Below are 72089 nucleotides of genomic sequence, written 5' to 3'. Positions count from 1 at the left end.
ACCTGGCAGTGTGGTTGGCTTGCTGGCACCCTGTTTTGGGGTGGCTGGCTGCTGTCACACTGTTGTGGGTCGGTGGCTGATGCCTGGCAGTGTGGGTGACTTGCTGGCACCCTGTTGTGGCTGGCTGGCTTGCTGGAACACTTTGGTGGGTGGCTTGCCTGGTGTCACCCTGTTGTGGGTGGCTGGCTGCTGTCACACTGTTGTGGGTCGGTGGCTGATGCCTGGCAGTGTGGGTGACTTGCTGGCACCCTGTTGTGGCTGCCTGGCTTGCTGGAACACTTTGGTGGGTGGCTTGCCTGGTGTCACCCTGTTGTGGGTGGCTGGCTTGCTGGATTACTGTCGTGGGTGGCTGGCTTGCTGCAACACTGTGGTGGGTGGCTAGCTGGCTTGCTGGAACAATGTGGTGGGTGACTGGCTTGGTGTCACCCTTTTGTGGGTTTCTGGCTTGCTGGAACACTGTGGTGGGTGGCTGACTTGGTGTCACCCTGTTGTGGGTGGCTTGCTTGCTGGAGCACTGTGGTGGGTGGCTGGCTTGGGGTCACCCTGTTGTGGGTGGCTTGCTTATTGGAACACTGTGGTGGTTGGCTGGCTTGGTGTCACCCTGTTGTGGGTGGCTTGCTTGCTGGAACACTGTGGTGGTTGGCTGCCTTGGGGTCACCCTGTTGTGGGTGGCTTGCTTGCTGGAACACTGTGGTGGGTGGCTGGCTTGGTGTCACCCTGTTGTGGGTGGCTTGCTTGCTGGAACACTTGGCTGGCTTAGAGTCACCCTGTTGCGGGTGGCTGGCTTGCTGGAACACTGGGGTGGGTGGCTGGCTGGCTGGCTTGCTGGAACACTGTGGTGGTTGGCTGGTTTGGTGTCACCCTGTTATGGGTGGCTGGCTTGCTGGAACACTGTGGTGGGTGGCTGGCTGGTTTGCTGGAACACTGTGGTGGGTGGCTGGCTTGCTGGAACACTGTGGTGGGTGGCTTGCTTGCTGGAACATTGTGGTGGGTGGCTGGCTTGGTGTCACCCTGTTGTGGGTGGCTTGCTTGTTGGAACATTGTGGTGGGTGGCTGGCCTGGTGTCACCCTGTTGTGGGTGGCTTGCTTGCTGGAACACTGTGGTAGGTGGCTGGCTTGCTGGAACACTGTGGTGGGTGGCTGGCTTGGTGTCACCCTGTTGTGGATGGCTGGTTTGCTGGAACACTGTGGTGGGTGGCTGGCTTGTTGTCACCCTGTTGTGGGTGGCTTGCTTGCTGGAACACTGTGGTGGGTGGCTGGCTTGGTGTCACCCTGTTGTGGGTGGCTGGCTTGCTGGAACACTGTGGTAGGTGGCTGGCTTGGTGTCACCCTGTTGTGGGTGGCTGGCTTGATGGAACACTGTGGTGGGTGGCTGGCTTGTTGTCACCCTGTTGTCGGTGGCTTGCTTGCTGGAATACTGTGGTAGGTGGCTGGCTTGGTGTCACCCTGTTGTGGGTGGCTGCCTGGATTGCTTGCTGGAACGCTGTGGTGGGTGGGTGGCTTGGTGTCACCCTGTTGTGGGTGGCTTGCTTGCTGGAATGCTGTGGTTGGTGGCTGGCTTGTTGTCACCCTGTTGTGGGTGGCTTGCTTGCTGGAAAACTGTGGTAGGTGGCTGGCTTGGTGTCACCCTGTTGGGGGTGGCTGACTTGCTTGCTGGAACACTGTGGTGGGTGACTGGCTTGGTGTCACCCTGTTGTGGGTGGGTGGCTTGCTTGCTGGAACACTGTGGTGGGTGGCTGACTTGTTGTCACCCTGTTGTGGGTGGCTTGCTTGCTGGGACACTGTGGTGGGTGGCTGGCTTGTTGTCACCCTGTTGTGGGTGGCTTGCTTGCTGGAACACTGTGGTAGGTGGCTGGCTTGGTGTCACCCTGTTGGGGGTGGCTGGCTTGCTTGCTGGAACACTGTGGTGGGTGACTGGCTTGGTATCACCCTGTTGTGGGTGGGTGGCTTGCTTGCTGGAACACTGTGGTGGGTGGCTGATTTGTTGTCACCCTGTTGTGGGTGGCTTGCTTGCTGGGACACTGTGGTGGGTGGGTGGCTGGCTTGGTGTCACCCTGTTGTGGGTGGCTTGCTCGAACACTGTTGTGGGTGGCTGGCTTGGTGTCGCCCTGTTGTGGGTGGCTGGCTTGCTGGAGCACTGTGGTGGGAGTAGAGAAATGCCGGTTTTCGGTAATGCGATATATCGCGGTATTGCATACACACGGTATTGTTATTGTGGTTATTTTTAAATTACCGTGTTTTTCTGCTCTGCAAGTCTGCTTTTAGAATTGATTATTTTCAGTGAACTGGATGACTCGTTCACTCATTCAATAGAGACAGGTCTGGTAATATGATCCTAGAGTGAGAGAGCTTAGCTCCTCGCTGTAACCAATCAGATGGCTCCCAGCACACTGACATGCTGGAAACAACCTATCACAGTTACTTTGCTCTATACTGCAGCCGCATGCTTTCTCCTGGGCTCAGGCAGACAGACACAGAGCCACTAGCCTACTACAAGCAAATCTCTGCAAGTATCTACCTATTACCATATACTGTCACTGTGTAGATAGATAGAGATATAGATATGGAATAGATAGAGATATAGATAGATAGATATTCCGATATATCGGGGAAAGTACATATCGACCCCCCATTATCAGTGTTGCCGATAATCGGTCGATCCCTACACACCACACACACATTTGCTATAGTGGTCTACATGTTTTGAGTCGGATTATTCGGTCACAATCACGGGTCAGGCTCTGAGACCAGTTGCTATAGCAGTAGTTGGTCTCACACCCACCAGCAGGATAGGTATAGAAGCAGGTCACCCTGGCGGATGACATGGGTTCACCTGAGGTGCGGAGTTTAAGTACTAACTGGTGTTCACCAGAGCTCCTGATGGCGGAGATGGGTTTTGCTGCGTGTTAGTACCAGGTCGCTGTCCTCAGGATTGCCCCCCCCCCCCCCACACTAGGAGGTAAGCAAGCCAGGGTCCAGTAGCATATATAGAAGATGTAAACAGAGCTGTAGTTGGTAAACAAGCTCAGTGAGAATAGTCTTTGATAGACACAGCAAAGGTCCCAGGTTCAAGTTCAAGCCCTGATACCTAGTTTAAAATTTCTTCCAACATTTTGGCCATCTTCACTCCCAAAAAAGCTGCACCTGTCCCATTTAAGTGCATTCCATCGATGCCATAGTGATGGTAGTTGACTGAAAAGTCAGCCCAGTTCTCCATGAAGCCAAACCCCTCCTCCCTGCACCAGTTTCTAAGCCACTTATTAAGCTCCTTAAGCTCCTGTTGCCTCTCTGGTGTGGCTCGAGGTACAGGCAGTATTTCTGAAAATACTGCCTTGGAGATCCTTTTCTTCAATATAGCTCCTAAGTCCTTGAAATCACTTTTTACGGCGTTCCACCTTCCTCTAACTTTGTCGTTAGTACCAATATGTACCATGACAGCTGGGTCCTCCCCAGCGCCATCCAACAATCTGTCCATGCAGTCTACAATGTCCCGAACTCGAGAGCCCGGTAAACAACATACTGTTCGGCGAGAACGATCTTTGTGACAGATTGCCCTCTCTGTTCCTCTAATAATAGAATCCCCTACCACAAGTATCTGCCTATTCTTTCCTGTATCCTTGCCCCCATCTTCACTGGAGGAGTTGTTCCCAAGGTTCCTCTGGTATTTTGGTGGAGCCTCAACTTGAATTTCTTCCAGCTTTTTGGTCATCTTCTCTCCCAATAGAGCAGCACCCTGCTCATTTAAGTGCAGCCCATCTCTGGTATAGAGCCAGTAACGGTATGAAAAGTCAGCCCAGTTTTCCAGAAACCCAAATCCTTCCTCCCTGCACCAGTTCCTCAGCCACTTGTTAAGTGCACCAAGCTCTTGCTGCCTCTCTGGTGTGGCTCCAGGTATGGGCAGAATTTCTGAAAATACGGCCTTGGAGGTCCTTTTCTTCAGTATAGTCCCTAAGTCTTTGAAATCATTTTGTAGGGCGTTCCATCTTCCTCTAACTTTGTCGTTAGTACCAATATGTACCATGACAGCTGGGTCCTCCCCAGCTCCATCCAACAATCTGTCCATGCAATCCACAATGTCCTGAACATGAGCGCCTGTTAAACAACATACTGTTCGGCGATAACGATCTTTGTGACAGATTGCCCTCTCTATCCTTCTAATGATTTCGTCCCCTACCACAAGTATCTGCCGATCCTTTCTTGTAACCGTGGCTCCGACTTCACTGAAGAAGATGTTCCCCTGGCATTTTGGCGGAGTCTCAACATGAACATCACATTCTGGTGGAGTCGCAATGTGAATGTCGCATGCAGGTGAAGTCGCAATGTGAACATCACATTGTGGTAGAGTTTCGATGGGAATGTCACATTCTGCCGGAGTCTCATTGGGAATGTCACATTCTGCCGGAGTCTCATTGGGAATGTCGCATTTTGCTGGAGTCTCATTGGGAATGTCGCATTCAGCTGGAGTCTCATTGGGAATGTCGCATTTTGCTGGAGTCTCATTGGGAATGTCGCATTTTGCTGGAGTCTCATTGGGAATGTCGCATTCAGCTGGAGTCTCATTGGGAATGTCGCATTCAGCTGGAGTCTCATTGGGAATGTCGCATTCAGCTGGAGTCTCATTGGGAATGTCGCATTCTGCTGGGGTCTCATTGGGAATGTCGCATTCTGCTGGGGTCTCAACGAGATCCTCACATACTGCCGAAGACCTAGTGGGAACGTCACAATCTGCTGGAGTGTCAGCGGAAACGTCACAATCTGCTGTAGTCTTAGCCGGGACGTCACATTCTGCCAGTGTCTCGGCGGGAATGTTACATTGTGGAGAATTCTCAACGTGAACAACACATTTTGGTGAATTCAAAATTTTTTCCAACTTTTTGGCCATTTTCTTTCCTAACAGAGTTGCACCCTGCTCATTTAAGTGAAATCCGTCCCTGCTGTAGAGCAGGTAATTAATTGAAAAGTCAGTCCAGTTCTCCATGAAGCCAAAACCCTCCTTCTTGCACCAGTTCTTCAGCCACCTGTTAAGCCCCATAAGCTCCTGCTGTCTCCTTGTTGTGGCTCGAGGTACAGGCAGTATTTCTGAAAATACTACCTTGGAGGTCCTTTTCTTCAATATAGCCCCTAAGGCCCTGAAATCATTTTGTAGAATGCTCCATCTTCTTCTGATGTTGTCGTTGGTGCCAATATGTACCATGACAGCTGGGTCCTCCCCAGCCTCATCCAACAATTTGTCCATCTGTTCTGCAATGTCCCGAACCCGTGCATTCGGGAAAAAACATACTTTTCGTTGATCACAGTCTTTCTGACAGATTGCTCTCTCTGTCCCTTTAATAACTGAATCCCCTACCACCAGTATCTGCCTCTCTATTTTTGTAAGCTTGCTCCCATCTTCACTGGAGGAGGTGATCCCATGGCTCCCCTGGTATTTTGGTGCATTCTCAACATGAACGTCACATTGTGCTGTAGTCTCAACATGAACATCACATTGTGCTACAGTCTTAACGTGAACATCACATTCTGGTGGTGTTTCAAAGGGAATGTCACATTCTGGTAAAATCTCAATGTGAATGTGACATTCTGGTGGATTCTTTTCGTGAACCTCATATTCAGGAGAAGTCTCAGTGTGAACCTCACATTCTGGAGGTGTCTCAGTGTAAATGTCACATTGTTTTGGAGTTTCAATGTGAACATCACATTCTTCCGGAGTGTCAGCGAGAACATCACATTCTTCCGAAGTATATGAGGGAACATCACATTCTGTTGGAGTCTCAGCGGGAGCATCACATTCTGGAGGAGACTCATTGTGATGATGAAATTCGGGAGACGTCTCATTGTGAACATCACATTCTGGAGGAGTACCATTGTGAACTTCACATTCTGGAGCACTCTCAATGTCAACGTCATATTGTGATGAAGTTTCAACATAAACGTCTCTTTCTACTGTAGTCTCAACGTGAACGTAACATTCTGGTGATGTCACAACAGGAATGTCACATTCAGCCTGAGTCTCAGTAGGACTATCACATTCTTCCTGAGTCTCAGCAGGAACATCACATTCTGGAGGAGACTCATTGTGATGATGAATTTCTGGAGAGGTCTTAATGTGAAAGTCACATTCTTGATTAGTCTCATTGTGAACATCACATTCTGGAGGAGTACCATTGTGAATGTCACATTCTGGAGCAGTCTCAATGTGAACTTCATATTGTGATGAAGTTTCAACATGAACGTCTCTTTCTTCTGCAGTCTCATGGAGAACGTCACATTCTGGTGATGTCACAACAGGAATGTCACATTCTGCCTGAGTCTCAGTGGGAATGCCACATTCTGCTGAAGCCTCAACAGGAACGTCACATTCTTCTGGAGTCTTAATGTGTACATTACATTTTGGTTGGCCCTCAATGTGGATGTCACGTTGTTGCTCACTGGGGAAGGCCTGCTGCGTGGGATCCGTCTGAAATAAAATTCTGCCTTCATCTGCAATAGAAAAGAAGAATTAGATTTAGCACATTCATCTACATTTCATATATATTTTCTTCATAAAACATCAAATTATATAGAGAAAAATTCAGTGAAAGGAACAATAAATAAACACAACATGACAGGGACACAGGGATCACTACTGTTGGCCTTCGTATAAAAATTCTGGTTGCCTGGCAGCTATGCCAATCCACTAAATTTCAATGCCTCAGGAAGCTGGTAACAAGTATTTTTAGTGGTGTGATGATGCGCTTTCATGTTTAAATGAGTGGGTGCGTCACAAAAGAAGTTGCAACAGGAGGTATTGGTGTCACTTGCTTGGCTTTGCATTGTGGTAGGGGCTTGTGAATCATCAGACCAGCTAATCAGATGCTTTAACTGTCAGTTTTGCCCAGAAAGCTTGTCATTTCTCAGCCCTGAGATCAGACAGGAGAGGGGTCACTCGCTATGGGGGTCATACACCAGCCTGGCACCAGCTGATAGGTTTGCATTGGCCGGGAGAGAAAAAAAAGTGACTAATGTAGTAGGAATAGTAATGTATGGTTTCCTATATTCTTATCATTGTTTTATAGATATTCATGCTGTTCCTTCAATTGCTATATATTAGTTATGCTTAACCCCCCTTTGACAGAATCTTTACCCCAGTAGGGGGAGGGCAGGAAGGACCAGCCAATCACAGGACTGATTCTGTCATATGAGGGGTGTTTTATGAAATCGGTGGGCCTGTGTGCAAAATCATAAGTTGGGCTTGGCTGCTTAATTAAAAAATTAAAAAAGTGGTGTACTTAGTGTGGCACAGTGAAGAGTAAGCATGGCGTTCATTGTGCCAGGGGTGGTGCTAGGATTTTAAGAGACCTGAGGTACCTTTGGGCACACCAAGTAGAAGAATAATGCGGTTCACGTAGCATGCCGTGGTGAACAGTGGGTGTGGCCAAACTATGTTAACCACTTTACCACCGGAGGATTTTGCTGTCTTACGTCTGGGCCACTTTTTGCGATTCGGCGCTGTGCGACTTTAACTGACAATTGCGCGGTCGTGCGACATCATACCCAAATGAAATTTATGTCCTTTTTTTCCCACAAACAGAGCTTTCTTTTGGTGGTATTTGATCACCTGTGCAATTTTTACTTTTTGCGCTATAAACAAAAAAAGAGCATAAATTTTGAAAAAATAACAATATTTTTCACATTTTTTTATATGAAATTCCCCCCCAAAAAAATGTAAAAATCAAATTTTTTTACATTTTTGGCCAATTTGTTTTCTGCTACCTATGTTTGGTAAAAAAAAAAAATCACAATAAGCGTATTTTGATTGGTTTGCGCAAAAGTTATTGCGTTTACTAAGGGAAAGGTTTCTGTCATTTTTGGTGTTTTTTTTTTAACGAGTAATGGCGGCGATCTGCGATTTTTTTTTGCGAGACTGCGACATTGCGGCGGACAGATCGGACCCTTGACTGACATTTTTGGCACTTTTGGGGGTATCAGTGACATTACTGCAGTAATCAGTGCTATATATATGCACTGTTACTATAAAAATGACACTGTCAGGGAAGGGGTTAATTTTATTGGAGAGGGAGGGGTTAATGTATGCCTGGTGCTTACTAACGTGTGTTGGGGGAGGTGACTGAGTGACACAAGGACAGATCCAGGGTTCAGCTATGCTGAACCCTGCAATCTGTCCCTGCCTGTCACTTAGGAGATCCGCCCGCTTGTGTTTACACAAGCGGGCGGATCTCCAGACTCAATTCTCCGACGATCGGGGAAGAGCAGCGGCGATCGCCGCTGCTCCTCCCCTGGCCCGACTCCCGCTGTGACTGAATACAGCGGGAGCGAGCGTAGGTGAGGTGGAGTGTCTGCCGACATAGTACTACGTCGTCAGACGTTATCGAGCCACACTGCCGCAGTAGTGTCCATGTAAGCAGATGTAAAGTGGTTAATGGTAGGAGGGGTTTGAAGGGGTGGTTACATAAAACAGAACATGCAAGAGTCCCACAGACATATATAAACCTCAGCACAATTATTTAAAAATAAAACTCTTCCATTGTGTCTGATTTTGTGTACATTGAAAATAAATGGAGAGCTAACACTTCATCTGAGCCGACCATAAAGGATTATTTCACCTTTTAGCTAAGAATAATAAATGGCAATTTTTTAGCAGGTAAGAAATCGTACATTTACTTTTTTTTTTGTTTTAGGATCCTGTAAAGCATTGCACTGAGATTAGCAGATCCCGGGTACCATGCCGCTCTCCTTCACACTGGCAGTTTAAAAAAAAAAAATCGGTTGGCAGCTAACAGGTGAGAAGAGAGAGTTGGGGGGAGGGGAGACTTAGCCCCCTGTATACAGCTCCAAGATTTACAGTTTGTTTCTCTTGATTTAAAAATCTGCAGATTTCTGTTTACAAGACAAAAGCCAGCAATGTCCATGGCTACCCCTATACATGTGTACATATGGGGGGGGGGGGGGTGACCTGTCATCAATGGAAATCCCTATACATGTGTACATATGGGGGAGGGGGTGACCTGTCATCAATGGCAATCCCTATACATGTGTACATGTGGGGGAGGGGTGACCTGTCATCAATGGGGTGGAAAGATCCAATGAATGGGTGTCGGTTATTTTGTATCTATTAATATCCACAACACTTACCAATCCCGGTGTCTGTATTTCGGGGCGGTCCATTGGCTTTACGGCCGGAACCAATACATCTGAGAACGGCTCTGGCGCAGCCGCGCACAAAAGCCCGAGCCCTCTTCATTTTGGGGGGCTTCTTGGTTGGGGTATCTGCAGGATGGTCACTGATACCTCCTTCCATAGCTGCTCTTCCTATGGGGGGTTTCTCTTTGGTGTTTTTCAGAGAAAAAAGCTGTTTACATTTAAATTGGTTCATTATTAAGAATAATGAAACACGCTTTAAACGTACAACAATGAAATCGCAATGAAATTGAATTCAAATGAAATCAAATCCAATGAAATCGCAAGAAATATCTCAGCAGAGATAGAGACAGGTCTTCACTGGTCAGCGTCAACACTTGTCTCAGTGATTTCCCGCTCCTGCGGCTCCTTATATAGGCTATGGCTCCTCCCACTGGTCATGTGACTTTGTTTTTTAAATCTCACGATGACTCAGCAAAAAAAAATAACTGACTATTTTTCTTAAAGGAGCCTCGTCCTTGTTTGTGAGCTGTGTGAATTCAGCCTGTAGGCTCAGTATACGGATCTAATAGGGATACGGCTCCTGTAATAACAGGTTTTTCTGGAAGTGACAGTTATTTTCACTGACATTTAACCCTTACAGTTTCAGCTTTTAACCCTTTCACTACCAAATTATATATTTCATTGTTTTTAACAATTTAACATTAAAACCAATGTCCCCCCCCCTTTCATGTATTAACCCTTTCACTGCCAAACCAAATAACCCCCTCCACACACACTTTAACCCTTTCACTGCCAAATCTTTTTTTTTTTCATTTCTTGCCCATATGTTGAAATATAAATAAAGGAAAACATTTTTATTTTTAGTTTTGGATGGAGTGGAGAGGGATTAGAACACCTGTTCGGTTTTTATCGCTGTGTGCGCCCCCTTTTGGGATATCCACTCTCTTTGTGTTTCATGTTTACCATTACCACCAAAAGTGAAAGAAAATTCCAATATTTGGGTTGTCACCAGAAGCAGAATTAGAGGGGATATCTTCCAATGGGGACACTATTTCTGGTGACACCCTGGGATTATGTCACTTTGGGGGATTTTTCTAACTTTTGTTTTTGGCTTTGGGACAGGAAGTGAAGGGAAATCTCCCCAATGGGGACACAGATGGCAAAGAAATCCTGACAGAGGTTCTATACCTCCCTTACTCTATTCTAAATGGGGGTAAAAAATGTCTTTAGTTCTATTTTAACATTTAAGTTGTATGTGGGGGGGGAGGGGGTGATGGGGAGTCTGAAAGAGGGTGCAGCATATTACACATGGGGCTCAGCGGGAGTGGAGTGTCTGCAGACACGAGCAACTGCTACTTTCAGAGAGGGGGAGGGGAGAGAGCTCAAATAGTTATTTTGAGGGTCATTTTAACCCTTTCACTGCTGGACATTTTTATGTACATTTTTCTATTTTCCATGTTTTTTTTTTTCCAATGTGCTAATTGCTCATTTCTGCCCTCAAAGCATTCCATAGTTTGTGAAGTGATGAAGGCCCCGCCCATTCACACCTCTGACATACATCTGGATGGGAAACGCCCATTTTTTCAAGCGTTTTCTTTTTTTTACCCAACAAGCATAGAGCAGTCTATTCGTTTCATTGGGCCGCCCTATGTGCGACAAACATGGCAATGTAGCGCATGGTGTGTTGCGGGTCACGATTTTTTATTGTTCGCAGCGATTCCTCACATGTGGGGTTCGAATACCGTTTACATATATGTGCGCGACTTGAATATGCGTTCTCTTCTGCATGCGAGCACTGAGGGATCGGGGCATTAAACGTTTTTTTTTTTCCTATTTATTTTATTCTTTATTTTACACGGTCCCTTTCAATTCTGTCACTTTTATTCCTATTACAAGGAATGTAGACGTCCCTTGTAATAGAATATAAGGATAAGGATGACCGGTCCTCTTTTTGGAGGGATGTAGGGTCAAAAAGACCCCAAATCTCTTCTTTACCTTTAACCACTTCCCCCAAATGTACGCCCCGTACGTCCTTGGGTGTCAGTGGTAATACCGGGATGGTGGGGGCACCTACATGCATCATCTCCGTATCATTGTTTGCAGCCAGCGAATTCTGTACAAAGCAGAAGTCATCTGAGGGGCCAATTAGCCACTGGATCACTTCTGCGAGTTCCGGAAGGCGGTCCCTCCCCCACCCCCGCCCCCACCACTCCAGTCCCATCATGGAGGCCGGGAGCGGTGCGGCCGGAGGCGATGGTTGCCCTGTACAGAGAGAGAGGAACTGCCATCGTTCTCCTCTCTCTTTAACTCTGCAAACCGGGAGCGACGAGTATTCATCATTTCCCGGCTTCGACCCCTTTGTTCACCTGTCCATCAGTGACCAGAAAAGCAGCCGATCGGACCGATCTCAGTCTGATCTGCTGCATGGGGGACCAGAGGAGAGATTTGGGGTCTAATAGACCCCAAATCTCTCCATAAAGAGGACTTGTCACGGCCCATGCTGTCACAAGAGATGCTGTTCATCCCTTGGGATACAATAAAGTTATTACCAAAATATAAAATAAAGAAAAGGGTAAAAAATTGTTTTTTTTTGTAAAATAAATAATAAAAAAATAAATAAAGCGCCCCGTCCCACTGTGCTTACGTGCAAATGGAAATGGATACGTTACTCCCGCACACATATGTAAACGTTGATCGCACCGCACATGTGGAGTATTGCTGAACGTCAAAGCGATGTGATAATTCTATCACCAGACCTCCTGTGCAACTCTAAACTGGTAACCAGTAAAGGCATTTAAAGCGTCGCCTATGGAGAGTTTAAAGCAATGTAGTTTGCTGCCATTCCACGGGCAGACGCAATTTTAAAGCCTGACATGTTAGGTATCTTTTTACTCTGCATAACATTATCTTTCACAGTATACAAAAAGATTGGGCTAAGTTTACTGGTTTATTGTTTTTTTATACTTGAAAGTGTTTTTTTCCTAAAAAAAATTGTGTTTAAAAAAAACGCTGAGCAAGTACTGTGTGACATAAAAAAATCGCAACACACACCATTTTATTCTATAGGGTCTCTGCTAAAAAAAATATATATAATTTTTTGGGATTCTAAGGAATTTTCTAGCAAAAAAAAATAAATAGATTTTTACATGTAGGAGAGAAGTGTCAGAATAGGTTTGGGAAGGAGGGGGTTAAAAGCAAATGCTTTCAAAAAAATAATAATTTTTACTTCCAGCCTGGACTGGAAGTCACGTCATGACGTCGCTCTGGTCCTCCAAGGTCATAGAGTGGATGAAAGAGTACTAACTCTTTGATGGGTTATGGGAGCAGCTGGCCGCACCGTCAGATCCTTTCTCAGGTGAACTGGCGGAAACGGTAAGACCGGGAAACACCGGCGAGTGTTTCATGAGCCGCTTGGAGCGGTTTCATGAGAAAGCTGGGTACTGGGGTTATGGGGGATATTTTCAGCTATAATCCAGGGAAACCACTTGCAGATTCCAACGGATATATATGTATTGCGGGTGGCAAGTGGTTAAAGTAGATCTCATATAAGCTTTCATGTTATGCAGCTTTCATTAACCCCTTACTTACTGGGCACCTAAACCCCCTTCCTGCCCAGGCCAATTTTCAGCTTTCAACTCTGTCACTTTTTGAATGACAATTGCGCGGTCATGCTACACTGTACCCATATGATATTTTTATCATTTCTTTTCATAAAAATAGAGCTTTCTTTTGGGGGTATTTAATCCCTACTGGGGTTTTATTTTTTTGCTAAACAAACAAAAAAATGTTATGTTAAGGGTCATGCTGATGGGCACAATTTATGCTAAAGGGCACTCGAATGGGCATATTTTATGTTAAGAGCATTGCTGATGGACACATTATGTTTTGCCCATCATCAGAGTGCCCCCTAACATAAAATGTGCAAATCAGCATGCCCCTTATTTTATGTTAAGAGCAACACTGATGGACACGTTTTGTTTTCCCCATCTTTCTGAGTCCTAGCACAGACTTGAGATTCTGACCTTGGCCCAAAGGAAATTTTAGAGGCCGGACCTCCTTGAATTTTAATTCATTACCCCTGGCCTAGGCCATCTTTATGTAGAGCAACAATTCTTTTTTTTCAGATCCTCAGAGAGTTCTTTGCCATGAGGTGCCATGTTGAACTTCCAGTGAACAGTATGAGTGAGTGAGAGCGATAACACCAAATTTAACACACCTGCTCCCCATTCACACCTGAGTATCACTAACGAGTCACATGGCACCGGGGAGGGAAAATGGCTAATTGGGCCCAATTTGGACATTTTCACTTAGGGGTGTACTCACTTTTGTTGCCAGCGGTTTAGACATTAATGTGTGTTGAGTTATTTTGAGGGGACAGCAAATTTACACTGTTATACAAGCTGTACACTCACTACTTTACATTGTAGCAAAGTGTCATTTCTTCAGTGTTGTCACATGAAAGATAGAATAAAATATTTACAAAAATGTGAGGGGTGTACTTACTTTTATGAGATACTGTATAAACCTCAGCACAATTATTTAAAAAAAAAAAAATAAAAGTCTTCCATTGTGTCTTATTTTGTGTACATTGAAAATAAATGGAGAGCTAACACTTCATCTGAGCCGACCATAAAGGATTATTTCACCTTTTAGCTAGGAATAATAAATGGCAATTTTTTAGCAGGTAAGAAATCGTACATTTACTTTTTTTTTGTTTTAAGATCCTTTAAAGCATTGCACTGAGATTAGCAGATCCCGGGTACCATGCCGCTCTCCTTCACACTGGCAGTTTAAAAAAAAACGGTTGGCAGCGAACAGGTGAGAAGAGAGAGTTGGGGGAGGGGAGACTTAGCCCCCTGTATACAGCTTCAAGATTTACAGTTTGTTTCTCTTGATCCCTATAATCCTATCTATCGATCCCTATATCTCTCACAATCCCTATACATGTGTACATATGGGGGGAGGGGTGAACTGTCATCAATGGCAATCCCTATACATGTGTACATATGGGGGGGGGGTGACCTGTCATCAATGGGGTGGAAGGATCCAATGAAAGGGTGTCGGTTATTTTGTATCTATTAATATCCACAACACTTACCAATCCCGGTGTCGGTATTTCGGGGCGGTCCATTGGCTTTACGGCCGGAACCAATACATCTGAGAACGGCTCTGGCGCAGCCGCGCACAAAAGCCCGAGCCCTCTTCATTTTGGGGGGCTTCTTGGTTGGGGTATCTGCAGGATGGTCACTGATACCTCCTTCCATAGCTGCTCTTCCTATGGGGGGTTTCTCTTTGGTGTTTTTCAGAGAAAAAAGCTGTTTACATTTAAATTGGTTCATTATTAAGAATAATGAAACACGCTTTAAACGTACAACAATGAAATCGCAATGAAATTGAATTCAAATGAAATCAAATCCAATGAAATCGCAAGAAATATCTCAGCAGAGATAAAGACAGGTCTTCACTGGTCAGCGTCAACACTTGTCTCAGTGATTTCCCGCTCCTGCAGCTCCTTATATAGGCTATGGCTCCTCCCACTGGTCATGTCACTTTTTTTAAAAATCTCACGATGACTCAGCAAAAAAAAATAACTGACGATTTTTCTTAAAGGAGCCTCGTCCTTGTTTGTGAGCTGTGTGAATTCAGGCTGTAGGCTCAGTATACGGATCTAATAAGGATACGGCTCCTGTAATAACAGGTTTTTCTGGAAGTGACAGTTATTTTCACTGACATTTAACCCTTACAGTCCCATGGCTGAAATAAAGATCTGTATTCCTATGATAAGACGGTGAATGGAGTCTTATAAATCCTCCCAGAGATCAAATCTTCCCATTTATTTCATTATTCTTACAAAACAATTATTTTTCCACTTTTTAACCCTTTAACTGCCAAACTATCCCCCCTTTCAGGTTTTAACCCTTTCACTACTAACTATATATTTAATTTTTTTTAAAAACTTTAACTGTAAATCCAATGTTCCCCCCTTTCATTTATTAACCATTTCACTGCCAAATCTTTTTTTTTTTTTTTTCCATTTCTTGCCCATATGTTAAAATATAAATAAAGGAAAATGTTTTTAGTTTTGGATGGAGTGGAGAGGGATTAGAACACCTGTTAGGTTTTTATCGCTGTGTGCACCCACTTTAGGGATATTCACCCTCTTTGTGTTTCATGTTTACCATTATCACCAAAAGTGAAAGAAAATTCCAATATTTGGGTTGTCACCAGAAGCAGAATTAGAGGGAAATCTTCCAATGGGGACACTAGTTCTGGTGACACCCTGGGATTATGTCACTTGGGGGATTTCTTTAACTTTTGTTTTTGTCTATGGGACAGGAAGTGAAGGGAAATCTCCCCAATGGGGACACAGATGGCAAAGAAAACCTGACAAAGGTTCTATCCCTCCCTTACTCTATTCTAAATGGGGAAAAACAACATTGTCTTTAGTTCAATTTTAACTTTTAACTTGTATGTGGGGGGTGATGGGGAGTCTGAAAGAGGGTGGAGCATATTACACATGGGGCTCAGCGGGGGTGGAGTTTGCCCAACAGAGTGCCCCCTAACATAAAATGTGCCCATCAGCGGGCCCCTATTTTATGTTAAGGGTCACGCTGATGGGCAAATTTAATGCTAAGGGTTACACTGATGGGCATAATTAATGCTAAGGGTCATGGTGATGGACACGTTTTGTTTTCCCCATCTTTCTGAGTCCTAGCACAGACTTGAGATTCTGACCTCGGCCCAAAGAAAATTTTAGAGGCCGGACCTCCTTGAATGTTAATTCATTACCCCTGGCCTAGGCCATCTTTATGTAGAGCAACAATTCTTTTTTCAGATCCTCAGAGAGTTCTTTGCCATGAGGTGCCATGTTGAACTTCCAGTGACCAGTATGAGTGAGTGAGAGCGATAACACCAAATTTAACACACCTGCTCCCCATTCACACCTGAGTATCACTAACGAGTCACATGATACCGGGGGAGGGAAAATGGCTAATTGGGTCCAATTTGGACATTTTCACTTAGGGGTGTACTCACTTTTATTGCCAGTGGTTTAGACATTAATGTGTGTTGAGTTATTTTGAGGGGACAGCAAATTTACACTGTTATACAAGCTGTACACTCACTACTTTACATCGTAGCAAAGTGTCATTTCTTCAGTGTTGTCACATGAAAAGATAGAATAAAATATTTACAAAAATGTGAGGGATGTACTTACTGTTGTGAGATACTGTATAAACCTCAGCACAATTATTTAAAAAATAAAATAAAACTCTTCCATTGTGTCTGATTTTGTGTACATTGAAAATAAATGGAGAGCTAACACTTCATCTGAGCCGACCATAAAGGATTATTTCACCTTTTAGCTAAGAATAATAAATGGCAATTTTTTAGCAGGTAAGAAATCGTACATTTACTTTTTTTTTGTTTTAGGATCCTTTAAAGCATTGCACTGAGATTAGCAGATCCCGGGTACCATGCCGCTCTCCTTCACACTGGCAGTTTAAAAAAAAAAAAATCGGTTGGCAGCGAACAGGTGAGAAGAGAGAGTTGGGGGAGGGGAGACTTAGCCCCCTGTATACAGCTTCAAGATTTACAGTTTGTTTCTCTTGATCCCTATAATCCTATCTATCGATCCCTATATCCCTCACAATCCCTATACCAGTGGTGTATTTAGATTTTGTGCTGCCCTAGGCCTGACTAAACTTGTGCACCCCCGAAATTAAATATGGCCCACCCCATCCTGTAAAGGCCGCACCCCTTCCTATTTATGATCCGCCCTGTCATCTGTAAACCACAGACCACAACCACAGTCTATCAGTGCCCATCAGCATAGCCTCATCAGTTCCCATAAATTCAGCCTCATCAATGCAGCCTTATCAGTGCCACCTCATTACTGCCCATCAGTGCAGCATCTCAGTGTGGCCTCATCAGTGGCCATCAGTACAGCCCCATCAGTGGCCACCAGTGCAGCCTATCAGTGCCCATTAGTGCAGCCTGTGCATCATATCAGTGCCCATCAGTGCTGTCTTATCAGTGCAGCTTATCAGTGCTGCATCATCAGTGGACATCAGTACAGCCCCATCAGTGGCAACCAGTGCAGCCTATCAGTGCCCATTAGTGCAACTTATCAGTGCAGTGCAGCCACATCAGTGCAGCTTATCAGTGCCGCCTCATCATTGGCCATCAGCGCAGCCTCATCAGCGACCATCAGTGCAACCTATTAGTGCCCATCAGTTCAACATATCAGTGCCAATCAGGGCAGCATATCAGTGCAGCCCCATCCGTGAAAATGATCAGTGCCGCCTCATGCCCATCAGTGCAGCCTCATCAGTGCCCATCAATGCAGCATATCAGTGCTGCCTTATCAGTGCATCCTTATTAGTGCCCATCACTGCAGTTTATCAGTACCCACCATTGCAAGGATGTTTAAAGAAATTAAATGATATTATTGACATAATGCCTGCCATACCTGGGGGCGGAGGAGGGTAGGCAGAGTATTAGGCTGCAGTGCCACACTTATTAGCATTGGCGGCCATCTGGCCAGTTGTATTAAGTGTGGTCGGCAGCCTGCTTTCTGTCAAATGTCTACCGGCAGGTAGCAGTGTGACTGCATTATGGGGGTGCCAGACTGATTTGCCTCCTGGACCCTGCCCTCTGGCCCCCCAATTCGCCCCAAAAATCTGGCACTATACTAAAAGTGTAGCGCAAGCCGGCAGGGACCCTTTTCATGCGGGAGCCGGAAGGGGCTGTTTTTTTCTCATAAGGGGAACAGCTTTATTGCTGCCCCCCTGCAAAGTGCCGCCCTAGGCCTGGGCCTTGTTGGCCTAGGCCAGGATACAGCACTGCCCTATACATGTGTACATATGGGGGGAGGGGTGACCTGTCATCAATGGAAATCCCTATACATGTGTACATATGGGGGAGGGGTGACCTGTCATCAATGGGGTGGAAGGATCCAATGAAAGGGTGTCGGTTATTTTGTATCTATTAATATCCACAACACTTACCAATCCCAGTGTCGGTATTTCGGGGCGGTCCATTGGCTTTATGGCCGGAACCAATACATCTAAGAACGGCTCTGGCGCAGCCGCGCACAAAAGCCCGAGCCCTCTTCATTTTGGGGGGCTTCTTGGTTGGGGTATCTGCAGGATGGTCACTGATACCTTCTTCCATAGCTGCTCTTCCTATGGGGGGTTTCTCTTTGGTGTTTTTCAGAGAAAAAAGCTGTTTACATTTAAATTGGTTCATTATTAAGAATAATGAAACACGCTTTAAACGTACAACAATGAAATCGCAATGAAATTGAATTCAAATGAAATCAAATCCAATGAAATCGCAAGAAATATCTCAGCAGAGATAAAGACAGGTCTTCACTGGTCAGCGTCAACACTTGTCTCACTGATCAGCCGCTGCTGCGGCTCCTTATATAGGCTCTAGCTCCTCCCACTGGTCATGTGATTTTTTTAAATCTCATGATGACTCAGCAAAAAAAATAACTGACGATTTTTCTTAAAGACGCCTCGTCCTTGTTTGTGAGCTGTGTGAATTCAGGCTGTAGGCTCAGTATACGGATCTAATAGGGATACGGCTCCTGTAATAACAGGTTTTTCTGGAAGTGACAGTTATTTTCACTGACATTTAACCCTTACAGTCCCATGGCTGAAATAAAGATCTGTATTCCTATGATAAGACGGTGAATGGAGCCTTATAAATCCTCCCAGAGATCAAATCTTCCCATTTATTTCATCATTCTTACAAAACAATTATTTTTCCATTTTTAACCCTTTACCTGCCAAACCAATTTTTTTCCTTTCAGCTTTTAACCCTTTCACTACCAAACTATATATTTCATTGTTTTAAACTTTTTAACTGTAAATCCAATGTTCCAACTTCCGGTCATCGGTTCAATTGAATTTTTTGTTATTTATAGGTGGCGTCAGCACGCCGCCCGCACCTTTGAGAATATCATCTTTGATGAAACTAGTCAGGTCACGGCGTGCTGACGTCACACCTACACATTCGTCTACGAAGGACAGGCGAGCGGAGCCGTCCGGCCGGCGGCTGTTACCTCCCTTCTACCCACGTATTGTCATCTGATGTTGTAAGTTTAACCTTTATGTTTTGAATAAATTACCATTGGATTTTATGCTATGGCTCTCCCCTCCTTATTCCTCGGTTAACCTGCACTACTTCCTGAGCCTTGGTTGGAGGAGTCCTATTGGAGTTAGCCTGATGTTACTCTGAACCCCCGCTCATATACCACCTGGAGTCGGTAAGAGTACCCATCCTTACTGGTGCCCTCTTGGTTGCATGATCGGGACCCCCTATCTCTACATGTTTATATACTAGCCCATCTGGTAAGTGGACAATCACACTGGGGAGTCTATCTGATTTTCCTCTTGCTTTATTTTGGTAAGGGGTATATACTCAGTTTGGTGGTGGTTGTCACTCATTCACTATTCAAATATATAAATCCACTATTAATTTTCTTGACATAACCATAACTGTGAGGGATAATAGTTTCATTACTTCCACCTACTTTAAATCGACGGACAGAAACTCATACATTCCCGTCGATAGTTGCCACCATGACCCCTGGTTAAAGGCTGTACCAAAGGGACAGTACCTCCGGATCAAGAGAAATTGCTCTAATCATCAAGATTTCCTCTCTCAGTCAGAGGTCCTGACCAAGAGATTTCTTGAGAAGGGATATGATAACCAATTCCTCCAAAAAACACTCTTGGAGGTGCAGCAAAAAGATCGAGCCTTACTCTTGAAACCACGGGAGGCAGATAACTCCAATACTGTTTCCAATATGCCTGTTGCACCCTTTATTACTACATTTTCCAGTCAGCACATGGTCATTAAAAATCTAATACGCCGTCACTGGCATATTTTAAATAATGACCCTGTCCTGAGCACAACTTTACCTGAAAAACCCAGAGTTGTCTTTAAGGGTGCATTATCTTTAAGGCACAGTTTGGCCCCCAATGTGCTGGAACCTCCCAAACCCAGGAGTACCTTCCTGGACCAGCTCACGGGTTATTACAAATGTAATAGGTGCCAGATATGCACTTTAAATTCTTTAAAGAAACGGAACACTAAATCCTTCACCTCACATAGTACTGGGAAGTCACATGACATTGAGCCTTTCATTTCATGTACCACCAAAGGAGTCGTTTATTTGCTCCAATGCCCATGTGGCTATCAATACATAGGTAGAACCAAGCGTCCTATGAACGTTAGACTCAATGAACATGTGGCCAATATTCGTAAATCATTTCCGAAACATTCGGTTTCGAAACACTACGCCAAGGCCCATAATAGTGACCCTAGAAATACACTATTTCTGGGAATAGACAAGTTCACTCCTCATTGGCGTGGTGAGCCTCAGAAGAGAGGTATCTCCCGCCTTGAGATGGCCTGGATTTACAGGGTTAAAACATACACACCCTTTGGTTTGAATGTTGACACAGAGGTCAACGCATTCATTGATAACTCTTGAGTTGATAACATTTCCATTGATGCATACTATATACCATCATTAACATCTTGGATGGTCGAATACATTGCTTCCATCTAAGGGTTAATATTTCTAGTATAAAGGAGTTCTCCATTTTAATTTAATTTTAATTTTGCATAATTTTAATATGACTTTATGAGCTATCAATATAAGCACAATCTTTATTATATTTCTTAGTTATTTTTGTGTATATATAATTTTATAATTTTAGTTTCCCCATGTGGACTGTACACAAAAGTGGAATCCATGACCGGAATATCCCATACTAGACTCAATTAGCATCCATATAAAATATTTTTTTGCTATATTTAGTTGTTCTTATATTGCGCTTGCTGATGGCAAATTTGCCCCTTTTTTCTAAAGGTTAACACCATAGCCGATTCCGTTGTTTGGGGTTGCTATGGTGTATTTAATTTTAATTTTAATTTCCTGCTCCGGACTTTGTAATGGATTTCCGGTTCCGGTTATTATTTTACCTTCCAGACGCGGAACTGTATTACTTGGGATTAGTGTGTTTACATCCAACATCCCGTACCTCATATCCTGTTTTGGAATATGACGTACACTTCCGGTTCCGTGTTACCATAACCAAGATGGCCGAAAAGGAACTTCCGGTCATCGGTTCAATTGAATTTTTTGTTATTTATAGGTGGCGTCAGCATGCCGCCCGCACCTTTGAGAATATCATCTTTGATGAAACTAGTCAGGTCACGGCGTGCTGACGTCACACCTACACATTCGTCTACGAAGGACGGGCGAGCGGAGCCGTCCGGCCGGCGGCTGTTACCTCCCTTCTACCCACGTATTGTCATCTGATGTTTGTAAGTTTAACCTTTATGTTTTGAATAAATTACCATTGGATTTTATGCTATGGCTCTCCCCTCCTTATTCCTCGGTTAACCTGCACTACTTCCTGAGCCTTGGTTGGAGGAGTCCTATTGGAGTTAGCCTGATGTTACTCTGAATCCCCGCTCATATACCACCTGGAGTCGGTAAGAGTACCCATCCTTACTGGTGCCCTCTTGGTTGCATGATCGGGACCCCCTATCTCTACATGTTTATATACTAGCCCATCTGGTAAGCAGACAATCACACTGGGGAGTCTATCTGATTTTCCTCTTGCTTTATTTTGGTAAGGGGTATATACTCAGTTTGGTGGTGGTTGTCACTCATTCACTATTCAATTACCACATTCAGTACTGGTATTCCAGTTTCACAAATTTCGGGTGTCATTACCTATTGTTTTTGGTTTTACGCTATGGCGTTTGCCCTTTTTTTCCTTTTTACATAATACCCATTTCTGGAGATTTGCATCACAAGAGTGCAGGCTTGCTGTTCATCCTTTGAGACCTGGTGGAGTCATCATACTACATTTTGGCTACAAAATCAGTCATTTCTGGTAAGCGGTACCTGCACAGGTCATAACCTATTTGGAGCATCTACTCCTTACTCGTTATCGGTTTACACTATGGTGTTGTTTTTCTTCTTTTTTTCATTAATGTTTCACTGAGGAGAACCATATTGGAGTCCTTTGAAGTTTACCGCGCCTCACTATTTGAAGACATCTGCCTTCACCTATTTGGCTCTTAATTGTTTGGAATTCGGTAAGCGGTACCTGCACAAGTGTCATCACTTTATATTTACACCTATGGACATTCATATGGACTGTTTCAATTTCTAGCGCAGCTTGTTTTTTATATTTTTACTTTTGGGGTGTTGGTCGCACTTGAAGTTGCTGCTCCTGTTTTGAATTAGCGCAGTTGTTTTTTTCCTAGATCGTCTATGTGACAGGAGTCCGAAAAGACTCCTTTAGACTTGTGCTTAAGGGGCGCATTATAAGAGCGCACCACATTTTTAGGGCCCCCCAAAGTCACCCCCGTTAAGCCCCAAAAGCAGACAGGCGGGGTATTACACTGCTTTGCTAAGATCGCCCCTGTCACCCACTGATCGGGACGATCGCCCCTGTCACCCACTGATCGAGACGATCGCCCCTGTCACCCACTGATCGAGAGACGATCGCCCCTGTCACCCACCGATCGGGACCCATTCATTCAGAGGGTCATGGAGGCCGGTATTTTCCCATATATAGGGTGTCATGGAGGCCGGTATTTTCCCATATATAGTGTGTCATGGAGGCTGGTATATTCCCATATATAGTGTGTCATGGAGGCCGGTATTTTCCCATATATAGTGTGTCATGGAGGCCGGTATTTTCCCATATATAGTGTGTCATGGAGGCCGGTATTTTCCCATATATAGTGTATCATGGAGGCCGGTATATTCCCATATATTGTGTGTCATGGAGGCTGGTATATTCCCATATATAGTGTGTCATGGAGGCTGGTATATTCCCATATATAGTGTGTCATGAAGGCCGGTATATTCCCATATATAGTGTGTCATGGAGGCCGGTATATTCCCATATATAGGGTGTCATGGAGGCCGGTATATTCCCATATATAGTGTGTCATGGAGGCCGGTATATTCCCATATATAGGGTGTCATGGAGGCCGGTATATTCCCATATATAGTGTGTCATGGAGGCCGGTATATTCCCATATACAGTGTGTCATGGAGGCCGGTATATTCCCATATACAGTGTGTCATGGAGGCCGGTATTTTCCCATATATAGTGTGTCATGGAGGCCAGTATGGATTTTCCCATATATAGTGTGTCATGGAGGCCGGTATATTCCCATATATAGTGTGTCATGGAAGCCGGTATATTCCCATATATAGTGTGTCATGGAGGCCGGTATATTCCCATATATAGTGTGTCATGGAGGCCAGTATGGATTTTCCCATATATAGTGTGTCATGGAGGCCGGTATATTCCCATATATAGTGTGTCATGGAGGCCAGTATGGATTTTCCCATATATAGTGTGTCATGGAGGCCGGTATATTCCCATATATAGTGTGTCATGGAGGCCGGTATATTCCCATATATAGGGTGTCATGGAGGCCGGTATATTCCCATATATAGGGTGTCATGGAGGCCGGTATATTCCCATATATAGGGTGTCATGGAGGCCGGTATATTCCCATATATAGGGTGTCATGGAGGCCGGTATATTCCCATATATAGTGTGTCATGGAGGCCAGTATGGATTTTCCCATATATAGTGTGTCATGGAGGCCGGTATATTCCCATATATAGTGTGTCATGGAGGCCGGTATATTCCCATATATAGTGTGTCATGGAGGCCGGTATATTCCCATATATAGTGTGTCATGGAGGCCGGTATATTCCCATATATAGGGTGTCATGGAGGCCGGTATATTCCCATATATAGGGTGTCATGGAGGCCGGTATATTCCCATATATAGGGTGTCATGGAGGCCGGTATAGTTCCCGATGGAACCACCTAACAGTCACAATGACAGTTGGGATGTGGATTCTCTTTTTTTTTGTTAACTTTTTCATTTGGTAATGCTGTGAATAACAAACACTTGCTGTCCTTTATGTTATACAATCATTCGAACTTTAAACATCTGCCTTTGTTATTTGTTTATTTGTTTTACATTGTTCGGTATCTGGTGGATTGATGAAACGATCTTGCAAAAGAGAGATAAAGTTGTTTTAGGCTGTCTTTCTTTTTCCTCCTTTGAGGGTCACAGAGAAGTCTTTAGCCTTCAGGTTATACTGCTGTCTACAGGAGGATTGGATACTGGCAAATACAGTAAACCGGGGTTACGTTCCGGACCCAGACGCGAAAAGTGAAAATCCGCGAAATAGAAAAGCCCTATTAAAATGCATTGTAGGCATTTTTTACTGTCACTGTACGTGTAAAAGCATTTTAAGGTCTTTAAACACACTTTTAACTACCTCCCACCCGGGCCATTGTAGATATACGGCCGGGCGGGAGTCTCGTCCTTCTGAATGGACGTTCCGGAAAGTCCTTCAGAAGGAGAGAGATCGCGCCGCCGCGGGCACGCGCAGCGGCGCGATCTCGATGTGCCTGTGTCCCTCGGACACAGAGCAACATCATTCGGCAGGAGGGCCCTGCGATTGGCCCTCCTGATCACATGACGGCTGTGTCCAATCACAGCCGTCATGTAATGTCAATACAGCCATTGTAACGGCTTCGATCTCTTCTCCTCCTGACAGATCCTGTCAGTGAGGAGAAGAGAAGAGGATCGATTCTGCAGCCGGGGTGATCAGTGAGTATTTCTAATTACTCACTGATCACAGGGGGGGTCTGTGCTGGTAATCAGATTGATTACCAGTGCAGCCTTGGGGGGGGGGGGGAGGGGTGCCACTAAGCCACCAGGGATGCCCACCCATGACCACCAGGGATGCCCACCATGGCCACCAGGGATGGCAAGCAGGGCTCAGAGAGCCCCCCAGTGCCCTCCCTATCAGTGTTGCCCACCAATGCCATATCAGTGCTGCCCACCAGTGCCGTTATTGCCATCTATCAGTGCCGCCCACCAGTGCCCATTACTGCCCACCAGTGCCCCCCATCAGTGCCCATCAGTGCCCCCCATCAGTGCCGATCAGTGCCCCCCATCAGTGCCGATCATTGCCGCCCAACAGTGCCACCTATCAGTGCCCATCAGTGCCCATCAGCGCTGCCTATCAGTGCCCACCAATGCTGCATATCAGTGCCACATATCAGTGCCACATATCAGTGCTGCATATCAGTGTCACCCCATCAGTGCCACCCCATCAGTGCCACCCCATCAGTGCCACCCCATCAGTGTCTCCTCATCAGTGCCTGTCAGTGCGGTGTCATCAGTGCTCATAAGTGCAGGAAAAAACACATCGATTTACAAAATTTTATAACCTAAACAAAAAAACTTTTTTTTTTTTTTAAACTTTTCAGTCTTTTTTTATTTGTGCACCAAAAAAGAAAAAACCTGACGGTGATCAAATACCACCAAAAGAAAGCTCTATTTGTGGGGAAAAAATTATACAAATTTGGTTTAGGTACAGTGTTGCATGACCGCGCAATTGTCATTCAAATTGCAACAGCGCTAAAAGCTGAAAATTGGTCTGGGAAGGAAGGGGGTTTAAGTGCCCAGTATTGAGGTGGTTAAAACAATAGAAACTCATTTAAACACACAAAAGATAGTGATAGACATAGCAAGAGCTATGGAAAACACAAAAATATTTCATTTTTAATGATTTATATAGTAAAATAACATTACAAAAAAAAACGCAACATACCGGGACCGCAAAAACTGAACCGCGATGGAGCGGGGGTTTACTGTATAAGAACCTGTAGACCATCCCAGGATAATCCCTCCCTGCCATCAGCCTGCCTTGATTGATTTATTTTTTATTTGCTTGTGTCCTAGTATGATGGACATCTTTTCTTCAACTCTGCTGCTATAAAGACTAACCTATGATCAACCTAACACCATCATTTTTCTGCCATTTTTTTTTTTTTTACTCAAGAAACAAGGAGCCTACTGATGGCGCCAATGTCTGCAGCATGGAATTATTTTATTCTCCTCTTAGACCAGCCATAGATAGATCCAATCTTGGCCGGTTCAGCAGGGAGTTGATCGACGGAAACGAGCCTGCTTGATTTGCATGTGATTACTTCCAGGTGACTAAAGCCGCCAGCAGTAATCGCTGTGATCTGCCAGGATAGGATAGGAAGGATACCCCCCATCAACACTGACTGTGTCTGGGAAAATCAAGAAATTTCCTTAACTGCAACCTATGGCTGCAGGAAAGAAAATTGCATAATTTATGGTCTCTTAGTCTCTTCCAACCTCTTAGTCCAATTTAGCTCTGACGCGTGTGGCTGGGTCCTCTGCCCTTTTGGCTGAGGTCTTTATTACGGTCATGCAAGACTTTATGACCCAAGTTACCCACTTATTTGCTGACTTGGACAGAGGCCACAAGCATGCTTCTGTGCCACCTAAAGCAGATACTGTATCAGACTTGGAGGAGTATTGGATTTTTTTGATTTTTTTATAGAGAATCCTCCCTATGTGGATGCAGCATTGGTCTAATGCTGCATCTGTCCCCTGCTTGCTCTAACACGGGAAACCGATCAATCAAACACTGCCCATCGCTCAGGGCTCTCAGCTGGTGGCTTGTTGAGCCAGATGCTGGTCCAGGGGTCTAGGCGGATTGTGTCTGATCTTTCTCGTCCCTCGACAAGCTCTGTGACATCAGCAGACTGCAAAATTCAGCCTGCTGTCTGCTGAAAAGGGGTCCCAGGAGTGTAGAACAAATTGCACGCCTGTGATTCACAGGAGAAGTACAGCCAAACGAGCTTTGGCTGTACTTTTTCCTTTAACAGTTTCTGAGCCTCAGCCATTGGCTACTGAGACACTGGTTTCTGAGTCGCTCAAGTCCTATGAGCTTAACACCGAGGAGTCGCAGTCTTCTGCTATTACTCCTAAATTAGGTATATCATTTTGGCTCTTTATGATGCAATGCATACAACTCAGAAACTAGAGGATCGGCCTGTTGCCACCAGTACTGTTTCCAGTATTTGGTTGTTTAACACTTCTAAGGCTGTGAAGAGTTTAGAAATTGCTATATCACTGGCTTTTCAACACAGAGATCGGAAGCACCCGAATAAGAATTTTGCTCCCCTATTGGGCCATACACACTATAAGATTTTCTGAAGACTTTTTCCTTTAGACTTACCAAAACCATATAATATGAGGTCAAACCTAAACACTTTCAATTTGTATGCAATCTGGCAGGCCCTTGCACTACATAGAAAAGGTAAATCTGAAGGAAAAAGTCTTTAGTGTGTATGGCCCTTAAGTGTTAGTGTTGTATCAGTTTTGCGAGTACTTTGTTCAGAAAAACAGTCCATTCCCACTGTGGATCTGGCCATATTTTTCCTCCACAAGGCTCTTACTGTAGCAGTTGACGATGAACCTATCTTTAAGGACCCAAATGATAAGTTGTTGATTCCAGTTTGTGAGGATCCAGTTGTAAACCCAATCCTGGATATGACTTTACTTTGTCAAACCATGTTTGATTGATCTAAAGCCCTTTAAAAATGATCTAACTATTGCTTAGTTTGACATCTGGATTAGGACGTTGGTTACCCCAGTCACCAACCGTTCCAAGGTTCCCACCTTTTTACTGTACCCCAGCGAAGGGGGGCATTTGCCCCATCTTTTATCTCATGGCTCTGACTACTCACATTTGAGTCCAAAAATTTTGGATGAAATCTGGTATTGCCTCCCTCAACCAGAGAGACCTAGATCACCAAAGGGCAAGTCAGTCCTGTCTCTTAACAGGTCAATTTGGTTACTGTCAGAGACCATGCTGTCTCTGGCTTGGTGGCTCAGGAATCTGTCTCTGGAGTCGGGGAAATCCTTTCTTCCTGGTTTTTGGTAGATTTTACTTGTGAACGGCAACCTTTTGGGTTGGAGAGTAGCCCTGGGCACATTATTAGTGCAGGTGACTTGGCTGTTGAAGAATCTTGCTTCCTGATTAACATCCTAGAGCTTTGGGAAATTTGGCTGCCCCTTCAGCATTGGACCACCCATTGTGACAGCTGACCTCCTCCGCTTTTGCATGAGAGTCTTGGGCCTGATGGTAGCCTTCTTTGAGGCAGTCCCCTTCACCTAACTTCTTTACAGACAGCTGCAATGTAACACTCACGCCTGTTTGTATTTGGACATGTCAGTTAAGTTGATGCCAAAAACAAGGCTATCCCTGGCTTTGTGAACAAGGAATCTGGTTCTTGAGTCAGGAAAATCCTTTCTTCCCATCTTTTCAAAGATCCCCCTGATGGACAACAGCCTGTCAGACTGGGAAGGCATCCTGGTCACCTTGTCGTCTGAGAAATCTTGCCTCTTGACAAACATCCTGTATTTGTGGGCAATTTGGCTGACCCTTCAGTGTTAGACCACCCTGTTGGTGGGTCATCTGATCTGAATGCAGTTGAACAGAACCAAGGCGATGGCAAACAGCCATCAGGGAGGAACCAAGTGTCATCGACAAAAAAGAAAACAGATTCTCTCTTAAGCTGACCTTTACATTCCTGCAATGTTACCCATAGACATTTTAGGCATAGACAATTGGACAGGCAGATTGTCCCAGCATGGCAGAGCATGGACCTGAGAGAGTGGACACCTGCACTTGAATGTAGACTTTCTTCCCGTAGGTTCAATAGCACACTGCACCCTGATTAATACACCCTGATCTATGCATGTTCTTAAACTTCTTGCTTGTTTGCTCTTTAGGATTGAGGTTGAGGACATTCTGATGAACCTCATTGCTCCAGACTGACTCAGGCAAATTTGGTATGCCAACCTGGCAAAACGTTTGGCTCCCTGCAGGCACTACTAAATTGTCAGGAACGTCTGTTCCAAGGGCCCATCTTGCTTCTCAGTCGCTGGCTTTAATGGCATTGCTGTTGAAGCCCAGGTTTTAAGGGATAGGAGAACCTGAATCTTTGCTTTCTATGTTGCTTAAAACCAGGTGGTCTACTTCTTCCTACAGCTGGATTTGGACCAGCGTTTTTGGCTTTCAACAATACCAAGGTTCAGGTATCTGCCATTTCTATTTTGTGAAAGAGGCCTTTGGCCTCTCGCTATTTATTACATTTGTACAGGGGGTCTCCCATAGGGCTCCTCCCTTTTTCCCAGTGTCTCAGAATCAGAAAATGCTGAAGGCCTAGAAAGCCAGGCAGCTTGCATTGACTTATGGCAGCCTGTATATTTGTTACTGTACAGCTTTCCTCATACTATTGCTAGCTGTGCAATAATTAAAATATTCCTTTTTAACCACTTAAGCCCCGGAGGATTTGGCTGCTAAAAGACCAGGGGGTATTTTGCGATTCGGCACTGCGTGACTTTAACGGACAATAGCGCGGTCGTGCGACGCTGTACCTAAACAAATTTGACGTCTTTTTTTTCCCACAAACAGAGCTTTCTTTTGGTGGTATTTGATCACCTGTGCGATTTATTTATTTTTATTTTTTTTTGATCATGCGCTAATAAACAAAAAAAGAGCGTCAATTTTGCAAAAATAACAATACTCTTCACATTTTTTTATATGAAATTCCCCCAAAAAAATGTAGAAATCAAAATTTTTTAACATTTTCAGCCAATTTGTTTTATGCTACATATGTTTGGTAAAAAAAATCGCAAAAAGCGTATTTTGATTGGTTTGCGCAAAAGTTATCGCGTTTACTAACAAAGGGGAAGATTTTTGTCATTTTTGGTGTTGTTTTTTTTTTTTTTTTTAACACGTATTTTTTTTTTTGTGGTATTGCGACATTGCGGCGGACAGATCGGACCCTTGACTGACATTTTTGACACTTTTGGGGGTACCAGTGACATTACTACAGTAATCAGTGCTATATATATGCACTGTTACTGCAAAAATGACACTGGCAGGGAAGGGGTTAACTGTATTGGGGAGGGAGGGGTTAAGTGTGTCCTAGGGGCATGATTCTAACTGTAAAGGGACATGGCTATTGGTGTAAAAACAGAGATCAACGGTTCTACATAGTAGATCCGTCTGATCTTCATTTTTACACCAGGGAGAATGACGGGCGGCTTGTTTACATAAGCCGTCCGCCTTTCTCCCTTCACCGGAGCGATCGTGAGTGACCGGCGGACGATTGGGTCCGCCGATCACACGCACTGATTTGTCAGTGAACGGGGCGCGCGTCCGCCCGCAATTGGCTCACAAGTCAGTGACAGGCGAGTGACGTACCCATACGTCACTCTGCCTGGCCGGGGCTGACCGCCGCAGTATATAGTCGTGCGGCGGTCGGCAACCGGTTAAAGGCTTCTTAACAAATGCAGTTCTGTTTGCCTCTCCAGGAAGTCCCCAATCACGGCTTCCGCGTCGGGATGAAGCTTGAAGCTGTGGACCTCATGGAGCCTCGCCTGGTGTGTGTAGCCACAGTCACACGCATCATACACAGGCTTCTAAGGATTCATTTTGATGGCTGGGAAGACGAGTATGATCAGTGGGTTGACTGTGAATCTGCAGACCTCTATCCTGTTGGATGGTGTCAGTTAACGGGATACCAGCTACAACCTCCAGCACCACAATGTAAGTGAATATAACTTTGTTTTCTCTTACGTCCTCTGACAGTCGCCGCCCCTCATATAGTCTTCACCAATGGGTATTGACCTCTTATCCACAGGAGTAAGCTAGGCAGAAGATTTTGTTAAAAACACAAAACTTTGCATAGACACACCTACAGGGGGCTGTCCCTCTGGTCCAATACCCCCGGCTAGCCTCATTCCCAATTCAGTTTGTCTTTTGCCTAGATAGGAGTAGGCAGGCTTCCCTGTGCTGGGGCTACAGTCTCAGCCTTTTCTCTGTTTTTATTACATTTTATTACATTTTATTTTCTGCTAAGTGTGTTTTTTTTTCTTTGCACTACTAGCTTTTTATTTGTTCCTGCGCTTAGTTAGTCAGACTTCGGAAGATTACAGCGTTGCGGAGCTGGGAATCGGACTGGTTGTCCTGGTGTCCCAGGACAGAGAACCTTATGGAATCCCAGCCTGTCAACAGAAGTGTTGACAAACGCTGCAACACATAGTGACACCATATCGTACGTTGCAGTGTTCTGTAATGCAAAAATAATACATGTGCTTTTTTTTGGTACATTAGGCAGCTCGTTCAAATGAATAGGTTGCTTCATTGCAGTGAACGTTTTCGCAACACAATAGTGTGGATGGGCCCTAAAATTCTTGATTTCCCTTCACTCAGTCCATTTTCTATAATCCTAAATCTGCAACTTTTGTGATACCTGCTGATCCTACAACGGATGTGACAACACTCTCTCTGTCTCCAAATTGTATATTGTAGTTACCTAATCACACATTGTCCCAATAAGAGACTAAAAGTGACCATGATAATGCACATTACACAGATATAGCCCACTGTTCTCACCATCAGGAAACCCACAATGACAAATGACCTGCAGCCATCGCTGGAGTGCATGTAGATAGAAAGAAGCTGCAGGAGACTCGTAACACTGAGGTTCAATCATAATATAAAGCTGAACATTAGGGATCGACTGACATTGTTTTTTCAGGGCCGATCCCAATTTTTAAAGGCCACCCTTCAGGCCGATAGCCAATATTAGGTGCCGATATCCTGTACATTTAAAATGTTTATTTTTACACTGTCCCTTTAATTTATTTATTTTTTAAAAACTTTTATTGCTGTCACAAGGAATGTAAACATCCCTGGTGACAGGTACTCTTTGTGGAGGGATTTGGGGTCTGTAAGTGATGCAAATGCGTGCTGCCTTTTAGTGCCGTCTATCAGTGCTGCATATTGGTGCCTGCTCACCAGTGCCGCCTGTCAGTGCTGCATATTAGTGCCTGCTCATCAGTGCTGTCTATCACTGCTGCATATTAGTGCCTGCTCATCAGTGCCGCCTATCAGTGCTGCATATTAGTGGCTGCTCATCAGTGCCGTCTATCACTGCTGCATATTAGTGCCTGCTGATCAGTGCCGCCTATCAGTGCTGCATATTAGTGCCTGCTCATCAGTGCCATCTATCACTGCTGCATATTAGTGCCTGCTCATCAGTGCCGCCTATCAGTGCTGCATATTAGTGCCTGCTCATCAGTGCCGCCTATCAGTGCTGCATATTAGTGGCTGCTCATTAGGGATGATCGAACGGTTCGGGTCCACCATCGGTTCGGCCCGAACATTGGGTGTTCGAGGTTCGGCCGAATTTAGAACTTTTTGCCCAAAAAGTTCGGAATTCGGCAACCAGAACCGCCCAAAATGCAATGCTTCAGGAAATGGGCTTTAAAAGCCCGTGATTGGACCAGAACCATTAGCAAAAGCCAATTGAGGGGGCAGAAGAATGCTAGGAATGTGATTGGAGTGACTAGGGGGTCCCTAGACCAATCATTAGTGAATACGCCCCCCAGTATATAAGATCGCCCCCGCCATATTCCCAGCATTGTTATAATGGACATGGAAGAGAGTGGAAGCAGTTCTGTTAATTTTACTTTAAAAGTGTCATTTAGCTATTTTTAGTGTGAGGAAAGGGATATCTAGTGTAGTTAGAGTGCTCCTTTACACTTAAGTTAGCTTCAAAAATTTAGTTTCTGTAGGGAAAGTGTTAAGTGTCAGGGGACCGTAGTGTAGTGTAGGGTTAACTGACAGTGACTGCTATGGCAGGGTGACAAAACCCTTCCATAGCAGGGTGACCGCTATAGAGAAATGATCATTTCTCTGCTTCGGGACAGGAATGTGGCTTCTCACCAGCAAGCATTTTTTAATGCTGCAGGGGCTGCCACTGCCAGTGCTTTTTTGAGGACATGTTTGATGTAAGACATGACATCTGAATATGTGTATAGGGGGTATATATAGACATATATGTCTGAATATATACCCCTAGACATATATAGGTGTGATAGTAGCAGAAATAAATGCTTGCGCTAATGAAATCATTTACAGTAATATATTTCTGCTACTATCACACCTATATATGTCTAGGGGTATATATTCAGACATATATGCCTATATATACCCCCTATACACATGTTCAGATGTTTTGCCTGCCTCAAAAGAACCCCAAAAAATGCCAAAAAAACGCTAGTGTCAAAAAAAAAAAAAATGCCCAGGTGTGTTTTTGCTGGCATTTTTTGGGGGGTTTTGGAGGCAGGCAAAACATCAGAACTTGTGCACAGTACCACTATACACAAGTTCAGATGTTTTGCCTGCCTCAAAAGAACCCCAAAAAATGCCAAAAAAAACGCTAGCGTTAAAAAAAAATGCCCAGGTGTGTTTTTGCTGGCATTTTTTGGGGGGTTTTGGAGGCAGGCAAAACATCAGAACTTGTGCACAGTACCACTATACACAAGTTCAGATGTTTTGCCTGCCTCAAAAGAACCCCAAAAAATGCCCAAAAAAACGCTAGCGTCAAAAAAAAAATGCCCAGGTGTGTTTTTGCTGGCATTTTTTGGGGGGTTTTGGAGGCAGGCAAAACATCAGAACTTGTGCACAGTACCACTATACACAAGTTCAGATGTTTTTCCTGACTGCAAAGAACCCAAAAAAATGCCTGCTATTAAACCGGCAAGGTGTTACAGCAGAGAAGCCATATTCCTGTGCTTAAAGTTTTCTAATACAAACGATCTTTTTTTTTATGGTTCTGGACATGCTACAGAGCTGAAACTTCACAGGTACACCTTTTAGACCCCCCAGACACAAAATCACACAAAAAAAGTTCTTAAAAATTGTCATTTTTGATAAAAAAGCCAATTATTGAAAAATTAAAAAAAAAAAAAAAAAAAGAGATATTTTGATTTTTACTTTGGATTTAGTATCTGGGGGGTCTAAAAAGTGTACATGTGAAGTTTCAGCTCTGTAGCATGTCCAGAACCCCCCAAAAATTAGCATTTTCTTATAATTTTTATTAGAACAGGAATACGGCTTCTCTACGGCGCTTTTTCTTGCATTTATCTGGCATTTTTGGAGGCAGGCATGACTTTTTTTGGATTTAGTGTCTGGGGGGTCTAAAAAGTGTACCTGTGAAGTTTCAGCTCTGTAGCATGTCCAGAACCAGAAAAAAAGATAATTTTTCAGTAGAGCAGGGATGGTGGGACCCCTCTTTTACACTTATATGATCTTTTTTTGGGGTTCTGGACATGCTACAGAGCTGAAACTTCACAGGTACACCTTTTAGACCCCCCAGACACAAAATCACACAAAAAAAGTTCTTAAAAATTGTCATTTTTGATAAAAAAGCCAATTATTGAAAAATTAAAAAAAAAAAAAAAAAAAAAAAAGAGATTTTTTGATTTTTACTTTGGATTTAGTATCTGGGGGGTCTAAAAGGTGTGCATGTGAAGTTTCAGGTCTGTAGCATGTCCAGAACCAGAAAAAAAAAGATCGTTTGTATTAGAAAACTTTAAGCACAGGAATATGGCTTCTCTGCTGTAACACCTTGCCGGTTTAATAGCAGGCATTTTTTTGGGTTCTTTGCAGTCAGGAAAAACATCTGAACTTGTGTATAGTGGTACTGTGCACAAGTTCTGATGTTTTGCCTGCCTCCAAAACCCCCCAAAAAATGCCAGCAAAAACACACCTGGGCATTTTTTTTTTGACGCTAGCGTTTTTTTTGGCATTTTTTGGGGTTCTTTTGAGGCAGGCAAAACATCTGAACATGTGTATAGGGTGTATATATAGGCATATATGTCTGAATATATACCCCGAGACATATATAGGTGTGATAGTAGCAGAAATATATTACTGTAAATGATTTCATTAGCGCAAGCATTTATTTCTGCTACTATCACACCTATATATGTCTAGGGGTATATATTCAGACATATATGTCTATATATCCCCCCTATACACATATTCAGATGTTTTGCCTGCCTCAAAAGAACCCCAAAAAATGCCAAAAAAAAACGCTAGCGTCAAAAAAAAAAATGCCCAGGTGTGTTTTTGCTGGTATTTTTTGGGGAATTTTGGAGGCAGGCAAAACATCAGAACTTGTGCACAGTACTACTATACACAAGTTCAGATGTTTTTCCTGACTGCAAAGAACCCAAAAAAATGCCTGCTATTAAACCGGCAAGGTGTTACAGCAGAGAAGCCATATTCCTGTGCTTAAAGTTTTCTAATACAAACGATCTTTTTTTTCTGGTTCTGGACATGCTACAGAGCTGAAACTTCACATGCACACCTTTTAGACCCCCCAGATACTAAATCCAAAGTAAAAATCAAAAAATCTCTTTTTTTTTTTTTTTTAATTTTTCAATAATTGGCTTTTTTATCAAAAATGACAATTTTTAAGAACTTTTTTTGTATGATTTTGTGTCTGGGGGGTCTAAAAGGTGTACCTGTGAAGTTTCAGCTCTGTAGCATGTCCAGAACCCCAAAAAAAGATCATATAAGTGTAAAAGAGGGGTCCCACCATCCCTGCTCTACTGAAAAATTATCTTTTTTTCTGGTTCTGGACATGCTACAGAGCTGAAACTTCACAGGTACACTTTTTAGACCCCCCAGACACTAAATCCAAAAAAAGTCATGCCTGCCTCCAAAAATGCCCGATAAATGCAAGAAAAAGCGCCGTAGAGAAGCCGTATTCCTGTTCTAATAAAAATTATAAGAAAATGCTCATTTTTGGGGGGTTCTGGACATGCTACAGACCTGAAACTTCACATGCACACCTTTTAGACCCCCCAGATACTAAATCCAAAGTAAAAATAAAAAAATCTCTTTTTTTTTTTTTTTTTTTTAAATTTTTCAATAATTGGCTTTTTTATCAAAAATGACAATTTTTAAGAACTTTTTTTGTGTGATTTTGTGTCTGGGGGGTCTAAAAGGTGTACCTGTGAAGTTTCAGCTCTGTAGCATGTCCAGAACCAGAAAAAAAGATCATATAGGTGTTAAAGTTAAAGGAGGCTCCCGAACCACATCCCTGTTCTACTGAAAAATTATCTTTTTTTTTTTCATGGTTCTGGACATGCTACAGAGCTGAAACTTCACATGCACACCTTTTAGACCCCCCAGATACTAAATCCAAAGTAAAAATCAAAAAAATCTCTTTTTTTTTTTTTTTTAATTTTTCAATAATTGGCTTTTTTATCAAAAATGACAATTTTTAAGAACTTTTTTTTGTGTGATTAATAGTCCCTGGGGCATGACCCAGAACCCTAGGCACTTTTTAGGGGCATTTATTGGGTTTTAGGGCTTAAAAATGGTGTTTTTTGATTACAGAAGTTCGGGTCCCATTGATTTCAATGGGGTTCTGAAATCCGAACCGAACTTTCGTGAAGTTCGGGTGTTCTGGTCGAACCGAACTTTTCAAAAGTTCGATCATCCCTACTGCTCATCAGTGCTGCATATTAGTGCCTGCTTACCAGTGCCGCCTATCACTGCTGCATATTAGTGGCTGCTCATCAGTGCCACCTATCACTGCTGCATATTAGTGGCTGCTCATCAGTGCCGCCTATCAGTGCTGCATATTAGTGGCTGCTCATCAGTGCTGCATATTAGTGCCTGCTCATCAGTGCCGTCTATCACTGCTGCATATTAGTGGCTGCTCATCAGTGCTGCATATTAGTGGCTGCTCATCAGTGCCGCCTATCAGTGCTGCATATTAGTGCCTGCTCATCAGTACTGCATATTAATGCCTGCTCATCAGTACTGCATATTAGTGGCTGCTCATCAGTGCCGCCTATCAGTACTGCATATTTGTGCCGCCTATCAGTGCTGCATATTAGTGCCTGCTCATCAGTGCAGCCTCATCTGTGCAAATCAGTGAAGGAGAAAAATTACTTATTTACAAAATCTTCTGACAGAAACTAAGAAGAACGTATTTTTTTTTTTTTTCAAAATGTTCGTCTTTTGTCGTTTTTTTATTTTTTTTTACAAAAAATAAAAAAAAAACCTCAGCAGTGATTAAATACCACCAATATAAAGCTTTATTTGTGTGGAAAAAAAAATGATCAAAATTTTATATGGGTACAGTGTTGTATGACCGGCAATTGTCATTCAAAGTGTAACAGTGCTGAAAGCTAAAATTTGGCCTGGGCAGGAAGGGGGTAAAAGGGTAATTCCAGTCATGAAATTTTTTTTTTTTTTACAGTGTGTATAAACCCAGTCAGTGAATTCATTATACTGTAAGATGCTACAACTCCTTTTCATTATTTTGAAATCTGCAGGTTTCATTAAAATAATAAACAAGCAAAAAATTGGGGGAGCAAACCCTGAACATGTATATCTAAAGCCGGTGAAGCTATGGACCAAGCGACATGCATATTAAAAAAGAATAGCGCACACATGCAAAAGAAATGACTATCAAATATGGAGACAATCCATATATAAAAATGGGGATCTGGTCCCACCATATGGCCATATTGTGCTCAAGCCCATCACTGCGTCACCTGTACTCTATCAGAGTCCACCATCAAGTAGATATAGGAGGAGTCCTTTGTAGTGCATTAGCACATCCATCCCAGCAAGGAGTGTTGTCTCCAAGGGTTAGAGAGGCTGGATTCACCCCTTTTCTATGGATAGTGTAGGACCCACTGATAATGGGGTACTTTGACGCAGTGGTGGGCTTGAGCACAATATGGCCATATGGTGGGACTAAACCCCCATTTTTAATAATGGATTGTCTCCATATTTGATAGTCATTTCTTTTGCATGGTTGCACTATTCTTTTTTAATATACATGTTGCTTGGTCCATAGCTGCACCGGCTTTAGATATACATGTTCAGGGTTTGCTCCCCCAATTTTTTGCTTGTTTATTCATTAAAATAATACCTGGTGGTCCCACCATGAAGGACCTTGTTCAGGCACTTCCGCAGTGACAACGCTCCATCCCTGTTAACCAGTTCTATTCCTTGGTTGTCACACGGGAATCTGACGGTAACTACAAGTGGCATTTTTAACACCCATTACACAGACATGGGCCACTGTTGTCACCTGAGAAATACAACCAATGCTTGAAGGGATGCAGACAGAAAGAGACGGCAGGAAAACGGGAGAAAAAAAGCTGCACACAATTATTTTTTATTTTTTTTTAATCGCTTCCCGGACCACCCACCGCATCTATACTGCGGCAATGTGGCCCTACTGCGCAAAATCCCATGCCTGTACGTGATTTTGTGCACGCGATCTAGGGCGCTGCTCCCGCTGTGATTGGACACAGCGGCAGCCAATCAGCAGGCAGCTGCCGGGACCCAGCGATCGCTCGTAGGAAAGGTAGAACGCTGGCCTTCCTATGTAAACAAGGCAGACCACTGTTATGTCAGGGAGTAAAAGAGAACTCGTGTTTCAGCTAAGCAGAAACACAGATTTCTCTTTTTGTCCAGTGCATCCACCACCCCCCCCCCTTACACACACACAGTTAGAAAGCACTCCCTAGGAGCACACTCACCCCTGGTTTTAAACCCTTCCCTGCCAGTGTCATTAGTACAGTGACAGTGGATTTTCTTTTAGCACTGATCACTGTATTGGTGTCACTGTTCCCCAAAAAGTGTCACTTAGTGTCAGATCTGTCTACCGCAACGTCGCATTCCTGCTAAAAATCGCTGATTATTGTCCTTACTAGTGAGAACATGAAATTAAAAGAAAATTAAAAAGTCCATAAACCTATCCCATAGTATGTAGATGCAATAACTTTTGTGCAAACCAATTAATTTACGCTTATTGTGGGTTTTCTTTTGCCAAAAATATGTAGCAGAATACACATTGGCCAAATTTGATGAAGAAATTCGATTTTTTTTTTTTTTAAATTTTTTATTGGATGTGTTTTAACCACTTCTGGGCCGGGAGGATTTGCCCCCTTAATGACCAGGCCATATTTTGCGATTCGGCACTGCGTTATTTTAACAGACATTTGCGCGGCCGTGCGACCCTGTACCTAAATAAAATTGATGTCCTTTTTTTCCCACAAACAGAGCTTTCTTTTGGTGGTATTTGATCACCTGTGGGATTTTTAATTTTTACTCTATAAACAAAAAAAGAAGACAATTCTGAAAAAAAAATATATATTTTTCACATTCTTTTATATGACAATCCCCAAGGCCAATTTGTTTTCTGCTATATATTTTCGGTAAAAAAAAAGCACAATAAGCGTATTTCGATTGGTTTACGCAAAAGTTATTGCGTCTACTAACTACGGGAAAGATTTGTGTAATTTTTATTGTTATTTTATTTTACTAGTAATGGCGGCAATCTGCGATTTTTTTTTTTTTTTTTTTTTGCGGGACTGCGACATTGTGGCAGACAGATCGGACCCCTGACTGACATTTTTGACACTTTTGGGTGGGACCAGTGACATTACTACAGTAATCAGTGCTAAAAATATGCACAGCTACTGTAATAATTACACTGGCAGGGAAGGGGGTTAACAGTATAGGTGATCAAGGGGTTAAATGTGTACCTAGGGGTGTGTTTCTAACTGGGGGGGCGTGGATTGTGGAATGACCATAGAGACCTGTAATCCTATATAGAAGGATCACGGGGGCTCTATGATCATTCCAGGGAGAAAAAAACGGTCAGCTGTGTTTACAACAGCTGACCTTTCTTCTCTTTTAGCAGGGAACGCTCGCGGGTGTCAGGCGGCAATCGGAGCTGCCTGCCCGCTGCATCGGCTTCCCTGCTGACGAGTGGGGGCAGGAGCGTGCCACCAGCGGCGCACGCATTCCCCCTTTTACCTGCCAAGCGATTGAGGTAGCCCTACATTGGTTTGCCTGGGAGAGCCACACTGCCACCGTAAATATGCGGTAAGCGGTCGGCAACCGGTTAAAGCAGAAAGTAAAAAATATTGTTTTTTTTCACAAATTGTGGGTCATTTTTTGTTTATAGCGCAAAAAATTAAAAACGCACAAGTGATCAAATAGCACCAAAAGAAAGCTCTATTTGTGGGGAAAAAAAAGGACATCAATTGTATTTGGGTACAGAGTCGCACGACCGCGCAATTGTCAGTTAAATGGGTGTAAACCCTCACATATACCCAGTGAAGTGAACAGCCTCAGATGATACACAAAGATGAAACAAATCTCACTACACACGTTTTTCATGTACATCTGCTGCATTCAGCTTTATATATTCTTTAGAATGTGCACATCGTGTCAGAGATTTTCTCTTCCTGTTCAGCACTGGTAGTGGATTCTCTACATACAGCCAAGGCAGCTGATTGAAAGAAAGGCATACAGGCCTACTCCACATAGGCAGAGCTGTGCTGTGAAATGACAAGCTCTCTGCTAATCTATTTATAGCAACCTCCCACAACACAAAGTTCAGGCTGGTTTTATCTTGGTTGACAGAGAACCTGTCAAAAGTTATCATACTGATAACAGAGCAAAAAAAAAACAGCAGAAAGACATGGGATTCAGGGCTTTGGAGAGATAAGAGAATACTACAGATATACAGTATCTCACAAAAGTAAGTACACCCCTCACATTTTTGTAAATGATTTATTCTATCTTTTCATGTGACAACACTGAAGAAATGACACTTTGCTACAATGTAAAGTAGTGAGTGAACAGCTTGTATAACAGTGTAAATTTGCTGTCCCCTCAAAATAACAACACACAGCCATTAAAGAGGAAGTAAACCCTCCTCTACAACTTGTACCTATAGGTAAGCCTTAAGGCTTACCTATAGGTACTGTAAATATCTCCTAAACATGCACCGTTTAGGAGATATTTACCTTACATGCAGCCAGTGACGTCACTGGCGCATGCGCTCTGAAGGAACGGCCGCTGGTGCCGTTTCTTCAGAGCCCCGTGCCGTGACCGTTGGCGCCCGCGCGAGTGCGCGGGAGTGACGTCACCGCGGCTCCGGCCAATCAGATGGCCGGATGCCGCGATCCCGGAAGACGGGCGACTGGACATGTCGCCCGTCATACAGGTAAGCAGGCGGCACGGCGGGGGCTCGTTCTTAGGTAAGTATTTCATAATGAGCTAGTATGCGATGCATACTAGCTCATTATGGGTTTCTCTTTCAGGTTGCAGCAAAAAAAAAAAAAAGTTTCATGGGTTTACAACCTCTTTAATGACTAAACTGCTGGCAACAAAGGTAAGTACACCCCTAAGTGAAAATGTTCAAATTAAGCCCAAAGTGTCAATATTTTGTGTGGCCACCATTATTTTCCAGCACTGCCTTAACCCTCTTGAGCATGGAGTTCACCAGAGCTTCACAGGTTGCCACTGGAGTCCTCTTCCACTCCTCCATGACTACATCACAGAGCTGGTGGATGTTGGAGACCGTGCGCTCCTCCACCCTCCATTTGAGGATGCCCCACAGATGCTCAATAAGGTTTAGGCCGGGAGTTTTGCTTGGCCAGTCCTTCACCTTTACCTTCAGCTTCTTTAGCAAGGCAGTGGTTGTCTTGGAGGTGTTTGGGGTCGTTATCATGTTGGAATACTGCCCTGCGGCCCAGTCTCCGAAGGGAGGGGATCATGCTCTGCTTAAGTATGTCACAGTACATGTTGGCATTCATGGTTCCCTCAATGAACTGTAGCTCTCCAGTGCTGGCAGCACTCATGCAGCCCCAAACCATGACACTTCCACCACCATGCTTCGCTGTATGCAAGACACACTTGTCTGTGTACTCCTTACCTGGTTGCCGCCACACACACTTGACACCATCTGAACCAAAAAAGTTTGTCTTGGTCCCATCAGACCACAGGACATGGTTCCAGTAATCCATGTCCTTGGTCTGCTTGTCTTCAGCAAAGTGTTTGCAGGCTTTCTTGTGCATCATCTTTAGAAGAGGCTTCCTTCTGGGACGACAGCCATGCAGACCAATTTGATGCAGTGTGCGGCGTATGGTCTGAGCACTGACAGGCTGACCCCCCCACCCCTTCAACCTCTGCAGGAATGCTGGCAGAACCCATACGTCTATTTCCCAAAGACAGCCTCTGGATATGACGCTGAGCACGTGCACTCAACTTCTTTGGTCGACCATGGTGAGGCCTGTTCTAAATGGAACCTGTCCTGAAAAACCGCTGTATGGTCTTGGCCACCATGCTGCAGCTTAGTTTCAGGGTCTTGGCAATCTATCTTATAGCCTAGGCCAGTGATGGTGAACCTTGGCACCCCAGATGTTTTGGAACTACATTTCCCATGATGCCCAACCACACTGCAGAGTGCATGAGCCTCATGGGAAATGTAGTTCCACAAAATCTGGGGTGCCAAGGGTTCGCCATCACTGGCCTAGGCCATCTTTATGTAGAGCAACAATTCTTTTTTTTTCAGATCCTCAGAGAGTTCTTTGCCATGAGGTGCCATGTTGAACTTCCAGTGACCAGTATGAGAGAGTGAGAGCGATAACACCAAATTTAACACACCTGCTCCCCATTCACACCTTAGACCTTGCAACACTAACGAGTCACATGACACCGGGGAGGGACAATGGCTAAATGGGCCCAATTTGGAAAATTTTCACTTAGGGGTGTACTCACTTTTGTTGCCAGCGGTTTAGACATTAATGGCTGTGTGTTGAGTTATTTTGATGGGACAGCAAATTTACACTGTTATACAAGCTGTACACTTAGGCTCGGTTCACACTATTGCGATGCGGGAAGGCTGCGAATTCGCAGCCTGTTCCCGCATCGCACACGCACCCCCAGGAGTTCACACTGCCATATGCGATCCGCTGGGGGTGTCAATGTAATCTTAACGACACCCCCAGTTTGATCGCATATCGCAGTGCGATCGTGCAGTTCGCACAGGATCGGATCGCACAAGTGTGAACCGCTGTGCGATCCGATCCTGATGCGGCAGCAAAAATGCCTCCTGTGCGTCTTTGCTGCGGGTGCGGTGCGAATTTAGCCATACAAACTGTATGGCTAAACTCGCACCGCACAGCTGATCGCATGTCATGTCGGAGCAGTGCGCTCCGACATGACATGCGAACCCGGCACACGCAGAAGTGTGAACCGGGTCTTACTACTTTATATTGTAGCAAAGTGTCATTTCTTCAGTGTTGTCACATGAAAAGATATAATAAAATATTTCTAAAAATGTGAGGGGTGTACTCACTTTTGTGAGATACTGTGTGTGCTTAGGTCAAATTTCACGAATCAGGTTTACATTGACTTTAAAGCAATATTATTAATTATTCATATCGCAAAAAATGAAAAGCGCAGAGGTGATCAAATGCCACCAAAATAAAGCTCTGTTTGTGGGAAAAAAAGGACGTAAATTTTGTTTGGGTACAGCATTGCATGTCCGCGCAATTTTCAGTTAAATTCGCGCAGTACCAAGTTGAAAAAAGTGGCCTGGACATAAAGCAGGAAAATCCTCCGGTCTTAAAGTGGTTAAGGGGATAAATCTTCCGGTCCAGAAGTGGTTAAAAAAAGTGCATCATAAATACTACATATGTGCCAATCCAAAGTGTCCATAAAAAAAGTGATTCATATAGTTCAGAAAAGGTAAAAATGGAAAGACCAGCCGCCAGAACTCCTTCCCTGTGAATGTTGAGAAGTATAAAATAAAGCACCCCGTGCTGTCAGAGGAATGAATGAATTGCCAACTCACCAGATGCAGGAATGACGGAATTGTCAACTCACCAGATGCAGTTGATATTACTTGCTATACAGCAATAAGATCAAATCACGTTTGTGTGATCACCTTGACCAGGAAAGGGAATCTCAGAACGATCCTGCTACATCTTGGATTAATTACTCGGAACCCATTTCAATTACCGTATATACTCGAGTATAAGCCGAGTTTTTCAGCACATTTTTTTGTGCTGAAAACGTCCCCCTCGGCTTATACTCGAGTCAAGGGAAAAAAAAAACAATTCCCTGTCCGCTCCGATGGGTTTAAGGTTTAAAAATGGCGCCGCCCGTCGCATACATGTCACCGCGCACGCGCCGCCGCCCTTCGTGTAATTTCGGCTATTCCCGTCGCCGCTCGGGAGAGGCCGGGAATAGCCGAAAGTATACGAGCGGCGGCGGCGCGTGCGCAATGACGTGTCGGCGCCAGGCAGCGCCATTTTTAAAATGAAGGCGCCTCTGGAACAGGTAAGTGAAACAGCTTTACTACCTGCCATTATGCAGGGCTGCGGGCACACTACAAGGGATGCAGTGCTGCGGGCATGGTCCACATGTTCCATGCCCACAGCACTGCATCTCCTGTAGTATGCCCACAACCCCGGATCCTCTTGTACCATGCCAGTACCCTGCATTCTCCTGCACCATGCCAGTACCCTGCATTCTCCTGCACCATGCCAGTCACCCTGCATTCTCCTGCACCATGCCAGTACCCTGCATTCTCCTGCACCATGCCAGTCACCCTGCATTCTCCTGCACCATGCCAGTCACCCTGCATTCTCCTGCACCATGCCAGTCACCCTGCATTCTCCTGCACCATGCCAATCACCCTGCATTCTAACGTACCATGCCCGCCGCCCTGCATTCTCACCCTAGGCTTATACTCGAGTCAATGATTTTTCCCATCTCTTTGTGGTAAAAGTAGGGGTCTCGGCTTATACTCGGGTCGGCTTATACTCGAGTATATATGGTATGCAGAAACAAAAAGGAGATTGGGCTCCACATAGTGCATTATCATAATGACTTTGAGTCATTATGATAATGCACTATGTGGAGCCCGATCTTCTTTTCGTTTCTGCATAATTTATACAAATAAAGTGCAGCGCTAACAAATTGATAAACATGATCATAAAGTGCAAAACTCATGTGAAAAATTTATGGATGTCCAAAAGAAATTATTGATAAAACATGATCGTGAAGTGCATGATGTAATTTCCGCGAAATGTCCATTAAAAATCGTGCAAAAAATTATAAAACGTACTGAAAAAAACAAACAGACTGTGCAGAAAGCACCACAAATCCCAGCATGCGTGAAAAGGATGATCTTACCCGATCCTTAATAAGTGTGATCTCCAACACTAATCAAAGGAAGAATGGCCGCTTATCAGAACCAGGTGGCCTCCAAATTAATGGAAAAGCCTAAAAAGCTTGATCAGGTAAGTGTCCAAGACATATGACGGCGTCAGGGGCAGACTGGCAACATCCAGCCCAGGGGGTGAGTACAAACCAGAGATCCATGGTGCAACGACTCAGCCCCCCCTCCCACTCTCCCTCTTCCTCTCCTCCTCCTGACCCCCACATTCCAGGCTGAAGCCCTGCTCCAGGTACTCTCTACTCAGTGGCTGAATCCGGGTTCCTAACCTGGCCAACAGGGGGCGGTTGGGGGGGGGAGCTGGGACAGGTGGGTTGGGGCTGGCCAGGGGAGGAGAGTCTCCAGTGGCATGGAACCGGCCTCTACTCCTCAGACACAGTATATAATATCCGTTCTGGGGGGAGGGCTGCGCTCTGTCCTTGTCTTCATCTCACCCTCAGAGTTGGTTCACACTATGGCGACACGACTTCGGGGGCGACTGGGGAAGTCGCCGTGCACCGCGACTTCGGCGCGACTTGCACGGACTTCACATAATGGAAGTCAATGCAAGTCGCTCCGACTTCTGTCAAAAGTAGTGCAGGAACTATTTTCTAAGTCGGAGCGACTTGAGTCGCTCCTATTAGAATGGTTCCAATAGCACTGAATGGACCGCGACTTATCAGGCAACCAAGTCGCCTGGCAAGTCGCGGTAGTGTGAACCGGGACTTAGTAGGTCAGCGGTGGGGACTTTTTACTTCTCTTCATCAGGAATCCTTTAGGCATGTCTGTGGCAGAAGCGGTGCAGCCTTTTTTACAAGACATCAGAGCGGCCCAGGGGGCAATTGCCCCCCTGGCCCAGTCCTCCCCTGGAAGGTGTTGCTATTATTCATTCAAACGGATGTCTCAGGATGGGTTCAGGATGTAGAATGCGCAGGTACAAGCTTGATTTTTACAAGCAAAAGTTGAAATTTGCATATAACCTTTATGTGTGGATCGACTAACTGTCCTGACATGCAGTTATCTGCTGTTTTTTTTTTTTTTTTTTTTTTTTAACATATACACAGCATAGTATTTATTGTACGTAGACTATACCTATACTTACCTTTTTATTTTTTTCCCATAGTAACGACTTTACAGCTGAAGGAGGAGATGCTAGACGGAGAGGATTATTCTTTTCTCCAAGGAGCCTCTAACCAGGAAAGCAACGGGTCCGGCAGCTACTACATCATACAAGAACCCTGATGCAAGTTGAACGATTGTTAAATAATAACCCTATAAGAATGTTTTCTTACAAAAACAAAACAGACAAAAAAACATAAAAACAAACTGAATCTTTAAAAAAAAAAAAAAAAAAAACACAAAAAAATGGACTCTGTTCAGAGACAAAGAAAATATTTTGGTGAAGAAAAAAAAGTTTTACAGTTTTTATTAAATAACGTTGACGATTTTGTGTTGTATTTGAAGTTTTTGAAAAGAAATGTAATATTTTCAGATTTTACAAATATTGTGCATTGTAAGCAAGGAAATAGATTTTGTTTTCTTTTGGTACCTTTTTTGCAGGGCTAGATTATTTGTTTAGCAAGGGTGATATTTTGCAAAAAAAGAAAAAAACAAAAACCAAAAAAAAAAAAAAAAATATGTTCACAATCTTGGTACACACTGGGTAGCTTTTTTTGGTGACCAGGAAACGTATTTTAGTTACTAAACTTTGTTTAAAGAAAAATTTTAAATGATTAATGCATTTATTAACTGTGTAAATGAGAAAATACGCCCTTCTGTAATTATTTTTTAAAATTCTTGTCAAGCTTTTTCTTTTTTTTTTTTTTTGTTTTTGCATTTAATTTTTGCTTAACCACTTGCCTACAGTGCACTTTCACCCCCTTCCTGCCCAGACTGATTTTCAGCTTTCAGCGCTCTCACACTTTGAATGACAATTACTCAGTCATGCAACACTGTACCCATAAAAAATTTGTGTCCTTTTTTTCACACAAATAGAGCTTTCTTTTGATGGTATTTAATCACTACTGGGTTTTTTATTTTTTGTGCTATAAATAAAAAAAGACTGAAAACTTTTGTGAAAAAACGCATTTTTCTTTGTTTCTGTCATAAAATTTAGCAAATGAGTAATTTTTTCTTCACAAATTTTGGCCAAAATTTATACTGCTACTTATCTTTGGTAAAAATAACCCAAATAAGTGTATATTATTTGGTCTTTGTGAAAGTTATAGAGTCCACAAGTTATGGTGCTAATCATTGAAAATTGATCACACTTGACCACACCTGATGTACTGAAGGCCTATCTCATTTCTTGAGACACTAAAAAGTCAGGAAAGTACAAATACCCCCCAAATTACCCCTTTTTGGAAAGTAGACATTCCAAGGTATTTAATAAGGGGCATGGTGAGTTAACAGGTTATTTCTCTTACACAGCATATGTATACTTGGAACTACACCCCAAAACACATTCTACTACTCCTCCTGAGTATGGCGATACCACATGTGTGAGACTTTTTCACAGCCTGGCCACATACAGAGGCCTAACATCCAAGTAGCACCGTCCGGCATTCTAGGAGCACAAATTACACATATAATTTCCTGACAACCTATCGCACTTTTGAAGGCCCTGGAGCACCAGGACAATGGAAACCCCCATAAAATGACCCCATTTTGGAAAGCAAACAGCCCAACGTATAATTTTTGAGGCATAATGAATCTTTTGAACTTGTCATTTTTTCCCACAAGTTTTTGGAAAATGTGGAAAGAAAATTAAAACACATTTTTTTTAGACAAAGCTGTCCATTTATGCAATATTTCTAACACATAGCATGTACATAGCAAAAATTGCACCCCAAAATACATTCTGCTATTCCTCCTGAGTATAGCGATACCACATGTGTAACACTTTTTCACAGCCTGGCCACATACATAGGCCTAACATCCAAGTAGCACTTTTCACAAAGTTGTCCATTTATCCACTTTAAGACTGGGCCTATTTTTGACACTTGGTGTTTACAAGCTAAAATCATTTTTCTCTTACGTCCTCCGACAGTCGCCGCCTCTTCATATTCGTCACTAATGGGGTTATTGACCTTTGCTCCGTAGGAGTAGCTAGGCAACAGAATATATTAATATCAAAGCTTTTAGCATATCCCACCCCCAGGGGGTGGTCCCCTCAGTCAATACCTCCCCGCTTCCTGCATACCAACTCAGTTTCATATGCCTAGCTCAGGAGTACGCAGGCTGTTCCTGTGCTGGGGCTCTTAGTCTCAGCCACTTTTCTCTTTTTTGGTTTTATTTGAAGTTTTTTTCTCTTTCTTTTACTTAGCTGTTTATTTTCAGCGTTAGTTAGTTCTTCTGATGAAGATGATCGTGCGGAGCTGGGTCTCAGTCTGGCCACCCTGGATCCCAGGGCTCAGGGCCAGGGGCTTCTTAGCCTGCCATCGAGCGTTCAGCTTAGGTTTTGCCCTGGCACATTGAACGACCCATCCCTGTTCGCTGCAGGGATGCTATCAGTGAGGTGGCTACCTCACTGGACGCCATTGCGGTTTCGCACCGCAACTCCACTGCGTCATGCTTGCGACACTCCCTGTCCTCAGTACTGCGGTTTGGTCGCTGGAGCAGGCTCCCCACGCCATCCGGACTGGTAAGTGTATCTCTATGTGGGGACCTGTCTTTTTTGGGTGTCAGTCTGGGACTGTGTGACCCTGCATGTCTGTGTGGCTGCTGTGCTCCCTGTCAGCTCCTGTGTGCACTTGCTGCCTGTGTGTGGGCTGTGAGGGGGGGGCTCTCCCGCTCTTCTTCTGGGTGTCATATGAGGCAGTGAGATTTTAGACATGCTGTACGGCGATCGCTGCGGCGATCCGCCATTTTTCTGGGGCAAAAATTATGGTGGCAGGTCCTGTGAGGTACTGCACAACGTTTTTGGCGCCAAACGCCGCCATTTCAAGCGGCGATCGATCCCACATGTCAGCGCCATGTTCTCTTTGCCCAGGGTTTTGTCCTCAGCCGAGCGGCCATGTTTGTGTAGCCTTGCAGAGGCTTCATAGGGGCGGTCAGTCTTGCATCACTTCCTTTTCCTCTGGGACAGCGATCGGTGCAGCAGCCTGTGTGAGCTCTCCAGGTTTTATATCTCCTTTTTTCCTGTATTCCTTGCCCAGTTTCTTATCCCTGTGGGGGTCAGTGTGTTCAGTGGGTGCGGTGGGCAGCGCTCGCCGCGATCTTAAAGGGGCAGTACCCTTTATTAATTTTTTTGCTGGGGCATGGATTCTCAGGATTGCAAGTTTCCTTCCACCCTGGTGGGGGGGCCAAGGGGCTGCTGCTTCCCCCGAGGGGGCTGATCTGGCCACTATTGTGGCTAACTTAGCTGCTCAGGTGCAGATGCTGGTGGCTGATCGATCCACAAAACGGCCCAGGGTGTCTTATTTCCTCTGATTCAGAGGGCGATGGGGCTGCTATGGCTGGAGTGCCCTTCTCAGGGTCTCACTCATCCCTAGACCTTGTGGGGTCTGACGGGGAGGCTGAGGTGGAAGGGGATAATTCTCCCCCTGGCTCGTCTGAAGAGCTTGCACTCATGGATGAGTTAGTTGCTTCTATCAAGCAAACGCTGCATTTGCAGGATGAACCATGTCCTCCTGCTTTGATGTCCTCTTATGGGACGCAGAGGAAACGCAAAACATTGCAGGTTTTTCCTTGCTCTACGGAATTTCAGCGCGCGGTTGATGAGCAATGGCGCAATTTAAAAAAGCCTTTTGCTGTGCCGAGTAGGTTCAAACTGCGTTATCCCTTTACACCAGCTACTGATGAGCGTTGGTGTGTGCCGCCTCAGGTGGATCACGCGGTGGCAATTTTGAATAAATCAACTGCGATCCCTGCTGAGGATACCCCGGTGTTCCGGGACCCGACGGACAGGAGATTGGAATCTCTGGCCCGTCATGCCTATACGGTTGCTGGCTCTATGCTGAAGCCTATTTTTGCTTCCATTATGGCAGCCCAGGCTATTGCGGATTGGACGCAGGTGCTCAAGCGCACTCTGGTGGCTGACTCTGCCCCGCCGACAACTTTGGCTATGGTGGATCAGATTCATCAGGGTGTCATGTATTTGTGTGATGCGGACTTGGATTTGGTCCCTTTGGCGGCGCGCCTTTCTAGTGTGGCGGTCTTGAACCGTCGCCTGATATGGTTGAAATGTTGGTCGGTTGACCAATCTTCTCGCAAGACTCTGGCAAACATGCCCTACGCGGGATCTCGCCTTTTTGGCGAATCTTTGGATACTCTGATAAAGGGTATTTCTGGGGGTAAGAGCACTCTCTTGCCCCAATCTCACAAGAATAAGTTTGTTTGCGGTAAGAAGAATGCTTCGTTTAGGCCCTCTCAGGGGTCCTTTCGCGCCTTTCGGTCGCACTATAAGGGCAAGCCCTTCAAAGGCCAAGGCTCCCAGAAGAAGCCGTGGGCGGGTAAGCAGAAGTCCGGCCAGTCCGGATCTGAGTTTCTCTCTCGGCCGGCGGGCAGGTTTTTCCCCTCAAACCTTCAGCTGACTCCGGAGCGCTTGCAAGATCTGCACCTGGCAGTGCGGGACCTGCGGGCCCAGGGAGTGGTGGTTCCGGTGCCTCATCGGGACAGATTTCGGGGGTTCTATTCCAATCTGTTCACTGTGCCCAGAAAGGAGGGCAAAGTACGTCCGATTCTGGACTTGAAAGCTCTGAACCGCTTTGTGCGGGTTCGCAAGTTCCGCATGGAATCCCTGCGATCGGTGGTGGCTGCCCTGGTTCCGGGGGAATTCATGGCCTCCATCGACTTGAAGGATGCGTACCTACACATCCCCTTTTTCGAGGGTCACCAGAGGTACCTTCGATTTGCCATTGCGGAGGATCATTATCAATTTGTGGCGTTACCCTTCGGTCTCGCTTCGTCTCCACGGGTTTTCACCAAGGTGCTTGCGCCGGTTCTGGCTTTCCTGAGGGCCCAGGGCATTTCTGTCCTGGGGTATCTGGACGATATCCTGATTCGGTCCGCGACCAGTCAGGGTCTGGTGAACGACCTGTCCATCACGATGCAGACTCTGCAGGAATTCGGCTGGACGATAAATTTTCCAAAATCGACGTTGTGTCCGTCGGTTCGTCTTCCCTACCTGGGGATGATTCTGGACTCTGTTCAGGCGAAGGTCTTCCTGCCGGAAGACAAGCTTCGGACACTTCAGTGCGAAGTCAGGTCCCTCAGGGACAATCAGTGCTCGTCCCTCCGGATGTGTATGAGGTGTCTGGGATTGATGGTTTCGGCCTTCGAGGCAATTCCCTTCGCCCAGTTTCACACACGGGAGCTTCAGGCGGAGGTCCTGGCCAAGTGGGACGGGGTTCCGCAATCTCTGGATCTGCGGCTGACGTTAAGCCATCTCACCCGAAGGGGTCTTTTGTGGTGGCTCCAGTCCCCGGTGGTGTCGGGGGGCAAGTCCTTTCGTCCTTTGTCGTGGACGGTGATCACCACGGATGCCAGCCTGTCGGGCTGGGGTGGTGTTCTGGGCGTTTTGTCCGCCCAGGGAACTTGGTCAGAGGAGGAATCCTCCCTTCCGTTCAACATTCTGGAATTGCGAGCGATAAATCTCTGTCTTTTGCGTTGGACGGACAGGCTTCAGGGCCGTCCAGTTCGGGTACAAACGGACAATGCCACAGCGGTGGCCTACATCAACCACCAAGGGGGCACCAGGAGTGCCCGGGCGGCTCGGGAAGTAGCCGACATTCTGTCTTGGGCCGAGACGCACGTCCCGGCGATCTCTGCAGTTCACATTCCGGGGGTGGAAAACTGGCAGGCGGATTATCTGAGCCGTCAGACCCTGGACCAGGGGGAATGGTCCCTTCACCCGGATGTCTTCCAGATGTTGTGCGCGAAGTGGGGGTCCCCAGATGTGGACCTGTTCGCGTCTCGTCTAAATCACAAGGTGGAAAGGTTCGTGGCAAGGACGCGCGATCCTCGGGCAGTCGCCTCGGACGCGTTAGTGACGCCCTGGCATCAGTATCGCCTGATGTATGCCTTTCCACCGATTCAGCTGCTGTCCAGGTTCCTTCGCAGGTTGGCCTCGGAACCGAAAACGGTGATTCTGGTGGCTCCGGACTGGCCTCGCCGGTCTTGGTACGCAGACCTCATGAATCTGGCGGTCGACGCTCCGTGGCGTCTGCCTCTTCGAGAGGACCTTCTGTCTCAAGGTCCGATATTCCATCCTGCTTTACAGTCGCTGGCTTTAACGGCCCGGCTGTTGAAAGCCAGGTCCTGAAGGATAGGGGTCTCTCCTCTGAGGTCATTCCCACTTTGATCAAGGCCAGGAAGGCCTCTTCAGGGAAGATTTTACTACCATACTTGGAAGGCGTATTTTGCCTGGTGTGAGTCCAGGGGGTATTCCCCTCGCTCATACTCGGTATCGAGAGTGTTGGCTTTCCTCCAAATGGGCGTGGACCAGCGTTTGGCGTTGGCCACGATTAAGGGTCAGATTTCTGCGCTGGCCGTTCTTTTTCAGCGTCCTGTGGCGTCTAACTCTTTGGTTAGCACCTTTGTTCAAGGGGTGCGACATTTGGTCCCTCCTAGGAGGGAGCCCTTACCTCCCATGGGATTTGAACCTTGTTCTGTCCGTGTTGCAACATGCTCCTTTTGAAAAGATCAGGGAGATCTCGTTGTCTTTGTTGTCCAAGAAGGTTGCCTTCTTAGTAGCGATTACTTTGGCTCGCAGGGTATCGGAGCTGGCGGCCTTGTCCTGCAAGTCTCCGTATTTGGTGATTCACTTGGATAAGGTGGTCTTGCGACCTAACCCATCTTTTCTTCCGAAGAGAATTTCTGAATTTCACCTCAATGAGGACATTGTCTTGCCTTCGCTTTGCGCGAAGCCTAAGCATCCGAAGGAGGTGGCTTTACATTCCTTGGATGTTGTTAGGGCGATCAGGGTTTACCTGTCATCGACAAAATCCTTTCGCAAGTCGGATTCTCTCTTTGTCCTTCCTGAGGGACCTCGGAAGGGCATGGCGGCGTCGGCTGCGTCCATCGCCAAATGGATCAGACAGACCATTGAGCAGGCCTATGCTTTGAGGGGGAAGGTTCCTCCCGTGCCTGTGAAGGCGCACTCTACCAGATCTCTGAGTACGTCTTGGGCCTGTCATCATCGGGCTTCTGTGGCCCAGGTGTGTAAGGCGGCGACTTGGTCGTCCGTTCACACCTTCTCCAAATTTTACAAAGTGGATGTTCAGGCATCGGCAGATGCTTCTTTTGGCCGTAAAGTCCTTAGTGCGGCGGTGCCTTAGGGTCCCTTGTTTGGGCCCTTGGCTGTTGGGGTGTTTTTACCCCTAGGTTACTTGTTTTTTCCTGGGTTGTTGCTCCTGTTGAGCACGTTTTCCTGTTGCCCAGTTGGTTCTCTTACTTTGGTAAGGTTCCTTTCTCTGATGTGGGTATTGCGTTGCTTTAGGCGCGGCTGCTGTTTTCCCACCCCTCATGTCTACACTGCTTTGGGACGTCCCCATTAGTGACGAATATGAAGAGGCGGCGACTGTCGGAGGACGTAAGAGAAAATGGAATTTTTGTAAAATCTTACCTGTAAAATTCCTTTCTCTGAGTCCTCCGACAGTCGCCTCCCCCGCCCCTCTTTCGGGGTTTGTTTATATATTCTACTGCTATTCTACTGAAACTGAGTTGGTATGCAGGGGACCACCCCCTGGGGGTGGGATATGCTAAAAGCTTTGATATTAATATATTCTGTTGCCTAGCTACTCCTACGGAGCAAAGGTCAATAACCCCATTAGTGACGAATATGAAGAGGCGGCGACTGTCGGAGGACTCAGAGAAAGGAATTTTACAGATAAGATTTTACAAAAATTCAGTTTTTTTGCTAGAAAACTACTTAGAACCCCCAAACATTATATATTTTTTTTTTAGCAGAGACCCTAGGGAATAAAATGGAGATCGTTGCAATATTTTTTATCACACCATATTTGCGCAGCAGTCTTCCAAATGCAATTTTTTTAAAAAAAAATTCACTTTTTTGAACTAAAAAATGAGAAAACAGTAAATTTAGCCCAATTTTTTCCATAATGTGAAAGATAATGTTATGCCAAGTAATTAGATACCCAACATGTCGTGCTTCAAAATTGCGCATGCTCACAGAATGGTGCCAAACATTGGTACTTAAAAATCCCCATAGGCAACATTTTAAAAATTTCTGCAGGTTACCAGCTTAGAGTTACAGAGGAGGTCTAGGGCTCAAATTATTGCTCTCGCTCTAACGATCGCGGCGATACCTCACATGTGTGGTTTGAGCACCGTTTACATATGTGGGCGGGACTTGCGTATGCGTTTGCTTCTGCGTACACTAAAAAAGAAAAAAAAAAAATTGTTGAAAAAGGAAAAAAAAAAAAAAAAGCGGCCCTTTAAACCGGTTGCTAGGCAACATCTTTTGACGTAGCTCGGGTCCTCCAAGACCATAGAGTTGAGTAAGGGCCATCTTGCACTCGACTTCCTGTGTCTGAGGATCCGGGACCGGATAGTTTTCCCCGCTGCCGGCGGGTCCGGTAAGCTGGGAAAACGTCGGGGGGGCACCTATTCCACTGCACTGTAAGGGTAATTCCACGGCGAATCCGCCACTGGGACCACCCTTATCTGAAAGCCGACCGCCCGCCTTTTCAAAAAATACCGGGGTTATGGCAGCTATCTGCTGCCATACCTCCAGTATTTAGCTTTTAATGGCCGACGTATATAGTCGTTAGGCGGTCGGTAAGTGGTTGCATGTATATGGCAAACAGTTGATGATGACTGATGGGGTGACAAGTGACGATGACTGATGGGGTGACAGGTGACGACTGATGAGGTGACAGGTGACAATGATTGATGGGGTGACAGATGACAATCACTGACGGGGTGACAAGTGACGATGATTGATGGGGTGACAAGTAACGATCACTGATGGGGTGACAAGTGACGATGATTGATAGGGTGACAGATGACGATGACTGATGGGATGACAGGTGACGGTGATTGATGGGGTGACAGGTGACAGGCGATGGTCACTGATGGGTGACGGTCGATGGTGCACGACAGTACTGATGGCAGTCTCTGGTGACCGGTGAACTTTAGGCTATGTTCACATGTGAGCGTAGCGATCGCGGGCAGAATCACTGCGATTCTGCCCGTGATCCAGGAATCATTGCAAATCGCGGGACACCAGTGCGTTGCCCGTGATTTGCAATAGCACCCCAAACGCTGTGCGATGTTGCCGCGATTTCCGCTGCCGAATTGCGGTAACATCACGCAAACAACGCATGACGCCCCAAAGAAGCTCTTGTACCTTTTTTGGGCGTCATGCGTTGTTTGCGCGATGTTACCGCGATTCGGCAGGTGGAAATCGCGGCATCGCACAGCGTTTGGGGTGCTATTGCAAATCACGGGCAACGCACAGGCGTCCCGCAATTTGCAATGATTTCCGGATCGCGGGCACAATCGCGGTGATTCTGCCCGCGATCGCTACGCTCACATGTGAACGTAGCCTTATGGGTGTCAATTTCTGGGCACTGATGAGGTGACTGTTGGGTGACAGGTGCAATTGGGGGGGGGGGGGGGGTGAGGACTGTGTGGGGACCTTTTTATTAGTGTGATTTTACTTTTTACAGGTACACAGAGCAGTAACTCACTGTTTCTAGCTCTGCTCCCCTCACACTGGAAGCTGTATGAGGGGAGAAGAGCTAGTAACAGTGAGTTACTGCTCTTTGTTTACATTTTGTGATCGGCTGTGAATGGATTCACAGCCGATCACTTAGTAAACAGTCACTGTCAGTGACTGTTTACTACCGCCGGTGACAGCTGTGTTCCTACGGAACACAGTGCCACCGACATGACCGCGCTGCGCGCTCCCGATCGCGCATGCGCGGTCATCTTCCGGGCTCCGCTATTGTGATCGGCTGTGTCATTGGAACACAGCCGATCACGTGGGAAACAGCCATGCCCATTGGCTGTTTCCCCCCTGCCGGTGACGGGGGGTGTCCCGGGGACACCCCGACACCGGCAGTGCAGGGCGGCGCGCACACGATCGCGTGCCTGCCCTGCTGTTCTGGGATCACGTCATATGACGTCGTCGTCTTCCCAGAACAATGGTCGCACCGTCCCGCCGTCAATTGACGGCGGGCGGGCAGCAAGTGGTTAAGCTCTGTACACACTGAACTTTAGGTAGATGCTCTAAAATTCTTTGCCCTCTGGATGTGTATGATTTTAGTGTGGTCATCTCATATAATTCCCTTGAACCACTTTATATTTGTGGGGTCCTCCTTTCAACTCTGTGTTCCTCCTGCTTCAACAGCAAGGTAACCCAGATTTGGTATACAGCAATTTTAAAGTGCACGGTATGTCAAGCCAAAAACTTTTTTTTTTTTTTTCCAAGTTCTGGATGGAGTTAGTAAGGACCCTAATCCTGTTGGACTGATACTGCTATCCAGGGCTCCAATGGAGGGATTTCCCCTCACTTCCTGTCCTGCTGAGAAGGGTTTCACCAGACAGGAAGTTGGATAAAAATAAAATTTGCAGCAAGGACACAGATGGAAATACAAATCTGAGATGGGTTCTAGCTTTTTTGCCGGCTCCATTGAAGAAAAGAGTTTTATTTTGTTGGAAAATTCCCCTCATTTCCTGTCTGGTAAAATGTTGCCAACAGGACAGGGAGTTAGGGGAAATCTTTGTAACGGAGCCCAAGACAATGGTAAACACATGACAGGGGTTCCAACCCTTTCGTGCTCTTTCCAAAACTCAGCTGGGTATACAACTTAATAGAACGTATGATGGTTTTTGGCCAAATTTTAATTTGATAAGCTTCACAAGTTTTTAAACTGATATTTTATATAATGTATGAAATTGTTTTTTGTATCTTTATTTCGCAAAAAAAAAGAAAACAAATATTAGGGTGCATAATAGACACTTCGTTTTCCCGGCATTACCTGTATGCGTGCAGGCTTACTCACTTTCCATAAAAATGTTTTATTACTCACTGATTTATTGAATGCAGGCCATACATTGGTCGAATTTTGATCTAATTTTCTTTTGAAAATCAGAAATTGTATGCATTTTGTGATCCAATGGTGCCGCCATTGATTTTGAAATTTAACCAAACAAGCCTTCAATTTCACCTAATGTTGCTACAGAAAAGAATTTCCATGGCTGGGAATCTTCTTTTTGTCTGGGAATTTTCTTTTCTTTTGCTCATGCACATTTTTTTTTTCGATTATTTTTCTCACACGATTCTCCTATCATTGATTAGAAGATAGTTTGATTTTAAAAAAATTTCCAACATGCCCGATCACTCAAACTTGATGGCCACTTAAAAAATTGGCCATTGCTGAGGCCCTCTAATGGTGCAAAATTCAAACGAAAATTCTTAGTTGAGATTTTCGAAAGAAAATTATTTTGGAATTCGACCCATGTATGGTCGGCCTAAGGCTTGAGGGAGGGGGGCATCCCTCCTTTTACTCCTTCACCTGTGTGTGTAATCTGAGATTTTCTGTTCCTTTCCAGTACCTCTTGCTAAAAGCGGTATATAAAATATTTTTATGTAATATTTTATGTCTACCTGGCTAAAATAATATTTTTAAATATTTGTATTCTTCTTTTTTTTTTTTTTTTTTTTTTTAGTTCTTAACATATTTGTAAAAAAAGAAAAAAATCATAATTCCCTTTTTAAAATGTCAGTGTGCACAGCACCCTCTCTCATTTCCATACACTTTGCCAGTTTATAGCTAAGATCAAAGCTCATCAGTGTGCATGAGCTTTCGCCAAGGAAAATGCTTAATTGAGTGTTTGAAAAGTAAACTTGGTAGTGTCGGGCTGGATTTGCACCTCAGTAGATTTTTCCATAGGCTGAATTAACACCTCCATAGGTTTTTCCATAGGCAGGATTCACACCTCCATTGTTTTCCATAGACTGGATTCACACACTCCGTAGGTTTCTCCATAGGCTGGATTGACACCTCCATAAGGTTCTCCATTGGCTGGATTAGCACCTCTATAGGTTTTGCCATAGGCAGGATTTACATCTCAGTAGGTTTTTCCATAGGCAGGATTGACACCTCCATAAGGTTCTCCATAGGCTGGATTGAAACCTCCATAAGGTTCTCTATAGGCTGGATTGACACCTCCATAGGTTTTTCTATAGACTGGGTTGACACCTCCATAGGTTTTTCTATAGACTGGGTTGACACCTCCATAGGTTTTTCCATAGACTGGATTGACACCTCCATAGCATAGACTGGATTGACACCTCCATAGGTTTTTCCATAGACTGGGTTGACACCTCCATAGGTTTTTCCATAGGCAGGATTCACACCTCCATAGGTTTCTCCATAGGCTGGATTGACACCTCCGTAGGTTTTTACACAGGCTGTATTGACACCTCCATGGGTTTTTCCATTGGCTGGATTCACACCTCTATAGGTTTTCCCATAGGCAGGATTCACACCTCTATAGGTTTTCCCATAGGCAGGATTCACACCTCTATAGGTTTTCCCATAGGCAGGATTCACACCTCCGTAGGTTTTGCCATAGGCTGGATTGACACCTCCATAGGTTTTTCCATAGGCTGGATTGACACCTCTATAGATTTTTCCATAGGCTGGATTGACTCCTCTATAGATTTTTCCATAGGCTGGATTGGCACCTCTATAGCTTTTTCCATATGCTGGATTCACACCTCCAGCTACTCGCCACCATCCTGCTGGCGGGTTTTTCTATTGAAATCAATGAAAATGCGCTTTCAATGTGCACCACAATGCACTTTGTATTGAAGGTCAACATGCATCCTAATGTGCATTTCCGTGGATGTTCGTCATTATGCTTTTACATGTCTCCTGACAGGTTGGCATGCATCCTATCCTCTTGTCATCCACATAATGTATATGTGAGGCAGCAAAGAGTGTGGTCGTTAATGCCCATTCGCCGCACATATGAGTCCATGGGCAGCAGAGGGTTCTGTGCTCCCAGCAGAGACCAAGCTGTCAGACTGTTTTAGGTCTCTAGTAATGATGGGCACATGATCGGGCAGACCTTCCTGCCCGCAGGTGTATAAGCCCAGCTAAAGAGATGCTAGGCTCAAAGGAGTAGTATTTTTGTGTGTCCATTTATTTCAATGGCAACTTGGGAACTTCTGTCATGTCATATATTTACCATGATCTGTGCCCCTCCTAGGGAGACTCACCTTCGTCAGTTTTCTTGGTGACTCACTAAAAATTGAGTGAAATCCAATATTTTGAGTTGCCAACAGAACCGGAATAGATAGAAAATCTCCCAGTGAGAACAGTTGTTCCAACACTCCTTGGAGACATTTCCTCTCATTGCCTGTTGTATCTGTAGGACAGGAAGTGAAGGGACACTTGGCAAAAAAAAACAATAGAACCCTACAGGTTTTTACCTTCCTTTATACAAATTTAAAAAAAGGTTTTGGCTTTAAATGTACTTTTCTTGGAGTTTGGTACATCCTTGTTGATAAATGGATAGAAAATTTTGCCGAAATGTTGAAAATTCCGTGTTGTTAGTCCCAGGAGTATATAAAGGGTAGGTGTTATGGTGTCCTCTCTGCTGGTCCCGTCTTTTTCTTTATTTTAACAAAAAAGGTTTCGTCATTTTTAAATCTGAATTTCAGGAACATTTGAAAAATACCCTTGCAATAGGGCAGTCTTTCATTACAAGGGTTAAATGCAAATTTTTTTTTCTAGGGGAACATTAGGAAGCAGTTTTAGTTGCCTTATTCCTTACTTCCCGGCTCCTGGAACTCTCCTCTAACCTCTGGTCCTCCTGGTTGTGGGTGGGGAGGCTTAGTGTCCTCACCTACTAATACAGAACTGCTGGTCCTGCATTGTACATAATGACATCAGGGTGCTACTAATGGAGATGTCCTTATATACAATGTACTACCAGCAGTCCTGCATTGTACGTAATTACATTAAAGTGCTACCGATGGAGACGTCCTTACATATAGTGCACTACCAGTAGACCTGCATTGTACGTAATGATGTTAAAGAGCTAACGATGGAGAGCTGTTGAGAAAAAGTTTTGGGAATCTGGCAGCAAGGAGCAAGGAAGAGCCTGCAGGAGAGTGGGATAAGGTAAGTGTAACTGCTTTTTATTGTTACCCTGGTCAACAAGCATATAACCCTTTCAGTGCAAGGGGATCACCATTGCAAGGGAATTTCTTTACATATACATTTCAGATTTAAGTGTAAGGTGTTATTTCATCCTTAGAGAAGATCAAAAGGCAAGATGGAGAAAACTATTATATATATATATATATATTTTTCTTTTTGTATTCTTAATGTTTAAGGTGAAGCAGCATGAGCAAAGTATCACTAATCCAATATCTGGCCAGGTACAGATCATTGTGCCTTAATACACATCAGTCACTGGTGACATGCTCGTATTGTGTTGTTTGTGTCTAGTTTGTTGTATATTTGGTCAGTGATTTGATAGAGTGTAATATTGGTTTGTCCAGTAGATGTCTGTTGTAACAGCTTTGGCCAATAGCAAGAGTCCGTCGGGGGCTGCATTGGGGGATGTCATTCTTCCATTACATTGATGTACTACTGCAGGGGTCTACAAACTTTATAAACAAAGACCCAGTTTACAGTGCCCCATCCATTGGTGTCAGTGGGAAGAACAGTGCCCCATCGTTGATGATAGTTGGAAGAACAGTATCCCATCATTGGTGGCAGTGGGAGGAATAGTGCATCATCATTGGTGTCAGTGGGAAAAACAGTACTCCGTTATTGGTGTCAGTGGGAAGAACAGTGTCCCATCATTGGTGTCAGTGGGAGGAACAGTGCTCCATTATTGGTTTCAGTGGGAAGAATAGTGCCCCATTGTTGGTGTCAGTGGGAGGAACAGTGCTCCATTATTGGTGTCAGTGGGAAGAATAGTGCCCCATTGTTGGTGTCAGTGGTAGGAACTATGCCCCACTGTTGCTGGGCCAGATAAAAGCAAGCAAAGGGCCGCCTCAGGCCCCTGGGCTGCAGTTTGGAGACCACTGTACTATTGTTACCATTGGTGCGTGAAAGGAAGATGACAAGAAATGACACCAATAAAAAGATACAGTACAAAGAAATTCTAAAATTCAAGGGAAAGTCTGCTCAAAATTTTGTCTGGCAGGTTAGATTACTTACTTCTTCTTTTTAACTAAAATGTCAATTTTGGGTGAACCAAGCCTTTAAACCTACCTAGAATTGGTTACGTCATTTTAGGTTGTAGTTGGTGTGGTCACTTGCCGGCTCTCTGAGTCCAGGCTCCACCCCAGCTCAGCTGCTTGCCATGGGCTCAGTGACTACCCAGCCAAGATCTTTTCTAAGTGGACCTACCCTTGATTATTTTATTTAAATCAGGAGAGTTTGTGACCTCCTATAGTGTCCAACCAGATTATCTTTAAGGCTGGGTTCAAACTGAATTGGATGCGGGCTTCACTGCATCCAATTCGCATGAAAGAAGATTGTGACCGTCTCTCAATAGAGCCGGTTCACACATCTCCGGGGCGGCTGCGGAGTGAATTGCACAGGGGTTCTGTACATCTTTGGCTCCGATCCAGGTCTGAATTCAGCCAAAAATTTGGGCCTAAAACAGAGACCCCCTGCTGTCAGCCACAACCATTTTAAGTGTGAACCCAGCCTCAGCTTTACAGTTGTTTTTTATTTTTTTGTAGTTTTCTGTAAGGGCTTTGTTGCTAATGTGGTGCTGTCAGCCATTGAAAAACAGTTGCATTTTCAACTCTTGGGTGATTTTTTTGTTTTGTTCCAGGGTTGGTGTTTAAATACGAACTCTACTTAGTGACTTTTGAGTAGGAGGGATGGGGCAGACGTTTTAAAGGGCTAGTCCATGCATTGTTTCCAACTGAGAATCAGAGAATCGGGAGACTACACTTTATAAATAGTATGTTTTCATTGTCCCTTGGCTCTCTTTGGCTATACCAGTGTGATGGACCCATGGGATCGATGACTCAGTAATGTGTTTTACCATTTTCTAGATGTCAGCACTGTAGAAATTGTATTGCCAAACCTACACTCGGTGGGATGAAGGAGGACTGGTGAAGGATGTGTGTAATTTACATGCTCCGCTCACCTCCCCCCGAGTCCATTTGATAGTTTCAACCTGACACTTTAACCTAAAGTTGTTCCTCAACCAGGGGCCTCCATTAGAAATCATGACACCCCTCCCTTTCTTTTGTCCCTCCTTCAGCCTCCATACCCTTAGATCTCTCACTTTCCTTTGCACCTCATTAGCTCCCATCCTGAGCCCTGTAGGCCCCTTAGTGCCAGTTTTGTGGAGAATGTCAGAGATCATTCCCAAAGAACCTTCCTAACCAATCTTAATAATCCTTCTGCTACAGCACCCATTCCTGCAGTGCAAGGTCTGTTCCATACCTTAGCCCCCACCATATGAGATCATGGGGCCCCATACAGCCTAACTGCCTGTTCCAGACCCTCTATCTCACCCACTTGGACCTGGTATGGTAGGACTGCCTAAACTCCCCTATTGGTGGCCTACCTCAACCTAAGCCTCAAACGTAACTTTTAAATCTGCTTGCAGCGGTACCGCGCAGTGGCATTTAATTTTAGTGACATCCAAATGCAACTTAGCAGCACACCTCAAAACACATCTGCTTTTACGTACATTGTACACCATACATCTTAACACATGGTATTTTAGGCATTAACAGACATTGGCCCAAGTACCAATATTTTTGCATTGACTTCTGTGAGGCTTTGAGTAGAAGAAGCTAGACTTGTTCTGCCATAAGACTGGAACAACTGGGGCTCGTTTATGAGACCTGTTCCTACATCAACCTCACGTCTTTCCTTTCCAACCAAAACCAATGAGTGGAGTTTTCCTAAAATTTTACACCACTACAAATGCTAGCGCATCTGTATGCACTGATGTCCATTAAGGTCAGAACATAATGTTCGTAGTCCAATGTAAATAAATGAGCAAACCATGTTTGCCATCATGTACAAACATGACTCAAGGAGGAACAGTTCTGCTCATAGCAGATCATCCTTCTCACATTTCCCTCATTGACTGCATGCTGCTACATGACAACTTAGCACATCTTAGACCAATCTGTTATGATATACCAGTGTTTCTGATCTTCTGGATATGTGATTTGTAATGTTGGCAGTCTCTGTTATCCACAATCATCAAAGTTTATTTTTTTTAATCAGCAGAGGGATGGTACTTATGTTAAATGGGAAGTGTCCCTTATGCTGGTGGATGCTGCATTAGTTGAAAGTCCTCTGCCACTCCACCCCTGCAGCAGTAATCTTCCAGTACTGCAGGGGTTCAAACCACCACTGAACTGTTAGAGGCACTTGTCAAGAGTGCCAACAATGCCCACTCTTTCTGCCCCCTGCTCCTCCATTCAAACAAGATGTACTATAGCTTGCATCAGTGAAAAGCTCTGTATGGATGGAAGATGGACAGATGAATGCAAGGTCCACCTCCTCTATTCATAGAGCACTTTATACTGATGGAAGCTATAGTTTGGCTTCTATGAATAAAGGAGGGAGGTGGAAAGGGCGAGCATGGTTGTCACTCTTGATGAGTGCCTACGACAGGTCCAGTGGTTTTATTAACCTCTGCAGCACCAGAAGATTACTGCCATTGGGAGGGGTGGGGGCAAAGGATTTTTGACATCAGCTAACACAGCAGCCACCAGCACAATGGACACTTCTCATTGAATTTAAGTACCAATCCTTTTCCAGATTTTTAAAAAAATAATAATTAAGCTTATACTTGAAGTCTCTTGGTGAAAAGGAAAGCAGGAGGTAATATCTTTCTATGCAGACTGTCTGAGGCTGCTCAAATATGGCAGCTCCAGAATATCATCCTACACAGGAAAATATAGGAATATTTGGGTTTTTATGTGATGGTCAAGTTAGGCCCACTTTAACCACTTTAATACAGGGCACTTCCCTCCCTTCCTGCCCAGGCCAATTTTCCCCTTTTAGCGCTGTTGCATTTTGAATGACAATTGCGCGGTCATGCAACACTGTACCTACACCAAATTTATGTCATTTTCCCCCCACAAATAGAGCTTTCTTTTGGTGGTATTTGATCACCTGTGGGTTTTTTCCTTTTTGCTAAACAAATAAAAAAAGTCCGAAAAGTTTGAGAAAAAAAAAAGTTTTTTTTGTTTATGTTATACAATTTTGTAAATAAATAAGTTTTTTCCTGCACTGATGAGCACTGATGAGACTGCACTGACAGGCACTGATGAGGAGGCACTGATGGGGTGGCACTGATGGGGTGGCACTGATGGGGTGGCACTGATAGGCGGCACTGATAGGCGGCACTGATATGCGGCACTGATAGGCACTGATATGTGGCACTGATAGGTAGCACAGATATGCAGCATTGGTGGGCACTGATAGGCGGCACTGCTGGGCACTGATAGGCGGCATTGATGGACACTGATAGGTGGCACTGATGGGCACTGATAGGTGGCCCTGACGGGCACTAATGGGCACTGATAGGCGGCACTGGTGGGCACTGATGGGCACTGATGGAGCGGCACTGATCGGCACTGACGGGCGGCACTGATGGGCACTAATGGGCACTGATAGGCGGCACTGGTGGGCAATAATGGGCACTGGTGGGCAACACTAAAGGATGGCAATGATGGGCACTTGTGGGCAGCACTGATAGGGAGGACACTGGCAGGCAGCACTGATGGGGAGGGCAATGGGGGGCTCCCTGAGCCCTGATTGCCATCCCTGGTGGCCATAGTGGGCATCCCTGGGGTCATGGTGGGCATCCCTGGGGTCATAGTGGGCATCCCTGGTGGATCTAGTGGCATCCCCCCGAGGGTCTGCACTGGTAATCAATGATCTGATTACCAGTGCCGACCCCCCCTGTCAGGGGAGCCGCCGATCGGCGCTCCTTTACTCGTGCCTGTCAGGCACGAACTAAGGAAAGACGATCAACGGCTGTTCCTATTTACTATGTGACCAGCCGTGATTGGACATGGCTGATCACATTGTAAAGAGCCTCCGTCAGAGGCTCTTTACCGAGATCGGAGATGCAGGGTGTCAGACTGACACCTCGCATCACCGATCGCCGCTCTGCGCGCCCCCGGGGGGCGCCCAGAGCTGTGTTATCCTGCCGCCGTCATATGACGTCAGGTCAGGATAACACAACCCCATTCCCGCCGTCATTCTGTTATAGGGTGGGCGGGAAGTGGTTAAGAAAAGTTTAACATATGAAGCCCGACATTTCAAACTGCAAATTGAGCCAGAATGTGAAATATTAGGAGCCATAAGAATTTAAGTTTAAAATTGTATTTATACTGTATATGCTAAGTTGTGACAGGCCAGTTTTATTTATTTGCAAATTTCAATCTTTATAAGGAAAAAGATAGTTGTCCCTAAATAATCAGTTGCTGATACTTGCTATACAATGGCTATAGGCTAAGCAAGTGCTGCCTTGGTCATAGGCTTAGTTGTATACAGAGCAGGAGGACTGATGTGACTTGGTATAGCTCAGTGATCTGGGAATTGCTGGAAATGAAGAATCTACATCTGACATGTCAAACTCAAAAGAAACGGTTGAGAGCAAAGTTACCTTGTCTCCTGATTGAACCGCCCTCCCCAAGCACAATATGCTCACCTATCCATGTTCCTTTGTTGCCTCCCCGATGAGTAGGTTATGGTGTCTGAGCTTACCCAGGTGGATGATGTCACTGCTTCCCCCCCCTTTAACCACTTCCATACCGAGTCATGTAAAATGACGTCGGCAAAGTGGTTGTCTAGATCCGGGCCGCCGTCATATGACGTCGGCCCGTTCTAGCTGCTACTGCGCGCCCCCGGCGGCGCGCCCCCGGCGGCGCGCAGCGGCGCGATCAGGGATGAGGCTCGTCCCTCGGACATAGCCCATCACTGATCAAGGTAAACAGCCAATAGAAATTGGCTGTTTACCACGTGATCGGCTGTGTCAATCACAGCCGATCACATGAGCGGCTCCAGCACGAGCCGCTCGTTCTCTCTGCAATGCGCGCCCCCGGGGGCGCGCAGAGCAGCGATCGGGGACGAGGCTCGTCCCTCGGACAGAGTCGATCCCCGATCTAGGTAAAGAGCCAATGAAATTGGCTCTTTACCACGTGACCGGCTGTGTCCAATCACAGCCGGTCACAAATGTCAACAGAGAACACGGTAACTAGCTGTCACCGTGTTCTCCTCCTCACACACTGATCCTGTGTGAGGAGGAGATTGTGGTAACAGCTAGTTACCAAATACAGTGCACCCTAAACACACTGATTGCCCCCCCCAATAAAGAGCACCTGTCACTAGCCCATCAAAGTACCCGAGTACCTGTCATCAGGTACTCAGATGACAGGTACTCGGGTACTCTGATGGGCTGGTGACAGGTACTCTGATGACAGGTACTCGGGTACTCTGATGACAGGTACTCGGGTACTCTGACGGGTACTCGGGTACTCTGATGACGGGTACTCGGGTACTCTGATGACAGGTACTCGGGTACTCTGATGACGGGTACTCGGGTACTCTGATGACGGGTACTCGGGTACTCTGACAGGTACTCGGGTACTCTGATGACAGGTACTCGGGTACTCTGATGACGGGTACTCGGGTACTCTGATGACAGGTACTCGGGTACTCTGATGACAGGTACTCGGGTACTCTGATGATGGGTACTCGGGTACTCTGATGACAGGTACTCTGATGACAGGTACTCGGGTACTCTGATGACAGGTACTCGGGTACTTTGAGTACCTGTCAACGGAGTACCCGTCATCAGAGTACCTGAGTACCTGTCACCTACCCATCAGAGTACCCGAGTACCTTCCACCTGCTCATCAGAGTACCTGACGCCTGAAGTACCCAAGTACTTGCCGCCTGCTCATCAGTACCCATCACTACTCATCAGTACTCATCAGTACCTATCATGTATCAGTACTGATCATCAGTACCCATCAGTACAGTATCACCTATCACCTATCAGTCAGTGAGTACTACTCATCAGTACCTATCACCTGCCTGTCACCTGCCCATCAGAGTACCCGAGTACCTGTCACCTGCCTATCGGAGTACCCGAGTACCTGCCACCTGCTCATCAGTACCAGAGTACCTGTCACCTGCCCAACAAAGTACCCGAGTACCTGTCACCCTTCATACAGCCACCATGTCCAAGTCCAAAAAGGTTTATATTTGTCGTCCGTTTAAACCTAAATACCGGTGTTATGGCAGCAGATAGCTGCCATAACCCTGGTATTTTTTTAAACGGTGGACGGTTGGCTTTCCGATAAGGGTGGTCCCAGCGGCGGATTCGCTGTGGGATCACCCTTCCGGGATGGCGGAAGAGGCGCCCCCCCCCCTCCCGACGCGTTCCGGTCCTTTTCCCCGCTTACCGGACCCGCCGGCAGCGGGGAAAACGATCCGGTCCCGAATCCTCACAGACAGGATGTCGAGTGAGGGCAAGCTTGCCCTCACTTGACTCTATGGTCTTGGAGGACCCGAGCTACGTCAAAAGATGTTGCCTAGCAACCGGTTTAAAGGGCCGCTTTTTTTTTTTTTTTCCTTTTTCAACAATTTTTTTTTTTTCTTTTTTAGTGTCCTTTTTTTTTTTTTTTTTCATTTTATATTATAATTATTTTTTTTTTTTTTTTTCTATCTTTTAGTGTACTTGTGAGATCTGAGGACTTTTTGACCCCAGATCTCACAAAAAAGAGGTCCTGTCGTGCCTATTTCTATTACGAGCAATATTTACATTTCTTTTAATAGAAATAAAAATGATCAATTTTTTTTTTTTTTTAAACGGTGTAAAAATAAAAAATAATAAATAAAATAAATAGTAAAAAAAAAAAAAAAAAAAATTAAAGCGCCCTGTCCCCGTTAGCTCGCGCGCAGAAGCGAATGCATACAGAAACCCCGCCCACATATGTAAACGGTGTTCAAACCACACATGTGAGGTATCGCCGCGATCGTTAGAGCAAGGGGAATAATTTGAGCCCTAGACCTCCTCTGTAACTCAAAGATGGCAACCTGTAGAAATTTTTAAATTGTCGCCTATGGGGATTTTTAAGTACCAAAGTTTGTCACCATTCCGTGAGCGTGCGCAATTTTGAAACATGACATGTTGGGTATCTATTTACTCGGCGTAACATTATCTTTCACATTATGGAAAAAAATTGGGCTAACTTTACTGGTTTCTTATTTTTTAATTAAAAAAAGTGAATTTTTTCCAAAAAAATTGCGTTTGGAAGACCGCTACACAAATACGGTGTGATAAAAAATATTGAAATAATCTCCATTTTATTCTCTAGGGTCTCTGCTAAAAAAAAATATATAATGTTTGGGGGTTCTAAGCAGTTTTCTAGCAAAACAACTGATTTTAGCTTGTAAACACCAAATGTCAAAAATAGGCCTAGGCAAGTGGCTAGGATGCATGATGATGCTCCTTGGATGTTCGGCCCCTCTATATGGCTAGGCTGTGAAAAAGTCTCACACATGTGGTATTGCCATACTCAGGAGGAGTGGCAGAATGTATTTTGGGGTGTCATTTTTGCTGTGTACATGCTATGTGTTAGGAATATCCTATAAATTGACAACTTTGTGTAAAAAAAAAAAAGTTTTCATTTTTTTCCCACATTTTCCAAAAACCTGTGGAAAAAAATGATATGTTCAAACGACCCATAATGCCTCATAGAATATACGTTGGAGTGTTTGCTTTCCAAAATGGGGTCATTTTGTGGACTTTTCCATTGTATTGGTGCTCTAGGGCCTTGAAAAGTGTGATAGGTAGTAAGAAAGTTTTATGTGTATTTATGCTCCTAGAACGCCTGAATGTGCTTCTTGGACGTGGAGTCTCTTTTTGTGGCCAGGCTGTGTAAAAGTCTCACACATGTGGTATCGCCATACTCGGAAGGAGTAGCAGAATGTATTTTTGGGTGTAATTTTTGCTGTGTACATGCTATGTGTTAGAAATAGCTTATAAATTGACAACTTTGTGGGAAAAAAAAGAAAAAAAAATTTTTTCTTCATTTTCCCAAGAATTGTGGGAAAAAATTACAACTTCAAAAAACTCACCATGCCTCTTACTAAATACCTTGGACTGTCTACTTTACAAAAAGGGGTCATTTGGGGGGTATTTGTACTGTCCTGACATTTCAGGGCCTCAAGAAAGGAGATAGGCAGTCAGTACATCTGGTGTGATCAATTTTCAGTAATTGGTACCATAGCTTCTAGACTCAATAACTTTCACACAGACTAAATAATATACACTAATTTGGGTTAATTTTACCAGAGACATGTAGCAGTATACATTTTGGCCCAAATGTATGAAGAAAAATTTATTTTTTGCAAAATTTCATAATTGAAACTAAAAAAAAGTGTTTTTTTTCAAAATTTTTGCTCTTTTTTTGCATATATCACGAAAAAAAAAACCCCAGTTGTGATCAAATACCACCAAAAGAAAGCTCTATTTGTGTGAAAAAAATGATAAAAATTTTGTTTGGTTATAGTGTAGCATGACTGAGCAATTGTCATTCAAAGTGTGAGAGTGCTGAAAGCTGAAAATTGGTCTGGGCAGGAAGGGTGTCTAACTGCTCTGTATGGAAGCGGTTAAATAGGGCTACTGAAAAATCAAATACAAAACTGAATCGGGTCCAGGTTGCAGAGTAGAGCCCCCACTGGGAAAATCTTTCACCGCTTCAATCTAGGTATTCCCACTCACATAAATTTTGGCGAGCCAAACCATAGAGGAGAGCTATTGGGAAAACAACCTTAATCTTTCCTCTAGGAATTCTCCAATACTTGAAGTGGTTGTAAATCTCAGACTGGAAATATGAACATAGCATATCCCTCTATAGTGTGTACTTGTCTCAATCCAGAGCATTAAGTGTCATTTCTTTCTGTTACTTCGTTCCTCTGCTATCAGCATGATCCACTTCTGATAAGTTTTTCTGACACCAAGAGAAAAATGGTAACAAGGGAGGGAACTCCAGCAGATTGACAGCCTCAGCTCTGTACCTGTGTACTCCGTGAAGGGGAGGGGGGTGTCCCTTCCCTCCAATCAGCTGTCAGAGCTCTCCTCACTGAGCTCTGCAGAGTGTAACTTCAGCTCCCCATCCCCTTTTTTTTTCAGAACTCTCAACTTTAAAATATATCACTTTGAACGGCTATAGAGAAGAGAAGACTGCAGAAAAACAGGTACAATTTATGTAGGAGGATTTTTTTCATCTTTGTGCATCACCTGAGACCAGTCCCTTCACTGGGTATATGTAAGGGTTTACAACCACTTCAAATAGCCCATTGCAGCCAATCAGAATTTCACTGATCTAACCCCCCCTAACCTGTAATTCGATTGTCATCGTATTGAATGGTTGCTACACGCTATACAGGTCCTGATCAGGATGGTGGCCATTTGGTGGAACTGGTCATTTTAGTAGAGATAATTTACCACCAGACTGGCGAGGCATAAGGAGCCAATGCAAACATGTGACACTAAAATGTGCTTTAGGTGGATCTGGCTTTCAAAATGCCTGTTTTTATACATTTTTTAATCAGTGTTTATGTTTTTTTTTTTTTATATAATTTTAAGGCTTTGTGTTTTTAGCCATTGTTGAACTTATGCAAAAACTTTTTTTTTTCTATCAAGTTTTTATTGATAAAAAAACCAAAAAGGTTTTGGCCTGAGTTTGACTTAAAATAATGTTTCCTTACTAAACTGCTCACAGCCTATCTTTGGATATTAAAGGTCACTGCGCAACATTGCTCATCAAATAAATAATTCTAAATAAAGTTTTACATGTTCCAAAGACAGAAAGTACCCAAATGACAGCACTGACTACCCATTTTCCCCACACCTGATATAGGAAGTACATTCATGCATTACATACAGTATAAATTTAAACAAGCAATAATGTATACAGAATCTGCATGCACAAATAATAGTTGCATAGATATTCAGCAGTTTATTATCTTTTTCTGTTTTTTTTTTTTTTTTTTTTTAATTCAAAATGTGATATTTAAGTTTCTTTATATTTGATGCAAGTCTATTTGCACTGAAATATATGGCAGCTGAAAAGTGGGGAGATTTGTGTGGAGAGGAAGGCTGGGAAGGTGGGGGAGATTTGTGCGGAGAGGAAGGCTGGGAAGGTGGGGGAGATTTGTGCGGAGAGGAAGGTGGGGGAGATTTGTGCGGAGAGGAAGGCTGGGAAGGTGGGGGAGATTTGTGCAGAGAGGAAGGCTGGGAAGGTGGGGGAGATTTGTGCGGAGAGGAACGCTGGGAAGGTGGGGGAGATTTGTGCGCAGAGGAAGGCTGGGAAAGTGGGGAGATTTGTGCGGAGAGGAACGCTGTGAAAGTGGGGAGATTTGTGTGGAGATGAGTAGTAAATCAGCATCACCGAGATAGGAGTCGATGTCCAATAGGAAGAAACGCGTCAGTAAGGAGGCGTAACCATCACGTACGTTCGCTCGTGGTCCGTGCTGCAGCCGGACGCGAGTTTGCTTAGAAATTTCCTGCATGAAATCCCATCTTATGCTGATTTACTACTCATCTCTTGTAAGTGCAATACTGCTTTTTTCAATAAATTGTCTAGAAGATATCACGCTATTGGCTGCTTTATCTTTTCCATCCTATGATTGGGGATCATCGGCTTTGTGGTCTGAGAATTACCCTGCTATAGGCTGGATACAGAGGAGGAGCTAGTGGACACTATTGGAATTACAAGCGCTTATTACCTGCTGTCCGGTAAGGGACTCATTTGGGTGTTTTTCACTTGGAGATTGGAAGCACTTCGAATTTGGTGGTTATCAGTTGATTTGTATTTTGCTTGCACCTTATTTCCGTCTGGTAAGGAGGAATTTCACTTGGTGGTGGGTTCTTCACACTGAAGTTTAAGAAGCACTGTATTTCGTGAATCATCAGTTGGAATTCATCACATATGGACACTCATGATTTATTTATTATGGACTTTTGAAACATATATTTTCCAAAATCATGCACCTATTATCCAACATTTATGTTTGAATGTTACTTTGATTTGTTCAGGTTGGATTCATTTGTTTTAGCGCACCTTCATCATTTTCATTTATATTCACTAGGCCAGGGCTCGACAAAACCTGGGCGCCA

This window comes from Pelophylax lessonae, assembly GCF_965119305.1.
Source record: "Pelophylax lessonae genome assembly, chromosome: 11".
In the NCBI taxonomy this organism is placed as follows: Eukaryota; Metazoa; Chordata; class Amphibia; order Anura; family Ranidae; genus Pelophylax; species Pelophylax lessonae.
Note: the sequence above shows the minus strand (reverse complement) of the source record.